The 72,089-nt window shown below is 48.7% G+C and overlaps 1 protein-coding gene across 1 annotated transcript; it reads right to left on the bottom strand.

The window, feature by feature from the left end:
* Positions 1-20,746: 20,746 nt before the first annotated feature.
* Positions 20,747-65,194, bottom strand: LOC141164192 (hepatitis A virus cellular receptor 1 homolog). Its single transcript, XM_073649329.1, has 5 exons — positions 65,000-65,194; positions 51,980-52,309; positions 45,050-45,130; positions 44,766-44,841; positions 20,747-20,814 (listed from the first exon to the last, which is right to left on the bottom strand). Exons 1-4 carry the CDS (start codon positions 65,046-65,048, stop codon positions 44,813-44,815), a joined length of 489 nt encoding a protein of 162 aa, XP_073505430.1. The 5' UTR covers positions 65,049-65,194; the 3' UTR covers positions 20,747-20,814; positions 44,766-44,812.
* Positions 65,195-72,089: the final 6,895 nt, after the last annotated feature.

Genomic DNA, 72,089 nt, shown 5'->3' with positions numbered 1-72,089 from the left:
GAGGAAGATTACAGTATCTTGTCTCCTGGAAGGGTTTCGGTCCCGAAGACAACTCTTGGCTAAGGACGGATGATGTCTCTGCTCCTAGGCTTGTTAAAGCTTTCCACAGGAGGTTTCCTTATAGACCTGGGCCTGGAGGATCCGGAGGATCCTCATAGAAGAGGAGGTACTGTTAGAACCCTCCTGTTAGTTTTTGCTATCTTGTGTTTTGTGGTCATGTGACCAGCTGCCTATATATTCCAGCTCCGCCCTTCTGGCTTTGCTGGACTTCAGTGTTTTTTGCCTGTCTCTAGCCAGGTGCTTCGGTGTCTATCTCTGTCTAGTTCGCTTGGTCCTCTGGACCTCTAGTACTTTTTGTCAGTTTGTCTTTTTGCTCTGCAACAACTTCTGTTAGGAGGTGTCCCATTTTTGTCCCAGTTCTTAGTTCTTTTAGGGACCCCTCCCTTTATTCTATAGGTCTCCGTTCAGACTAGCCGAGGACGAAGGCGGGTCTGTTCACAAGGAACAGGCAGCCCGCTACATCTTAGGGATTCAGCTTAGTCTTACTGTAGGGACAGCTTTTCCCATTCTTTTCTTAGTTTATGTTGCAGATCATAACACCGCTGTGCTGATGGGTCGCGCCGGCTAAATTTAAACACTGCTCTGCTGATTGGTCGCGGCCGCCGGCCGACTGTGACCAGTCAGCGAGATTGGCGCCAAATGTAAACAGCGCTCTGCTGATTGGTCGTGGCCGCCGGCGACCGCTACCAATCAGCGATTTCGGCGCCAAATTTAAACAACGCTCTGCTGATTGGTCGCGGCCGCCAGCCGCGACCAATCAGCGAGATTGGCGCCAAATTTAAACAACGCTCTGCTGATTGGTCACGTCTGCCGACCGACCGCGACCAATCAGCGAGATTGGCGCCAAATTTAAACACCACTAGGCTGATTGGTTGCGGTGGCCGGCCACAACCAATCAGCGAGATCAGCGCCATATTTAAACACCGCTCTGCTGATTGGTCGCGTCTGCTCGCCGACCGTGACCAATCAGCGATATTGGCGCCAAATTTAAACAACGTTCTGCTCATTGCGCCCGGTCAGCCGCATACATATTCTAGAATACCCGATGCGTTCGAGTCGGGCCACCATCTAGTCAGTCCATAAAACCTTTGAAAAATCAGTCTTAAGATATTTCTTGGCCCATTCTTGACGTCTTATCTTATGTTTCTAGCTCAAAGGTGGTCGTTCACAGGGTACTTGCAGTGAAGTAGCGAGTGGACCACAAACTCACAAACGGGAGTACAGCGACAACGAGCAGGAGTTAGGTACGAGTTCAGACTCTGCAGAAAAAGGAAAGGTATGGATATAGAGAAACAGGGGAAAACAGGCTAGAAGAGTATACAGACAAGAACAGACACAGTAGCAAGATGCAGTAGCGGGTCTAGGTAATCGGCCCCTAGAAGGCGGGAGGAACAGGCAAGGAGCGTGTTCAGACAGGCCTGGAAATACAGCCTCCAGGATAGGCAGAAGATAACAGGCTAGAGAGCGTGTACAGACTGCAGGTTAGAGTACACAGGTAGGACACAGTACAGACACGGGAACAGATACTGCAAGACAGATAACATACACAGGACCTGGCATGTCAGAGACAAAAAGCCAACTGACAGGGCAAGATGCTCAGGCATGGGTTAATTGGAGCAGCTGGTTTAAATACCAGGTGACAGACAGCAATAGGCTGAGGACGCACAAGGGGTGTGCCTGCAGCAGGTACAAAAAGCAGGAAGTGATCGGGCGCCGCCCTTAAGCAGCAGAAGGCAAACAGACAGCATGGAGGGAAGCCAGAGAGACATTCTGGACTGGAGATCAAGTGCGCGCTCTTGCACAGTGGGAGATAAACCACTATGCAAGGACGCCGCCAGGTATGTTACAGTACCCCCCCCCTTACGCCCCCTCTTCTTCAGGCCTGCCAGAATCTTCCGCAGGGAATTTTAGGGCCAATCCTTCACTTCAAGGAGATCACTTCCACTGTCCTCAGGAAAAACTGGTCTCATCTGGGTAGCTAGGATGCTACCTCCTATCCAGCCATCCTCAGCAACAGACGAAACGGGTGGAGTACCAGGAACAGCACACAAGGAAGTCTCTCTCCACATATTTTCAGGTGGCACCCCAGAGGGTACAGTAGACAACTGGAAGTCCTCCGCCGGGTTGGAGGGGGGCAGAGACTCAGGGGTAACCTCTGCTTCGGAGTACACTTGTTCAGACTCACTGGATGAAGCAGACGAGGTATCAGGTACCGAGTACAGGAGAGTCTCTGTCCATTCGCTATCAAGTAGCACCCCGAAGGGTTCGGGAGACACCTGGAGGTACTCTGCCAGGTCAGAAGAATGCAGAGATTCGGGGGTAACCTCTGCTTCAGAGAACACTAGGTTGGACTCACTGGACGAAGCGGGCGAGGTATCGGGTGCCGAGTATAGGAAAGTCTCTGTCCATTCACCACCAAGTGGTACCCCGAAGGGTTCTGGAGACAACTGGAGGTCCTCTGCCTGGTCGGAGGGGTGTAGAGACTCATGGGTAACCTCTGCTTCAGAGTACACTAGGTCAGACTCACTGGACGAAGCAGGCGAGGTATCGGGTACCGAGTATAGGAAAGTCTCTGTCCATTCACCACCAGGTGGCACCCCGAAGGGTTCTGGAGACAACTGGAGGTCCTCCGCCTGGTTGGAGGGGTGTAAAGACTCGGGAGTAACCTCTGCTTCGGAGTACACTAGGTTGGACTCACAGGACGAAGCGAGCGAGGTATCAGGTACAGAGTATAGGAGAGTCTCTGTCTTTTCGCTACCAGGTAGCACCCCGAAGGGTTCTGGAGACAACTGGAGGTCCTCCGCCTGGTCAGAAGGGTGTAGAGACTCTGGGTTAACTACCGCTTTGAGGCACCCATTGTCAGGCCCACAGGAGGGAGCGGACGAAGTATCGGGTACCGGGTGTAGGGAAGTCTCTCTCCAATTGTCATCGAGTGGTATCCTGGAGGATTCAGGAGGCAACAGGGGGTCCTCCGCCAGGTAGTAGAGGTGCACAGACTCGGAGGTAATCACAGCTTCGGAGCATCCTTGGACATGCACACTGGTTAAAGTGGGTGTAGTATCTGATGCCGGGTGCAGGAAGTTCTCCTGTGTGGAGTCTGGATGGGCAGTAGTCTCTTCGGGCAGGAGAACTGGTGCACTACCCATGCACATTACCAGTTGGGGCTTCTCCGGGATACAGGGAGATGAAGCTTCAGTAGGGACTTCAAGGTTGGGGTCAGGAGGTCTCAGGGAGGACAGACCCTGGCGTGACGGCTTGCCTCTACGTCTAGCATGTCTGGACTGCCTCTTCAGGTTGGAAGAAGTATTCCGGAGAGCGTAGTCATCTTGTGAGGATTCTGGGTGGGCAGTAGTCTCATTGGGCTGAAGGACTATTGCGCTACCCACACACATTACCCATCGGGGCTGCTTCGGGATATTGGGAAGTGAAGCTTCAGCAGGAGCCTCCGGGTTAGGGTCATCGAAGACCATTAGAAAGGCCACCAGGAAGGCCATTATGTCCAGGACGATAGGATCCTGTGCGTCCCATAGGGGGGTGATCCAATTCAAAGCATCACCCGCTAGGTAAGACATCATGAATCCCACCTTAGCCCGATCTGTGGGAAAACATAGAGGGTAGAACTTGAAGTGTAGCATGCATTGCTCCACAAATGCACGACTCTGTCTTGGATCCCCATAGTAACGTGGCGGATCCGCAGGAACGAGTGCTGATAGATCCATCTGGACGGGTGCGTAATTCGCCTGGAACTCAGCTAAAGAAAAATTTTATTTTATTTATTTATTTTTAATGCACATATTCGCTGGAAAACGTCTGAGAGCGAAGGCCGTGGGGCTCAACGGGAACCATGGCCTGAGCATGCTGTAATGCACACGCCCGGGCTGAGCGGCGTGTGCGTGTGATTCCACTAGACCGTGCCGGAGAGTGAATGCCTGGAGGGGCGTAACTAGGTATTCACCCGATCCGACCAGGGTCACACGACGGCATACGACGCCAGTGCACCAAGGAGGAACCGAGCAGAGGGACCAGGTGCTACTCCAGGACAGACCCCGGACACGGCTGTTAACCCACACAGGGGAATACAGGAACAGACTGGTTAGGCTGGCACACAGACTGGTGGGTATAGGCAGGCACGACTGGTATGCAGGCAGGCGGGTATGCAGGCAGGGGGGTACAGGCAAGCACGGCTAGAGTGCAGACAGGGAGGCACTAGCAGGTAGGAACACAGGCGGGATAGGACCCAGTACACAGTGGGACTCAGGAACAGACCCACATAGGTGGCGGACAAACACAGCAGAGTGAGGCCGCCCAGAGAGGTGAGCGAGAGCAGGGCAGGACGAGACCGCCAGGAGTGGTGAGCAAGAGTAGAGCAGGACAAGGCCGCCTGGAGCGGTGAGCAAGAGTAGAGCAGGACAAGGCCGCCTGGAGCGGTGAGCAAGAGTAGAGCAGGACGAGGCCGTCTGGAGCGGTGAGCAAGAGTAGAGCAGGACGAGGCCGCCTGGAGCGGTGAGCAAGAGTAGAGCAGGACGAGGCCGCCTGGAGCGGTGAGCAAGAGTAGAGCAGGACGAGGCCGCCTGGAGCGGTGAGCAAGAGTAGAGCAGGATGAGGCCGCCTGGAGTGCTGAGCAAGAGTAGAGCAGGATGAGGCCGCCTGGAGGGGTGAGCAAGAGTAGAGCAGGATGAGGCCGTCTGGAGCGGTGAGCAAGAGTAGGGCAGGATGAGGCCGCCTGGAGCAGTGAGCAAGGAGTCAGAGCAGAGCGAGACTGCTGGAGCAGTGAGCAAGGAGTCAGAGCAGAGCGAGACTGCCGGAGAAGTGAACAAGGAGTCAGAGCAGAGCGAGACTGCCGGAGCAGTGAGCAAGGAGTCAGAGCAGAGCGAGACCGCCGGAGCAGTGAGCAAGGAGTCAGAGCAGAGCGAGACTGCCAGAGCAGTGAGCAAGGAGTCAGAGCAGAGCGAGACTGCCGGAGCAGTGAGCAAGGAGTCAGAGCAGAGCGAGACTGCCGGAGCAGTGAGCAAGGAGTCAGAGCAGAGCGAGACTGCCGGAGCAGTGAGCAAGGAGTCAGAGCTGAGCGAGAACCGCCGGAGCGGTGAGCAAAGGCAGAACAGGGGGGACAGGGCTCTGTTCACACGGAACAGACAGGAAGGGAAAGGCAGAACCAGATACCCACAGGGTACTTGCAGTGAAGTAGCGAGTGGACCACAAACTCACAAACGGGAGTACAGCGACAACGAGCAGGAGTTAGGTACGAGTTCAGACTCTGCAGAAAAAGGAAAGGTATGGATATAGAGAAACAGGGGAAAACAGGCTAGAAGAGTATACAGACAAGAACAGACACAGTAGCAAGATGCAGGAGCGGGTCTAGGTAATCGGCCCCTAGAAGGCGGGAGGAACAGGCAAGGAGCATGTTCAGACAGGCCTGGAAATACAGCCTCCAGGATAGGCAGAAGACAACAGGCTAGAGAGCGTGTACAGACTGCAGGTTAGAGTACACAGGTAGGACACAGTACAGACAAGGGAACAGATACTGCAAGACAGATAACATACACAGGACCTGGCATGTCAGAGACAAAAAGCCAACTGACAGGGCAAGATGCTCAGGCATGGGTTAATTGGAGCAGCTGGTTTAAATACCAGGTGACAGACAGCAATAGGCTGAGGACGCACAAGGGGTGTGCCTGCAGCAGGTACAAAAAGCAGGAAGTGATCGGGCGCCGCCCTTAAGCAGCAAAAGGCAAACAGACAGCATGGAGGGAAGCCAGAGAGACATTCTGGACTGGAGATCAAGTGCGCGCTCTTGCACAGTGGGAGATGAACCACTATGCAAGGACGCCGCCAGGTATGTTACACCTTACATTTATCCCCATTAAAGCTCATTTGCCATTTATCAGCCCAAGCTTCTAGTTTACATAGATCCTCCTGTAATATAAAATTGTCCTCCTCTGTATTGATTACCCTGCAGAGTTTAGTGTCATTTGCAAATATTGAAATATTACTCTGTATGCCCCCTACAAGGTCATTAATAAATATGTTAAAAAGAAGGGGGCCCAATACTGACCCCTGTGGTACCCCACTGTTAACTGAGAGCCATTCTGAGTGTTTTCCCATTAATAACCACCCTTTGTTTCCTATCACTAAGCCAATTCTTAACCCACATGCATATATTTTCCCCTATCCCCATTGTTCTCATTTTATGTATCAACCTTTTGTGTGGAACCGTATCAAAAGCTTTTGAAAAGTCCTTATACACAACATCCACTGCATTTCCTTGGTCCAGTTCAGAACTAACCTCCTCATAAAAACTGATCAGATTAGTTTGACAGGAACTTTCCCTCGTAAACCCATGTTGATATTGGGTCATGAGGTTATTCTTCTTCAGATACTCTATCATAGCATCTCTTAAGAAAACCCTCCAGGATTTTACCCACAGTAGAGGTTAAGCTTACCGGCCTATAATTTCCAAGTTCAGTTTTTGTCCCCTTTTTGAATATTGGCACCACATTTGCTATATGCCAGTCCTGTGGTACAGACCCTGTTATTATGGAATCTTTAAAGATTAAAAATAATGGTCTATCTATGACGTTACTTAATTCCTGCAGTACTCGCGGGTGTATCCCATCCGGGCCCGGGGATTTGTCAACTTTAGTGGTTTTTAGACGCCGCCGTACTTCCTGCTGGGTTAAGCAAGTGACATTTACTGGAGAATTTTTGTTATCACTGATCATGTTTTCTGTCATGCGATTTTCTTGTGTAAATACGGTTGAAAAAAAATCATTTAGCATATTGGCTTTTTCCTCATCCTCATCCACCATTTCACCCAGACTATTTTTAAGGGGGCCAACACTATCATTTTTTAGTTTTTTACTATTTATGTAGTTAAAGAATATTTTGGGGCTATTTTTACTTTCTCTGGCAATGATTCTCTCTGCCTCAATCTTTGCTGCCTTGATTTGTTTTTTACATAATTTATTTAATTTTCTGTATTTATTTAATGCCTCATCACTACCTACTTGCTTTAGTTCTCTAAATGCTTTCTTTTTGTCACTTATTGCGCCCCTTACAGCTCTATTTAGCCATAGTGGTTTCCTCCTATTTCTAGCATGTTTATTCCCAAGGGGTATATATTGTGCACAGGTCCTATTCAGGATGTTAATAAATGTCTCCCATTTGCTTTGTGTAGCTTTATGTCTCAGGATATCGTCCCAGTTTATTGCACTAAGATCATCTCTTAACCGTTGGAAATTTGCTTTCCTGAAGTTTAGTGTCCTTGTAACCCCTCTACTACACATCTTATTAAAGGTTACATGAAAACTTATTATTATCACTATTACCCAAGTGACCCCCAACTCGTATATTTGATATGCGGTCTGGCCTATTGGTTAATATTAGGTCTAGCAGTGCCCCCCTTCTTGTTGGGTCCTGAACCAGTTGTGAAAAATGGTTGGAAGAGCCCATTTATGACACCTTTACACCAAGTACGAAGATGTCTTAAAATGACTCTAATATCAATCAGAGACAACATAAAAGTTAGAGTTTGGTGCATCTCATCAAAGTCAAGAGCGAGTAGGTTCTACCACTATGGTGGTGCCCAGTGTCCTCCTGGCAAACCTTACGATAGGAGGTGTGCACACTTGGCCAACTCTCTTTTCAAATGGGGCAATTCAAAATTGGTGGTACTCCCAGCAATAAACAAGGATAGGGTGTAAATTGCCAGGATGGGACAACCTCTTTATTGTCCACCCTATGAAAAATGGTACATGGTAGAGGGGGGGCCTTTTTCAGATTTTGCATTGGGCTTAAAAGCTTCAAGTTACCTGTGCATGGTATGAAGGTATATGAAACTATACTGCCCCCTGCTCTATGTGGAGACTGTTCTCTGTACATTTTTTAATAGATGTTGAGACTGATTCATTGTATGAGTTTTTTAAGTCACTTTTCTCTTTTTTCATATGTGCCTGACCAAATAAGGAGAACGCTGCCTGTTATGTGATCCCTGGTTGTTGGAAAGGAACGGAGGTTAATATTCCTCCCTCCAGTAGATGGCTGACTGTCTTTTTAACCACTCTGTCACCTTTTATTATGAGGTTTATGTCTAGTGGTCACCAGTAGAGAGTCCTGTGGTTTGATCCTCTCCCTATTTAAAGACGCCCTCCTCCTCCTCCTCCTATCAAAGTTTTTATTCTCTTAACCACTTCGCGCCAGAGCCTGTTTTTGCCTTCGTGACCGGGCCAATTTTTTCAATTCTGACCACTGTCACTTTATGAGGTAATTACTCTGGAACGCTTCAACGGATCCCCCTGATTCTGAGATTATTTTTTTGTGACATATTGTACTTCATGATAGTGGTAAAATTTCTTTGATATCACTTGCGTTTGATTGTGAAAAAATCGGAAATTTGGCGAAAATTTTGAAAATTTTGCAATTTTCAAACTTTGAATTTTCATGCCCTTTAATCAGAGAGATATGTCACACAAAATAGTTAATAAATAACATTGCCCACATGTCTACTTCACATCAGCACAATTTTGGAACCAAAATTTTTTTTTGTTAGGAAGCTATAAGGGTTAAAAGTTGACCAGCGATTTCTCATTTTTACAACAAAATTTACAAAAACATTTTTTTAGGGACCACATCTTATTTGAAGTGACTTTGAGGAGCCTTTATGACAGAAAATACCCAAAAATGATACCATTCTAAAAACTGCACCCCTCAAGGTGCTCAAAACCACATTCAAGAAGTTTATTAACCCTTCAGGTGCTTCACAGGAATTTTTGGAATGTGGAAGAAAACAATGAACATTTAACTTTTTTTCACAAAACTGCTACTTTAACCTCAAATTTTTAATTTTCACAAGGGCAGCCAGAAAAAATGGACCCCAAAATGTGTTGTGTAATTTCTCCTGAGCACGCTGATACCCCATATGTGGTGCAAAGCCACTGTTTGGGTGCGCGGCATGGCTTGGAAGGTAAGGAGCGCCATTTGACTTTTGGAATGGAAATTTGACTGGAATGGATAGCGGACGCCATGTTGCATTTGGAGAGCCCCAGAGGTGTCTAAACAGAGGAAACACCCAACAAGTGACCCCATTTTGGAAACTAGACCCCTCAAGGAACTTATCTAGATGTGTGGTGAGCACCTTGAACCTCCAGGGGCTTCACAGAATTTTATAATGTTGAAGTGTGAAAATAAAAAAACACATTTTTAACACAAAACTGCTACTTTAGCCTCAAATTTTTAATTTTCACAAGGGCAGCCAGAAAAAATGGACCCCAAAATGTGTTGTGTAATTTCTCCTGAGCACGCTGATACCCCATATGTGGTGCAAAGCCACTGTTTGGGCGCACGGCATGGCTCGGAAGGTAAGGAGCGCCATTTGACTTTTGGAATGGAAATTTGACTGGAATCGATAGCGGACGCCATGTTGCATTTGGAGAGCCCCTGAGGTGCCTAAACAGAGGAAACCCACAACAAGTGACCAAATTTTACAATCTACTCCTCTGTATAAATTAATCTAGTGGTGGGAAAATAAGTAGATAGGTAAATGGTCACTAAACCCATAGATGAATTCCCACAGAGGTGTCATTTCTATAATGGGGTCACTTCAGGGGGGATTATGCTGTTCTGGCACTTTTCAGAGTACCAGAGCTAAAGAATCCCCCCTGAAGTGACCCCATTTTGGAAATGACACCCCTCTGGGAATTCATCTATGGGTTTAGTGACCATTTTAACTCAATGGATGATTTCCAGAAACAAGCACGCAATGGAAGGTTTAGATTCTGGAGAACCCCCCCTAGAAATTAAGTGAGCTCTACTCGAATGTGTCATTCACTAAATGAACCAAATGTTTGAATGACAAATTGGGATACATTTTTACAGTTTAAAAACGTGGTTCTGTGTGGAAGATTTTAAAGCAGTCAGTGACGCATAAGGCTGGCAATGATGGGCATTGTGGGCAATAGTAGCGGGTATCACGCCTCATTCCTCTCTTAGTACATACACGACATCTTTTCTGGGGGTTCCTTCTTGTTTCCGTTGCTGGAATAAGTGCAATAAAATGTCGCTCAGTGAGTCTTTTCACATCCTCAGATTCTAATGGATGAGCGGGGCTAACACTTTGAAAGACAAGATTTTCAATTACCTTTTCTTGATAATCAAGAAAAGGATCTGAATTTCCTGCTTTTTTATACAACACAAAAGAATTGTATGTGGCCACCTGAAACAAATAAATAACCAACTTTTTATACCAGGTATAGGACTTTCTTGATACCTGGTATGGCTGTAGAACCTGGTCTGCAAGGTCCACACCCCCCAAGTGTTTGTTGTAGTCAATGACTGACACAGGTTTTTGCTTCGGAGTGGTGGATCCTAGTTCTACAGTGGCCCTTGTGGCATCTGTGTGGATCGAGCTGAGGACAAAAATATCCCTTTTATCCCTATATTTCAGGGCAAGCAGCTCTCCGTTGCGTACAGCCCCTGACTGCCCCTTTTGAAACTTTTGGTTGACCAATGGTTGTGGAAACCCCTGACGGTTTTTGCGGATGGTCCCACAAGCCCCGATGTTGTGTTCAACCAGACTTTTAAATAGGGGTATGCTGGTGTAATAATTGTCCACATATAGATTGTAGCCTTTTTGAAAAAATGGACTTATCAGCTCCCAAACAATTTTTCCAGATGTCCCCAGATAAGTAGGGCATCCTGGTGGGTTTAGTTGGCTATCTTTCCCCTCATATATGTGAAAAGCGGATGTGTATCCGGTTGAACTTTCGCACATTTTATAGAGCTTTATTCCAAACCTTGCCCTTTTAGATGGGATAAATTGCTTGAGGTGCAGTCTTCCTTTGAATTTTACAAGGGACTCGTCTATAGAAATATTTTGTGTTGGGGTGTAGAGGCTTAAGAATTTTTCTGACAAATTTTCAATGATGGGTCTAATTTTATATAACCTGTCATGTTCTGGGGCATTTCTGGGCAGGCATTGACTATTGTTGTTAAAATGCCAAAACCGCATGAGCATTTCATAACGGGTCCTAGGCAGAATGACTGAAAACATAGGGGTGGCTTGAACAGGGTGGTTGGACCAGTAGGATCGAATGCTCGGTTTTTTAACAAGCCCCATGGCAAATGTAAGTCCTAAAAATTTTTTTATTTCCGGGACATTAGTTGGTGTCCATAAATTTGCCCTAGCATAGTAAGATCGGGGATTCTGGCTTATGAATTGGGACGCGTATAAATTTGTTTGCACGACAATATGCTCTAGCAAGCTGTCTGTAAAAAACAAATTAAAAAATGAATTGGTCCAAAATCTTCCACCTCCACATTTATACCAGGAGTGGCGTTGAAATCAGGGCTGAATGGAGCAGCCGAATCTGAAGCCTCCCATCTGGGAAATGCTAGATCATGTGGCAACGCCCCTTGTACACTGGCGTGCGCCAATTCACTAGTAGCAGGGACAGCGCTTGTACTGGGCAGTGTTCCCTGATTTGGAGACGTTTCTCCAGTAGCGCTATTTGCCCCATTGTTGTACTGGTCCTTGGGCTTGAGGATGGACCAGAATCACTGCTCATTTCTGGGCTCTCAGTGTCGCCGCTACTAAAGCCCTCAAAATCCATATCTCCATCTGAGATTGCACTGTCATCAGTGTCAGAACACAGCAGGGCATACACCTCCTCTGCGGTATAAGTCTGATGGGCCATTTTATTTTTATATTTTTTGACTGGACTGAACGGACCGGACTGAAAGGACGGGACCGGACTGGACTGACCGGACTGATCTGACAGGACTGACTGACTGATGTGACAGGACTGACTGACTGATCTGACAGGACTGACTTACTGACAGATCTGACAGGACTGACTGACTGACAGATCTGACAGGACTGACTGGCTGACAGATCTGACAGGACTGACAGATCTGACAGGACTGACTGACTGACAGATCTGACAGGACTGACTGACTGACAGATCTGACAGGACTGACTGACTGACAGATCTGACAGGACTGACTGACTGACAGATCTGACAGGACTGACTGACAGATCTGACAGGACTGACTGACAGATCTGACAGGACTGACTGACTGACAGATCTGACAGGACTGACTGACTGACAGATCTGACAGGACTGACTGACTGACAGATCTGACAGGACTGACTGACAGATCTGACAGGACTGACAGATCTGACTGACAGATCTGACAGGACTGACAGATCTGACTGACACATCTGACAGGACTGACAGATCTGAATGGACTGATCTGACAGGACTGACTGACTGACAGATCTGACTGGACTGATCTGACAGGACTGACTGATCTGACAGACTCACTAACCCTAACTCTTACTTTCTTTTTTATTTTATTTTTTTTACTTTCACAGTGGCAAGGCTGACAGCTCTTGTCACACTGTTTCTCCTCTGCTCTCTCACTGAGATCGGAGGAGAAACTGCATTTATCAGGCAGATCGCCCGGGAAAGTTTGTTGCTAGTGTTGAGCCACCCCCGTAGTGTTCGGGTTCGGTTCGGTTCGTCGAACACCGGGATGTTCGAGGAACTGTTCGTCGAACTGTTCGTCGAACACCTTAGAACACCGTCGAACACCGTTAAAACCAATGGCAGGCAAACAAAAACACATAGAAACACATAGAAAACACCTGCAAAGGTGTCCAAAAGCTGACAAACTGCTCAGAAAACACTCTCTTTAAAAAAGCCGGCCGGCAAATTCAGCAGCGGCATACACCGGTACCCGACAATTTAGACAAGAAGGAATAGAGCATCACACATAGATTAGATAGATAGAAACATGTCAGTCACACATATATGAAGTACAGTGACAGTGTTGCTTACTAGAGATGAGCGGTGTTCGACTAGAACTGTTCGCCAATCTCAAATTCGAGCTGTTTTGGGCGGTGTTCGAGTTGTTCGACGAACCCGAACGATTTGCAAAAAATTCGGCTGTTCGAGGTTATGTTCGATAACTGTTCGTGCACCAAAAGCGTGTCCTGCATGTCTGGCGCTATTTAGAGCACCAATCATGCAGGGATTGTCTGCCACTCACTGTAATGCCACAACCATGGTGGTTGTGGCATTACAGTGATTGCCCAAATCGATGGGAACAGTGCCAACAGTGAAACATGAAAAGCCGGCAATTCAGCAGCGGCATACACCTGTACCCGACAATTTAGAACCGAAAGAATAGAGCTTCACACATAGATTAGATAGATATAAACATGTCAGCCACATATATACGAAGTACAGTGAAAGTGCTGCTTACTGTACTTGTCATTTAGCGTAAAGGATTTATCAAAAAAAATAATAGTGTTTTCAGGCACCGTCTCTTTAAAAAAGCCGGCCGGCAATTCAGCATCTGTACCCGACAATTTATAACAGACAGAATAGAGCTTCACACATAGATTAGATAGATAGAAACATGTCAGTCACATATATAAGAAGTGCAGTGACAGTGTTGATTACTGTACTTGTCATTTAGTGTAAAGGATTTATTTAAAAAAATATTAGTGTTTTCATGCACTGTCTCTTTAAAAAAGCCGGCCGGCAATTCAGCAGCGGTACCCGACAATTTATAACAGACAGAATAGAGCTTCACACATAGATTAGATAGATAGAAACATGTCAGTCACATATATATGAAGTACAGTGATAGTGTTGGTTACTGTACTTGTCATTTAGTATTAAAATAAAGGATTTATTATTAAAAAAATTGGCGTGGGGTTCCCCTTAATTTTAGGCTCTAGCGGAGGTTAAGCAGACAGCTGGGGCAGATGTTTGAAGCCTGGGAAGGGGGTAATACCCACGGAGCTTCCCAGGCTACTAATATCAGCCCCCAGCTGAATACATAGCCTTTACTAGCTATTAAAATGGGGGACCCCCCCAAAAAAATGACGTGGGGTCCCCCCTAATTTAATAGCTAGCAAAGGCTAGGCAGACAGCTGGGGGCTGATATTAATAGCCCAGGAAGGGAGCCATGAATATTGGCCCCCTCCCAGGCTAGAAACACCAGCCGTCAGCCGCCCCAGAAATGGCGCATCCATAGGATGCGCCAATTCTGGCACTTAGCCTCGCTCTTCCACGCTGCCCTGGTGCGGTGGCAGGGGGTAATAGGGTTGGGGTTGATGTCAGCTTATAATGCCAGCTGACATCAAGCCCAGGTTAGTAATGGAGAGGCGTCTATAAGACACCCCCATTACTAACCCCATAGTCAAAGTTAAAAAAAACACAAACACCCAGAATAAAGTCCTTTAATTGAAATAAAGACACAATCCTTTATTGTTCTAAATTAAACCATACTTACCGTCACGCCCATTCCAGCTGAAGCCAACGATCTCCTGCAATAAAAGAAAAATAATAAAGCAACCTCATCCTTACCTTTCCATGGTTCCCACGACAGCTTCAGCTCTGATACATCGAGATGACAGGCTGGACCGCAGCAGAACGCTGCCATCCAGCCTCTCATCCCGCAGACACTGAGAAGCGCAGGCTTGCTTGCGCTGCTCAGCGTCTCTCTGTGACGACATCCAGATGAGCCGAGTTCATGTCCAATGAACTCATCTCACCTCATGCACGTCACTGACAGCGTGGGAAAATTCTCAAGCTGAAGCGGTGAGTGCAGGAGAATTCTCCCACGCTGTCAGTGACGTGCATAAGGTGAGCTCATGTCCAATGAACTCAGCTCACCTCCTGCACGTCACTGACAGCGTGGGAGAATTCTCCTGCACTCAGCGCTTCAGCGTGAGAATTCTCCCGCTGAAGCGCTGAGTGCAGGAGAATTTTCCCACGCTGTCAGTGACGTGCATAAGGTGAGCTCATGTCCAATGAACTCAGCTCACCTCCTGCACGTCACTGACAGCGTGGGAGAATTCTCCTGCACTCAGCGCTTCAGTGTGAGAATTCTCCCACGCTGAAGCGCTGAGTGCAGGAGAATTTTCCCACGCTGTCAGTGACGTGCATGAGGTGAGCCGAGTTCATTGGACATTAACTCGGCTCATCTGGATGCCCTCACAGAGAGACACTGTGGAGCGCAAGCAAGCCTGCGCTTCTCAGTGTCTGCGGGATGACAGGCTGGATGGCAGCGTTCTGCTGCGGTCCAGCCTGTCATCTCGATGTAGCAGAGCTGAAGCTGTCATGGGAACCATGGAAAGGTAAGGATGATGTTGCTTTATTATTTTTCTTTTATTTCAGGAGATCGTTGGCTTCAGCTGGAATGGGCGTGATGGTAAGTATGGTTTAATTTAGAACAATAAAGAATTGTGTGTTTATTTCAATTAAAGGACTTTTTTCTGGGTGTTGTGTTTTTTTTAAATACTTTACTAGAAATTCATGGTGGTCATGTCTAATATTGGCGTGACCCCATGAATTTCGGGCTTAGGGCCAGCTGATAATGCCAAGCTGGCCCTAACCCCTTTATTACCCAGTGAGCCACCGCATCAGGGCCCTGGATGAGTTGGGTACAGCGCCAGAAGATGGCGCTTCTATGAACGCGCCATTTTCCGGGGTGGCTGCGGACTGCAATTTGTAGCGGGGGGGGGCCCAGAAAGCTTGGGCCTCCCTGCGCTGCAGATTCCAGCCCCCAGCTGCCTAGTTGTACCTGGCTGGACACAAAAATAGGGCGAAGCCCCACGTACTTTTTTTTTAATTATTTCATGAAATTCATGAAATAATTAAGAAAAAAAGGGCTTCCCTATATTGTTGTGTCCAGCCAGGTACAAATAGGCAGCTGGTGGATGGGGGCAGCCCGTTCCTGCCTGCTGTACCTGGCTGGACACAAATATAGTGCGAAGCCCCACGTCAATTTTTTTTTAATTATTTCATGAATTTTCTGAAATAATTAAAAAAAAATTGACGTGGGGCTTCGCACTATATTTGTGTCCAGCCAGGTACAGCAGGCAGGAACGGGCTGCCCCCAACCACCAGCTGCCTATTTGTACCTAGCCGGACACAACAATATAGGGAAGGCCTTTTTTTCTTAATTATTTCATGAATTTCATGAAATAATTAAAAAAAAAGTACGTGGGGCTTCGCCCTATTTTTGTGTCCAGCCAGGTACAACTAGGCAGCTGGGGGCTGGAATCTGCAGCGCAGGGAGGCCCAAGCTTTCTGGGCCCCCCCCGCTACAAATTGCAGTCCGCAGCCACCCCGGAAAATGGCGCGTTCATAGAAGCGCCATCTTCTGGCGCTGTACCCAACTCATCCAGGGCCCTGGTGCGGTGGCTCACTGGGTAATAAAGGGGTTAGGGCCAGCTTGGTATTATCAGCTGGCCCCAAGCCCAAAATTCATGGGGTCACGCCAGTATTAGACATGACCACCATGAATTTCTAGTAAAGTATTTAAAAAAAACACAACACCCAGAATAAAGTCCTTTAATTGAAATAAAGACACAATTCTTTATTGTTCTAAATTAAACCATACTTACCATCACACCCATTCCAGCTGAAGCCAACGATCTCCTGCAATAAAAGAAAAATAATAAACCAACCTCATCCTTACCTTTCCATGGTTCCCACGACAGCTTCAGCTCTGCTACATCGAGATGACTGGCTGGACCGCAGCAGAACGCTGCCATCCAGTCTGTCATCCCGCAGACACTGAGAAGCGCAGGCATGCTTGCGCTCCTCACTGTCTCGCTTGACGGCATCCAGATGAGCCGAGGTCATGTCCAATGAACTCGGCTCACCTCATGCACGTCACTGACAGCGTGGGAAAATTCTCACGCTGAAGTGCTGAGTGCAGGAGAATTCTCCCACGCTGTCAGTGATGTGCATGAGGTGAGCTCATGTCCAATGAACTCAGCTCACCTCCTGCACGTCACTGACAGCGTGGGAAAATTCTCCTGCAATCAGCGCTTCAGCGTGAGAATTTTCCCACGCTGTCAGTGACGTGCATGAGGTGAGCTGAGTTCATTGGACATGAACTCGGCTCATCTGGATGTCGTCACAGAGAGACGCTGAGCAGCGCAAGCAAGCCTGCGCTTCTCAGTGTCTGCGGGATGACAGGCTGGATGGCAGCGTTCTGCTGCGGTCCAGCCTGTCATCTCGATGTAGCAGAGCTGAAGCTGTCGTGGGAACCATGGAAAGGTAAGGATGAGGTTGCTTTATTATTTTTCTTTTATTGCAGGAGATCGTTGGCTTCAGCTGGAATGGGCGTGATGGTAAGTATGGTTTAATTTAGAACAATAAAGAATTGTGTCTTTATTTCAATTAAAGGACTTTATTCTGGGTGTTTGTGTTTTTTTTAACTTTGACTATGGGGTTAGTAATGGGGGTGTCTTATAGACGCCTCTCCATTACTAACCTGGGCTTGATGTCAGCTGGCATTATAAGCTGACATCAACCCCAACCCTATTACCCCCTGCCACCGCACCAGGGCAGCGTGGAAGAGCGAGGCTAAGTGCCAGAATTGGCGCATCCTATGAATGCGCCATTTCTGGGGCGGCTGACGGCTGGTGTTTCTAGCCTGGGAGGGGGCCAATATTCATGGCTCCCTTCCTGGGCTATTAATATCAGCCCCCAGCTGTCTGCCTAGCCTTTGCTAGCTATTAAATTAGGGGGGACCCCACGTCATTTTTTTTGGGGGGTCCCCCATTTTAATAGCTAGTAAAGGCTATGTATTCAGCTGGGGGCTGATATTAGTAGCCTGGGAAGCTCCGTGGGTATTACCCCCTTCCCAGGCTTCAAACATCTGCCCCAGCCGTCTGCTTAACCTCCGCTAGAGCCTAAAATTAAGGGGAACCCCACGCCAATTTTTTTAATAATAAATCCTTTATTTTAATACTAAATGACAAGTACAGTAACCAACACTATCACTGTACTTCATATATATGTGACTGACATGTTTCTATCTATCTAATCTATGTGTGATGCTCTATCTTTCTGTTCTAAATTGTCGGGTACCGCTGCTGAATTGCCGGCCGGCTTTTTTAAAGAGACGGTGCATGAAAACACTATTATTTTTTTAAATAAATCCTTTACACTAAATGACAAGTACAGTAAGCAACACTATCACTGTACTTATTATATATGTGACTGACATGTTTCTATCTATCTAATCTATGTGTGAAGCTCTATTCTTTCTGTTCTAAATTGTCGGGTACAGATGCTGAATTGCCGGCCGGCTTTTTTAAAGAGACGGTGCCTGAAAACACTATTATTTTTTTTGATAAATCCTTTACACTAAATGACAAGTACAGTAAGCAGCACTTTCACTGTACTTCGTATATATGTGGCTGACATGTTTATATCTATCTAATCTATGTGTGAAGCTCTATTCTTTCGGTTCTAAATTGTCGGGTACAGGTGTATGCCGCTGCTGAATTGCCGGCTTTTCATGTTTCACTGTTGGCACTGTTCCCATCGATTTGGGCAATCACTGTAATGCCACAACCACCATGGCTGTGGCATTACAGTGAGTGGCAGACAATCCCTGCATGATTGGTGCTCTAAATAGCGCCAGACATGCAGGACACGCTTTTGGTGCACGAACAGTTATCGGACATAACCTCGAACAGCCGAATTTTTTGCAAATCGTTCGGGTTCGTCGAACAACTCGAACACCGACCAAAACAGCTCGAATTTGAGATTGGCGAACAGTTCTAGTCGAACACCGCTCATCTCTATTTGTTGCTAAAACAAACTTCCCTGGTGATCTCTCTGATTGGCTGGTGTGACGCTGACATCATCGAGACCTGAGCCAATCAGGTCTCGATGATGTCAGAGGTCACAGCACCGGGATCCCCGCCGCTGACAGGTATGTGGGGGGTCCCGATCGCCGACCACCAGCTGTCCCTATCTTTTAAATGCCGCGATCGCTATGGATCGCGGCATCTAGAAGATAGGAACAGGTTAACATCATGGGGACCTGATCCAATCAGGTCCCCATGATGCCACATGTCAGAGCTATCGCTCTGAACCGGTACCGCAGCGCTAGCAGGACCCTGGGGGTCCTGAGCGCTGCGGGACCACCCACCGTTTTTAAACGTCGGCGCTGCACAGAGCCCAGGCAGCGCCGACGTTTATGTACAGTGGGCGGTCCTGAACCGGTTAATATATTGCAGTCATCATATTATGTAGCACTGTGAACTTACAATTGCTCATTTTGCCTTTCTACTCAGCTAATTCTTCTCTTTTTTTCTGCTCTATGTAGAAACAGGAAGTCTCTTTTCTTCTTTTCCTCATTCCCCTCTTCAACTCCTGACCCAGCTGCTCCCTCCCCCCCCCCTGCCAGGGACTTTTGCAGTGACTCATGAGTCATGCAGGGAAAATGGACCTCTTGTTTCATAGAACTTACAAGGATTCAGCTAGTCAGTTTTTAATTCATGTGATGTCATAGGCCTAATGGAAAAGAGAACAATTAACTGGATAGAAAGACAAAATGAGCAATTGTAAGTACAAGTACACAGTGCTGTATAATATGATGATTGCAATATATTACGAGGATAAAAACTTTGATAGGAGGAGGAGTGCTTTTTTTAAATAGGAACAGGATCAAACCATAGGACTCTCTGCAGGTGACCACTAGATACTGTATTGTATAGCCACAACTCTACTTTAGGCTTGTAAAAAATAAAGTAGCTTTGAGGCAACTCTTCATCGAACCGGAGATGCTCCTGGACTTCTTGTGGTCAAGAGCCAAACCCAAAAAAATGGAAAAGGCAAAGATAAAGGAAATAGCGCCTTGGATACTTCTATAGTATGTGTTTCAGGTGCATATATTAAATATTAATTATGGATATTCATTTTTATTCTTAATTAATTCTGAATTCTGTACATTACATAAGATTGCATCAGCCTCGTGCTAGACATTCAGGCTATTTTTTAGCTTGGCGTAAGTTAGTACCATAAGTAGAAGAACAGCTGGTATGACCGGCCTATATAACCCCATGTTAGAGACGGGGGGGGGGGCGCTCTTGCCATTTCACAGGACACTAGACAAAGGCTCTACGTGTGGAGGTCAGACGACAAGGCCCAGACACATGGTGTCATCCTGACACACGTGCTGGACACAGACAGAAGCAAAATACCATTCAGGATCCCAGGAAAAGATGGGTGAATCTTAACTATTAAGCTAATCATGGACAAATGGACAATCATTTTTTAACTATTTAACCTATTTTATGTAACTACTGCAATTGTTCTTTTTAACGGACAATCCAAGAATAAACCGCTACTTTTTTTTATAAGAATATCGTGATATGTTATCTGATCAATCACATCTGATAAGAAGTCCTCTATAAAAAATATATATGTAAATAAGTATTTTTTTTACAGCATACTATACCCTTCATCAGGTCACAACATGCAATCTGTATGAAATTGGAGGCTGGGTTCTGGTGTGGAGGCATGGAGTTCAGCATTATTTCGTTGCAAATATGTGGCCACTATTGGGGAGCCATTAGTGATTGGCAAAAATTAGAGCTGCCAGTTTGGTTGCAATCCTCTTAATCAGGGATGGACACCGGCAGAAGAGGGTTCTGTGCAAGAACAATATATCAATATATGGGCTCTATGTAGTCCAATAGTTCATAATAATGCACAATCCCACCTGCTCTGGGGGTGGAAATGAGCCTCCTTACCTTTTGGACCCCTGTACGGTTGCATGGGTTTCACCAGCAGTATGTCCGCCCCTGGTCTTGATATCCTCTCCTTATCTACTCACCTACTAGATAAATCACACAAGAGATTTTATCATATATATTTTTATTGTGCGGTAGTATTTCGGTTTTCTACTTCTTGCATTAATCTTCTTCATTTCATGCTGCAGAGAGATGGAGATATGTAACTAGATCATTTACTTGGATTTTTTTTTTTTTTTCAATAGAACCACATTTATCAATGCGTATAAAGAACATGATTTTTTTTAAATGACCAGTAGAGGGCTCTGTAATAATTTTGTATTATAAAAAGGATGGTCAAAATCAGAAAGAGTATTAGAAGTCTCAACAGCGCCCCTATAGGTCATAACTGACAACATACAGTGTTAGGGAATTGGAATTTATGTAATTTATTAACAAACTAAAGGGCCCTAACCCCTTAACGACCGCCGTAACTCATTTTTACAGCGGCAGTTAAGGGTACTTATGCCTCTGCGCTGCTCTTTCATGGCGCTGAGGTGCCAGCATCGCCCCCCTCCGCACGTCACCGCAACCGCAAGCTCAGTGATAGGAGAGGGAGCGACGCTCCCTCTCCCATCAGTCCTCATAGCGTCCTCTGTGTCTGACGTCACTGACGTCATCACTTAGCACCCAGCCTGCTGTGCTGAAGATGTGTGCGGGCCGGGCGCGGGGGAACGAGGGGGAGAGAGAGGTGAGTATTGTGCTTATTTATTCTTATTGGGGATGGGGGGGATTATGCTACAGACTGCCTATGGGGGGTGAGGGGATTATGCTACAGACTGCTTATGGGGGTGAGGGGATTATGCTACAGACTGCCTATGGGGGCGAGGGGAATTATGCTACAGACTGCCTATGGGGGGTGGGGGGGTTATGCTACAGACTGTCTATGGGGGGTGGGGGGGTTATGCTACAGACTGTCTATAGGGGGTGAGGGGATTATGCTACAGACTGCCTATGGGGGCGAGGGGAATTATGCTACAGACTGCCTATGGGGGCGAGGGGAATTATGCTACAGACTGCCTATAGGGGCGAGGGGAATTATGCTACAGACTGCCTATTGGGGGTGAGGGAATTATGCTACAGACTGCCTATAGGGGGTGGCGGGATTATGCTACAGACTGCCTATAGGGGGTGAGGGGATTATGCTACAGACTGCCTATAGGGGGTGGCGGGATTATGCTACAGACTGTCTATGGGGGGTGAGGGGATTATGCTACAGACTGTCTATAGGGGGTGAGGGGATTATGCTACACACTGCCTATGGGGGGTGAGGGGATTATGCTACAGACTGCCTATGGGGGGTGAGAGGATTATGATACAGACTGCCTATGGGGGTAGGGGGGATTATGGTACAGACTGTCTATGGGGGTAGGGGGGATTATGGTACAGACTGTCTATGGGGGGTGAGGGGATTATGTTACAGACTGCCTATGGGGGGTGAGGGGATTATGCTACAGACTGCCTATGGGGGGTGGCGGGATTATGCTACAGACTGCCTATTGGGGGTGAGGGGATTATGCTACAGACTGTCTATGGGGGGTGAGGGGATTATGCTACAGACTGTCTATAGGGGGTGAGAGGATTATGCTACACACTGCCTATGGGGGGTGAGGGGATTATGCTACAGACTGCCTATGGGGGGTGAGAGGATTATGGTACAGACTGCCTATGGGGGTGGGGGGGATTATGGTACAGACTGCCTATGGGGGGTGAGGGGATTATGTTACAGACTGCCTATGGGGGGTGAGGGGATTATGCTACAGACTGCCTATGGGGGGTGAGTGGATTATGCTACAGACTGCCTATGGGTGGTGTGGGGATTATGCTACAGACTGCCTATGGGGGGGTGAGGGGATTATGCTACAGACTGCCTATGGGGGGTGTTGGGGGGTTATGCTACAGACTGCCTATGGGGGGGTGAGGGGATTATGATACAGACTGCCTATGGAGGGGGGTGAGGAGATTATGCTACAGACTGCCTATGGGGGTGAGGGAATTGTGCTACAGACTGCCTATGGGGGGTGTTGGGGGGTTATGCTACAGACTGTCTATGGGGGGTGAGGGGATTATGCTACAGACTGCCTATGGGGGGTGTTGGGGGGTTATGCTACAGACTGTCTATAGGGGGTGAGGGGATTATGCTACAGACTGTCTATAGGGGGTGAGGGGATTATGCTACAGACTGCCTATGGGGGGCGAGGGGAATTATGCTACAGACTGCCTATGGGGGGCGAGGGGAATTATGCTACAGACTGCCTATGGGGGGCGAGGGGAATTATGCTACAGACTGCCTATGGGGGGCGAGGGGAATTATGCTACATACTGCCTATGGGGGCGAGGGGAATTATGCTACAGACTGCCTATGGGGGGTGAGAGGATTATGGTACAGACTGCCTATGGGGGTGGGGGGGATTATGGTACAGACTGCCTATGGGGGGTGAGGGGATTATGTTACAGACTGCCTATGGGGGGTGAGGGGATTATGCTACAGACTGCCTATGGGGGGTGAGTGGATTATGCTACAGACTGCCTATGGGTGGTGTGGGGATTATGCTACAGACTGCCTATGGGGGGGTGAGGGGATTATGCTACAGACTGCCTATGGGGGGTGTTGGGGGGTTATGCTACAGACTGCCTATGGGGGGGTGAGGGGATTATGATACAGACTGCCTATGGAGGGGGGTGAGGAGATTATGCTACAGACTGCCTATGGGGGTGAGGGAATTGTGCTACAGACTGCCTATGGGGGGTGTTGGGGGGTTATGCTACAGACTGTCTATGGGGGGTGAGGGGATTATGCTACAGACTGCCTATGGGGGGTGTTGGGGGGTTATGCTACAGACTGTCTATAGGGGGTGAGGGGATTATGCTACAGACTGTCTATAGGGGGTGAGGGGATTATGCTACAGACTGCCTATGGGGGGCGAGGGGAATTATGCTACAGACTGCCTATGGGGGGCGAGGGGAATTATGCTACAGACTGCCTATGGGGGGCGAGGGGAATTATGCTACAGACTGCCTATGGGGGGCGAGGGGAATTATGCTACATACTGCCTATGGGGGCGAGGGGAATTATGCTACAGACTGCCTATGGGGGCGAGGGGAATTATGCTACAGACTGCCTATTGGGGGGTGAGGGAATTATGCTACAGACTGCCTATAGGGGGTGGCGGGATTATGCTACAGACTGCCTGTAGGGGGTGAAGGGATTATGCTACAGACTGCCTATAGGGGGTGGCGGGATTATGCTACAGACTGTCTATGGGGGGTGGGGGGGGTTATGCTACAGACTGTCTATAGGGGGTGAGGGGATTATGCTACACACTGCCTATGGGGGGTGAGGGGATTATGCTACAGACTGCCTATGGGGGGTGAGAGGATTATGATACAGACTGCCTATGGGGGTGGGGGGGATTATGGTACAGACTGCCTATGGGGGGGTGAGGGGATTATGTTACAGACTGCCTATGGGGAGTGAGTGGATTATGCTACAGACTGCCTATGGGTTGTGTGGGGATTATGCTACAGACTGCCTATGTGGGGTGAGGGGATTATGCTACAGACTGCCTATGGGGGGTGTTGGGGGGTTATGCTACAGACTGCCTATGGGGGCGAGGGGAATTATGCTACAGACTGCCTATGGGGGCGAGGGGAATTATGCTACAGACTGCCTATTGGGGGTGAGGGAATTATGCTACAGACTGCCTATAGGGGGTGGCGGGATTATGCTACAGACTGCCTATAGGGGGTGAGGGGATTATGCTACAGACTGCCTATAGGGGGTGGCGGGATTATGCTACAGACTGTCTATGGGGGGTGAGGGGATTATGCTACAGACTGTCTATAGGGGGTGAGGGGATTATGCTACACACTGCCTATGGGGGGTGAGGGGATTATGCTACAGACTGCCTATGGGGGGTGAGATGATTATGATACAGACTGCCTATGGGGGTAGGGGGGATTATGGTACAGACTGTCTATGGGGGGTGAGGGGATTATGTTACAGACTGCCTATGGGGGGTGAGGGGATTATGCTACAGACTGCCTATGGGGGGTGGCGGGATTATGCTACAGACTGCCTATTGGGGGTGAGGGGATTATGCTACAGACTGTCTATGGGGGGTGAGGGGATTATGCTACAGACTGTCTATAGGGGGTGAGAGGATTATGCTACACACTGCCTATGGGGGGTGAGGGGATTATGCTACAGACTGCCTATGGGGGGTGAGAGGATTATGGTACAGACTGCCTATGGGGGTGGGGGGGATTATGGTACAGACTGCCTATGGGGGGTGAGGGGATTATGGTACAGACTGCCTATGGGGGGTGAGTGGATTATGCTACAGACTGCCTATGGGTGGTGTGGGGATTATGCTACAGACTGCCTATGGGGGGGTGAGGGGATTATGCTACAGACTGCCTATGGGGGGTGTTGGGGGGTTATGCTACAGACTGCCTATGGGGGGGTGAGGGGATTATGATACAGACTGCCTATGGAGGGGGGTGAGGAGATTATGCTACAGACTGCCTATGGGGGTGAGGGAATTGTGCTACAGACTGCCTATGGGGGGTTATGCTACAGACTGTCTATGGGGGGTGAGGGGATTATGCTACAGACTGCCTATGGGGGGTGTTGGGGGGTTATGCTACAGACTGTCTATAGGGGGTGAGGGGATTATGCTACAGACTGTCTATAGGGGGTGAGGGGATTATGCTACAGACTGCCTATGGGGGGCGAGGGGAATTATGCTACAGACTGCCTATGGGGGGCGAGGGGAATTATGCTACAGACTGCCTATGGGGGGCGAGGGGAATTATGCTACATACTGCCTATGGGGGCGAGGGGAATTATGCTACAGACTGCCTATGGGGGCGAGGGGAATTATGCTACAGACTGCCTATTGGGGGGTGAGGGAATTATGCTACAGACTGCCTATAGGGGGTGGCGGGATTATGCTACAGACTGCCTATAGGGGGTGAAGGGATTATGCTACAGACTGCCTATAGGGGGTGGCGGGATTATGCTACAGACTGTCTATGGGGGGTGGGGGGGGTTATGCTACAGACTGTCTATAGGGGGTGAGGGGATTATGCTACACACTGCCTATGGGGGGTGAGGGGATTATGCTACAGACTGCCTATGGGGGGTGAGAGGATTATGATACAGACTGCCTATGGGGGTGGGGGGGATTATGGTACAGACTGCCTATGGGGGGGTGAGGGGATTATGTTACAGACTGCCTATGGGGAGTGAGTGGATTATGCTACAGACTGCCTATGGGTTGTGTGGGGATTATGCTACAGACTGCCTATGTGGGGTGAGGGGATTATGCTACAGACTGCCTATGGGGGGTGTTGGGGGGTTATGCTACAGACTGCCTATGGGGGCGAGGGGAATTATGCTACAGACTGCCTATGGGGGCGAGGGGAATTATGCTACAGACTGCCTATTGGGGGTGAGGGAATTATGCTACAGACTGCCTATAGGGGGTGGCGGGATTATGCTACAGACTGCCTATAGGGGGTGAAGGGATTATGCTACAGACTGCCTATAGGGGGTGTCGGGATTATGCTACAGACTGTCTATGGGGGGTGGGGGGGTTATGCTACAGACTGTCTATAGGGGGTGAGGGGATTATGCTACACACTGCCTATGGGGGGTGAGGGGATTATGCTACAGACTGCCTATGGGGGGTGAGAGGATTATGCTACAGACTGCCTATGGGGTTGGGGGGGATTATGGTACAGACTGCCTATGGGGTTGGGGGGGATTATGGTACAGACTGCCTATGGGAGTGAGTGGATTATGCTACAGACTGTCTATGGGTGGTGTGGGGATTATGCTACAGACTGCCTATGGGGGGTGAGGGGATTATGCTACAGACTGCCTATGGGGGGTGTTGGGGGGTTATGCTACAGACTGTCTATGGGGGGTGAGGGGATTATGCTACAGACTGCCTATGGGGGGGTGAGGGGATTATGCTACAGACTGCCTATGGAGGGGGGTGAGGAGATTATGCTACAGACTGCCTATGGGGGTGAGGGAATTATGCTACAGACTGCCTATGGGGGGTGTTGGGGGGTTATGCTACAGACTGTCTATGGGGGGTGAGGGGATTATGCTACAGACTGTCTATGGGGGGTGAGGGGGATTATGCTACAGACTGGCTATGGGGGGGTGAGGGGATTATGCTACAGACTGCCTATGGGGGGCGAGGGGATTATGCTGCAGACTGCCTATGGGGGGTGAGTGGATTATGCTACAGACTGCCTATGGGGGGGTGAGGGGATTATGCTACAGACTGCCTATGGGGAGTGAGGGAATTATGCAACAGACTGCCTATGGGGGGGTGAGGGGATTATGCTACAGACTGCTTATGGGGGTGAGGGGATTATGCTACAGACTGCCTATGGGAGTTGAGGGGATTATGCTACAGACTGCCTATGGGGGGTGAGGGGATTATGCTACAGACTGCCTATGGGTGGTGAGGGGATTATGCTGCAGACTGCCTATGGGGGGTGAGGGGATTATTCTACAGACTGCCTATGGGGGGGTGAGGGGATTATGCTACAGACTGCCTATGGGGGGTGAGGGAATTATGCTACTGACTGCCTATGGGGGTGAGGGAATTATGCTACAGACTGCCTATGGGGTGAGGGGATTATGCTACAGACTGTCTATGGGGGGTGAGGGGATTATGATACAGACTGCCTATGGGGGGGGTGAGGGGATTATGCTACAGACTGCCTATGGGGGGTGAGGGGATTATGCTACAGATGGCCTATGGGGGGTGAGTGGATTATCCTACAGACTGCCATGGGGTGAGGGGATTATGCTACAGACTGCCATGGGGTGAGGGGATTATGCTACAGACTGCCTATGGGGGGTGGGGGGGATTATGCTACTGACTGCCTATGGGGGTGAGGGGATTATGCTACAGACTGCCTATGGGGGGTGAGGGGATTATGCTACAGACTGCCTATGGGGGGTGGGGGGGATTATGCTACAGACTGGCTATGGGGGGGTGAGGGGATTATGCTACAGACTGCCTATGGGGGGGCGAGGGGATTATGCTGCAGACTGCCTATGGGGGGTGAGTGGATTATGCTACAGACTGCCTATGGGGGGTGAGGGGATTATGCTACAGACTGCCTATGGGGAGTGAGGGAATTATGCAACAGACTGCCTATGGGGGGTGAGGGGATTATGCTACAGACTGCTTATGGGGGTGAGGGGATTATGCTACAGACTGCCTATGGGGGTTGAGGGGATTATGCTACAGACTGACTATGGGGGGTGAGGGGATTATGCTACAGACTGCCTATGGGTGGTGAGGGGATTATGCTGCAGACTGCCTATGGGGGGTGAGGGGATTATTCTACAGACTGCCTATGGGGGGTGAGGGGATTATGCTACAGACTGCCTATGGGGGGTGAGAGGATTATGCTACAGACTGCCTATGGGGGGTGAGGGAATTATGCTACAGACTGCCTATGGGGGTGAGGGGATTATGCTACAGACTGCCTATGGGGTGAGGGGATTATGCTACAGACTGCCTATGGGGGGGTGAGGGAATTATGCTACAGACTGCCTATGGGGGATGAGGGAATTATGCTACAGACTGCCTACGGGGGGTGAAGGGATTATGCTACAGACTGCCTATGGGGGGTGAAGGGATTATGCTACAGACTGCCTATGGGGAGTGAGGGAATTATGCAACAGACTGCCTATGGGGGGTGAGGGGATTATGCTACAGACTGCCTATGGGGGGTGAGGGGATTATGCTACAGACTGCTTATGGGGGTGAGGGGATTATGCTACAGACTGCCTATGGGGGTTGAGGGGATTATGCTACAGACTGCCTATGGGGGGTGAGGGGATTATGCTACAGACTGCCTATGGGTGGTGAGGGGATTATGCTGCAGACTGCCTATGGGGGGTGAGGGGATTATTCTACAGACTGCCTATGGGGGGTGAGGGGATTATGCTACAGACTGCATTATGGGGGGTGAGGGAATTATGCTACTGACTGCCTATGGGGGTGAGGGAATTATGCTACAGACTGCCTATGGGGTGAGGGGATTATGCTACAGACTGCCATGGGGTGAGGGGATTATGCTACAGACTGCCATGGGGTGAGGGGATTATGCTACAGACTGCCTATGGGGGGTGGGGGGATTATGCTACTGACTGCCTATGGGGGTGAGGGGATTATGCTACAGACTGCCTATGGGGGGGTGAGGGGATTATGCTACAGACTGGCTATGGGGGGGTGAGGGGATTATGCTACAGACTGCCTATGGGGGGGCGAGGGGATTATGCTGCAGACTGCCTATGGGGGGTGAGTGGATTATGCTACAGACTGCCTATGGGGGGTGAGGGGATTATGCTACAGACTGCCTATGGGGAGTGAGGGAATTATGCAACAGACTGCCTATGGGGGGTGAGGGGATTATGCTACAGACTGCTTATGGGGGTGAGGGGATTATGCTACAGACTGCCTATGGGGGTTGAGGGGATTATGCTACAGACTGACTATGGGGGGTGAGGGGATTATGCTACAGACTGCCTATGGGTGGTGAGGGGATTATGCTGCAGACTGCCTATGGGGGGTGAGGGGATCATTCTACAGACTGCCTATGGGGGGTGAGGGGATTATGCTACAGACTGCCTATGGGGGGTGAGGGAATTATGCTACAGACTGCCTATGGGGGTGAGGGGATTATGCTACAGACTGCCTATGGGGTGAGGGGATTATGCTACAGACTGCCTATGGGGGGGTGAGGGAATTATGCTACAGACTGCCTATGGGGGGTGAGGGAATTATGCTACAGACTGCCTACGGGGGGTGAAGGGATTATGCTACAGACTGCCTATGGGGGGTGAAGGGATTATGCTACAGACTGCCTATGGGGGGTGAGGGAATTATGCTACAGACTGCCTATGAGGGGTGAGGGAATTATGCTACAGACTGCCTATAGGGGGTGGCGGGATTATGCTACAGACTGCCTATAGAGGGTGAAGAGATTATGCTACAGACTGCCTATAGGGGGTGTCGGGATTATGCTACAGACTGTCTATGGGGGGTGGGGGGGTTATGCTACAGACTGTCTATAGGGGGTGAGGGGATTATGCTACACACTGCCTATGGGGGGTGAGGGGATTATGCTACAGACTGCCTATGGGGGGTGAGAGGATTATGCTACAGACTGCCTATGGGGTTGGGGGGGATTATGGTACAGACTGCCTATGGGGAGTGAGTGGATTATGCTACAGACTGCCTATGAGTGGTGTGGGGATTATGCTACAGACTGCCTATGGGGGGTGAGGGGATTATGCTACAGACTGCCTATGGGGGGTGTTGGGGGGTTATGATACAGACTGTCTATGGGGGGTGAGGGGATTATGCTACAGACTGCCTACAGGGGGTGAGGGGATTATGCTGCAGACTGCCTATGGGGGGTGAGGGGATTATGCTACAGACTGCTTATAGGGGTGAGGGGATTATGCTACAGACTGCCTATAGGGGGTTAGGGGATTATGCTACAGACTGCCTATGGGGGGTGAGAGAATTATGCTACAGACTGCCTATGGAGGGTGAGGGGATTATGCTACAGACTGCCTATGGAGGGTGAGGGTATTATGCTACAGACTGCTTATGGGGGTGAGGGGATTATGCTACAGACTGCCTGTAGGGGGTGGCGGGATTATGCTACAGACTGCGTATGGGGGGAGGGGGGATTATGCTACAGACTGCCTATGGGGGGTGGGGGGATTATGCTACAGACTGCCTATGGGAGGGGATTATGCTACAGACTGCCTATGGGTGGTGTGGGGATTATGCTACAGACTGCCTATGTGGGGTGAGGGGATTATGCTACAGACTGCCTATGGGGGGTGTTGGGGGGTTATGCTACAGACTGCCTATGGGGGCGAGGGGAATTATGCTACAGACTGCCTATGGGGGCGAGGGGAATTATGCTACAGACTGCCTATTGGGGGTGAGGGAATTATGCTACAGACTGCCTATAGGGGGTGGCGGGATTATGCTACAGACTGCCTATAGGGGGTGAAGGGATTATGCTACAGACTGCCTATAGGGGGTGTCGGGATTATGCTACAGACTGTCTATGGGGGGTGGGGTGGTTATGCTACAGACTGTCTATAGGGGGTGAGGGGATTATGCTACACACTGCCTATGGGGGGTGAGGGGATTATGCTACAGACTGCCTATGGGGGGTGAGAGGATTATGCTACAGACTGCCTATGGGGTTGGGGGGGATTATGGTACAGACTGCCTATGGGGAGTGAGTGGATTATGCTACAGACTGCCTATGGGTGGTGTGGGGATTATGCTACAGACTGCCTATGGGGGGTGAGGGGATTATGCTACAGACTGCCTATGGGGGGTGTTGGGGGGTTATGATACAGACTGTCTGTGGGGGGTGAGGGGATTATGCTACAGACTGCCTATGGGGGGGTGAGGGGATTATGCTGCAGACTGCCTATGGAGGGGGGTGAGGAGATTATGCTACAGACTGCCTATGGGGGTGAGGGAATTATGCTACAGACTGCCTATGGGGGGTGTTGGGGGGTTATGCTACAGACTGTCTATGGGGGGTGAGGGGATTATGCTACAGACTGCCTATGGGGGTGTGTGGGGATTATGCTACACACTGCCTATGGAGGGGGGTGAGGAGATTATGCTACAGACTGCCTATGGGGGTGAGGGAATTATGCTTCAGACTGCCTATGGGGGGTGAGGGGGATTATGCTACAGACTGGCTATGGGGGGGTGAGGGGATTATGCTACAGACTGCCTATGGGGGGCGAGGGGATTATGCTGCAGACTGCCTATGGGGGGGTGAGTGGATTATGCTACAGACTGCCTATGGGGGGGTGAGGGGATTATGCTACAGACTGCCTATGGGGAGTGAGGGAATTATGCAACAGACTGCCTATGGGGGGTGAGGGGATTATTCTACAGACTGCCTATGGGGGTTGAGGGGATTATGCTACAGACTGCCTATGGGGGGTGAAGGAATTATGCTACAGACTGCCTATGGGGGTGAGGGGATTATGCTACAGACTGCCTATGGGGTGAGGGGATTATGCTACAGACTGCCTATGGGGGGGTGAGGGAATTATGCTACAGACTGCCTATGGGGTGTGAGGGAATTATGCTACAGATTGCCTACGGGGGGTGAAGGGATTATGCTACTGACTGCCTATGGGGGGTGAAGGGATTATGCTACAGACTGCCTATGGGGGGTGAGGGAATTATGCTACAGACTGCCTATGGGGGGTGAGGGAATTATGCTACAGACTGCCTACAGGGGGTGAGGGGATTATGCTGCAGACTGCCTATGGGGGGTGAGTGGATTATGCTACAGACTGCCTACAGGGGGTGAGGGGATTATGCTACAGACTGCCTATGGGGGGTGAGAGAATTATGGTACAGACTGCCTATGGAGGGTGAGGGGATTATGCTACAGACTGCCTATGGAGGGTGAGGGGATTATGCTACAGACTGCTTATGGGGGTGAGGGGATTATGCTACAGACTGCTTATGGGGGTGAGGGGATTATGCTACAGACTGCCTGTAGGGGGTGGCGGGATTATGCTACAGACTGCGTATGGGGGGAGGGGGGATTATGCTACAGACTGCCTATGGGGGGTGGGGGGATTATGCTACAGACTGCCTATGGGAGGGGATTATGCTACAGACTCTGTCTATGGGGAGTGCATTATACGATATTGAGGACTATCTGGTGCATTATACTATATGGAGGCTATTTTTACAGTGTGGGGATTACAGTTAGGGTCATACAGTGTGGGAGATTATGTGGGGTCTTTTTATAGTGTGGGGGCCAACATACAGTGTGGGAGATAATGTGGGGTCTTTGTATAGTGTGGGGGCCATCATACAGTGTGGGAGACATCAGTTTGGAGGCTACTAAGGGGTCAGTATACTGTGTGTTGGTTACTATACAGTGAGGGGGCATTATACCTCTGAGTCCTGGATGGAGAAGTTGTCGTGTCGGTCTGGGCCAGATGGAAAAGACGGGAAAAGTGAACAATTTAATCAGAAAGAACGTCAGCTGTAAGGTACTATATATAACTGAGCTGTGATCTGTTCTATGTTCTGCAGGACTGGCATCTATCAATGTATGTCACCATATGGCGGTAATATCAGTGCTGGTCTTTGTATAGAGATTATTTTTAGTAACAGCGCGGTCATCTGCTGAGGTTCTCCTACATCCACTATCTGGGTGCGCCACTAATTTTGTAATCGGGGTTACATGGTTAGGGGCCCACTCATAAATTTCGCCCCCCCTGAACCAAAACCCTAGCTACGTCTCTGGACCCACAATGGTCCCGATGGTTACCATGGTACCCTGAGATCATGTGATGATCCCAGGGTACGATGTCCTGTGAGATCCAGCAATCAGGTGGGTTTCACAGGCAGAAGTACTGCAGTGTATGAGACCAGCGATCAAAGTGAAAATTACACTTGTCCTACAGTGGGACTTAGTGAAAAAGTATAATAAAATATGTAAAAAAGTAAAAAAACACAAAAAACCCCGCACACAAATCAGTAAAATCCATTTCGCCGCTCAAAATGCAGCGTTTGTGCTAAAACAAAAATAACCAAAAAAAAGTACACATAATTGGTATCGCCGTGTCTGGAATGACCCGCTCTAAAAAATGGTTATGTTATTTATTTTGTTTGGCAAACGCCGTAAAAATAAAAAAAAAAAAACACCAAAAATTACACTTTTTCATCATACTAACTAACAGAACAAAAAGCCATCAAAAAGGCGTATGTAAAAAAAAATTATAGAAATAAAAACGCCAAACCATCCTGCAAAAAACAAATAACCATAATATGGTTCATTCGTAAAAAAAATTAAAAAGTTCCAGCTCTCAGAATGTGACTGTTATGATCTGCTACAGGGACTAAGGAAAGACAGGAGATCTGTCCCTACAATAAAACTAAACTAGATCCCTACGATGTAACGGGGAACCTGATCCTGCGATCAGACCCGCTAAAGTCCTCGGCTAGTCTGTATGAAGACCTATAGATGTGAGGAAGGGATCCCTACAAGAACTAGGGACTGGGAAAAGTTGGACACCTCCTAGCAGAAATAGTAGCAGTCAAAGACAAACACACAACAAAAAGCATAGAGGTCAGAAGACCTAGCAAAACTAACAGAGAACGGTAACAGAGCACCAAGCTAGCTCAAGAGTAGAAAATACAATAAAGTCCAGCAAGGCCAGGAGGGCGGAGCCGGATTAAATAGGCAAAAATGGTCATGTGACCAGCAAACTAAAAAAACCTAACAGGAGAGTTCTAACAGTACCCCCTCTTCTAAGAGGATCCTCCGGATCCCCTAGGCCCAGGCTTATCAGGAAACCTCCTGTGAAACGCTCTGACAAGTCTGGAAGCAGAAACATCATCCGCCCTCACCCATGAGTTATCCTCAGGTCCGAAACCCTTCCAAGCGACGAGATACTGCAAACTCCCTCTATACCGTCTAGAATTTAGGATGCGGGAAATTTCATATTCCCCTTCCTCCACCACCGGAGGAACAGTGGCAGAGGCGTCATCATCTGACACGTCAGCTCTTTTCAACAGAGAAACATGAAACACCGGGTTAATCTTCCAGGAGGTAGGAACCTCCAACCTAACAGCAGATTGGTTAACTATCTGAAGCACCTTACAGAGCCCTACGAACTTGGGACCCAATTTTTTAGAAGGAATCCTCAATCGCAGATTCTTAGAGGACAACCAAACCATGTCACCAACAGCAAACAAAACCTCTTGCCGTTTCCTATCAAAGTACCTCTTAGATTTTTTGTTAGCCTCCTGAAGATTACCACGCACATCCGTCCAAACTCTCTCGAAATCACCGGAAAAACTCTCCTCCTCAGGCACAGCCGATACCAATTTGGAGAATGACCCAAAAGACGGATGTCTCCCAGAACAACAAAAAAAAGGCGAACACCCAGCAGAAGAGGATGTATGGTTGTTAAGAGCAAATTCAGCAAGTGGCAGAAACTCAGACCACCCCTCTTGATTGTCTGCCACAAAACAACGCAAGAACTGCTCAACATCCTGGTTCTTCCTTTCTGTCTGGCCATTAGACTCAGGATGATATCCGGATGAAAACGACAAATGAACTCCCAACCTGTCACAAAAGGCACGCCAAAAAAGAGCCACGAACTGAGGTCCCCTATCAGAAACAATGTCAGTAGGAACGCCATGTAGTCTCACAATTTCCTTGACAAAGGCCTTAGCGAGTGTCTTAGCGTAAGGCAGTTTGATGAAGGGAACCAAGTGACACATCTTGCTAAAACGGTCCACGACCACCCAGATGACCGTGAAACCTTCAGAGGGGGGAAGGTCAGTAATAAAGTCCATAGCCAGATGTGTCCAAGGTGCACTAGGAACCTCCAGAGGGCAAAGCAAGCCCGCAGCAGGAGCATGCGAAGACTTGGATCTAGCACACACAGTACATTGACGCACCCACTTAATGACTTCCTTCTGCCATCCAGGCCACCAAAAACTGCGACCCACAAGTCTCTTGGTCTCAGAGATTCCGGGATGACCTGCCAACTGAGACTCATGACACTCAACAAACAAATCTCTCCTAAAGGTCCTAGGCACAAACAACCTCCCATGGGGAGTGTTAGATGGGGCATTCTCCTGAGCTTTAAGAATCTCATGCTCCAAAACAGAGTCCAAAGCAGCAATCACAACACCTTCTTGTAAAATGGTCTCCTCTTCCTCCTCAGCACCGACCATGGGAGAAAAGCTGCGAGACAAAGCATCCGCTTTAACATTCTTGGTACCCGGGATGTAAGAAACGGAAAAATTAAACCGTGAGAAAAAAAGTGCCCACCTAGCCTGACGGGCATTCAAGCGCTTGGCAGCATCAAGATAGATCAGATTTTTATGATCAGTGAAAACCTGAATGGGAAATTCAGCACCTTCCAAGAGATGACGCCAGTGTTCAAATGCGAGTTTAATAGCCAGCAATTCCCGATTACCAATATCGTAATTAAGTTCAGTCTCAGAAAATTTTTTTTGAAAAAAAGGCACAGGGATGTACTCCATCCTTGCTTTCCTGAGACAACACCGCACCAACCCCCACCGAAGAAGCATCAACCGCAACCAAAAACGGCTTAGTCTCATCAGGCTGCATAAGGATGGGAGCAGAGGTGAACCTCTCCTTAAGAAGCACAAAAGCCTCAATGGCCTCAGAAGTCCACTGAACCGCATTGGCACCTTTCCTGGTGAGATCTGTCAGCGGTTTGACAATAATAGAAAAATGTTTTATGAATTTTCTGTAATAATTGGCGAAACCCAAAAACCTCTGTATTGATTTCAAACCAATAGGCTTAGGCCATTCCTGCACAGCTTGAACTTTAACCGGGTCCATCTCAAAGCCCTCGCTGGAGATAATGTAACCCAAAAAACTAATTCTCTGTACAGCGAACTCACATTTCTCTAGCTTAGCAAAAAGCGAATTGTCCATTAATAACTGTAAAACCTCACGTACGCTCCACCAATGAGACTCCAGATCAGGCGAATAAATCAGAATGTCATCCAAATACACAACCACATTTTTGCCGATTAAAGGTCTAAGGATGTCATTAATAAGATTCTGAAAAAATGCTGGAGCATTGGTGAGACCAAAAGGCATAACCAGATTCTCAAAATGACCCACAGGAGTGTTAAAAGCAGTCTTCCATTCATCACCCTCCTTCATGCGCAACAAATTGTATGCCCCCCGGAGATCAATTTTAGAGAACCACTTGGCCCCCACTAACTGGTTAAATAAATCAGGAATCAATGGCAGTGAGTAGGGATTGCGTACAGTAATTTTATTAATCTCGCGAAAGTCCAGACAAGGATGTAACCCGCCATCTTTTTTTTTTACAAAAAAAAATCCAACAGCCACATGAGACTTGGAAGGCCTAATGTGACCGGCGGCCAAGCTTGTCTGTATGTATTCCTCCAAAGCCTTTCTCTCAGGAATAGTAAGATTAAATAAACGACTTTTATGAAGAGTCGCTCCAGGGACAAATTCAATGGTACAATCATAGTCTCTATGGGGAGGCAAAATTTGTGACTCCTCCACAGAAAAAACTCTCCAAAAATCCTGAATAGGTACAGGTAATTCCCCTTTATCCACAGCAGCAATGCGCCCGTTACAACACTTGTCATAACACTTAGGGCTCCAGGACTTAATTTCATTGGTAGACCAATCCAGTACAGGATTGTGCAATTTTAACCAGGGCAACCCCAATATTACTGGAGAAGGCAAATTATTTAATACTACCAAATCCAAATTCTCTTGATGAATACCATTAATAGTGAGGGGAAATTCACAGACCTTATGAGTAACACTCTTCAAGGGAGAGCAATCAACAGAAACCACAGTAATAGGGGATGACAAAGTTTTAGGTTTTAATTTAAGTTTTTCCAAGAATCCCCCATCAATCACATTCAGAGTAGAACTACAATCCACAAAAACCCGAAATTCAATTAATTCATCCTGAGCAGCAGTAGTCGCAGATAGGAATACACCCTTAGAATTTAAACAGGCTATTCGAGCATGACTGACCTTTTTTTTTTCTTTCTTCATATGAAGCACACAGTTCTTAATAAAATGACCAGAATTTCCGCAATAGAAGCACAAACCTTCAGAAAACCTGCGGTCTTTTTCCTGAGAGCGGGGTGCCATCGCCCCAATCTTCATCGGCTCTCCTTTGTCAGCACAGACCCTCTCAGGAGTCGCTGCTGACATATCAGAGGATTTGCTCTCATTAACCCTTGCACGCAGTCTCCTGTCCACCCGTATAGCTAATTGCATTGCCTCCTGCAAGTTTCCAGGTGTGGGATAAGCAATCAGTAAATCCTTAACCCTTTCACCTAGCCCTGCAAGAAACAAGCTTTTCAAAGCTGAATCGTTCCACCCCACCTGGGCAGACCACCGACGGAAGTGAGAACAATATTTTTCCACATTACTTGATCCCTGCCTCAGATGTCTCAATTCAGACTCAGCAGATGAGACACGATCAGGATCATCATACAACAAACCCAAAGCAGAAAAAAAACTATCCACTGATCTAAAGCATGGATCACTAGGTTGGAGAGAGAAGGCCCATCCCTGAGGATCTTTGCGCAAAAGTGACATTATGAACCCTATGCGCTGTGATTCATCACCAGAGGATCCGGGTCTCAAACGAAAATACAATAAACAAGCATTTTTAAAAGAAAAAAAATCTTGTTGTTCGCCAAAAAATAGATCAGGCAGACGTACCTTTGGTTCCATAAAATGTGCTCCAGAACAGCTACTCACGTGTTGTTGGAGCTTGGCCACCTCCAGAGAGAGTCCCTGCAAGCGTTCAGCCAAATCTTGAACCGAGACCATGATGGAAAACTGGAGGTCTTTCCTTAGTGAAAATTTTTTTTTTTCTTTTGGCTGGACTTACTGTTATGATCTGCTACAGGGACTAAGGAAAGACAGGAGATCTGTCCCTACAATAAAATTAAACTAGATCCCTACGATGTAACGGGGAACCTGATCCTGCGATCAGACCCGCTAAAGTCCTCGGCTAGTCTGTACGAAGACCTATAGATGTGAGGAAGGGATCCCTACAAGAACTAGGGACTGGGAAAAGTTGGACACCTCCTAGCAGAAATAGTAGCAGTCAAAGACAAACACACAACAAAAAGCATAGAGGTCAGAAGACCTAGCAAAACTAACAGAGAACGGTAACAGAGCACCAAGCTAGCTCAAGAGTAGAAAATACAATGAAGTCCAGCAAGGCCAGGAGGGCGGAGCCTGGTTAAATAGGCAAAAATGGTCATGTGACCAGCAAACTAAAAAAAACCTAACAGGAGAGTTCTAACAGTGACGATGCAAAAATCAAGTTCTTTTTTTGTAAAATACTGTTTTTAGTATGTAAAAATAGCAAAGCATAAAAAATATATAAATCTGGTATCACTGCAATCGTATCGACCCGACGAACAAATCGGTCTTATCACTTTTTCCGCAAGGCGAATGGCGCAAAAAAACCCCAAAAAGCAATAACTGAATTTCTGTTTTTTGTTCATTCTGTGTCTGAAAAATCTGAATACAAAGCGATCAAAAATTACTATGTGCCCCAAAATGGTACAAAAAAAATCTGAAACTCGTCCCGCAAAAAATAAGCCCTTATACAGCTCTGTTCACCAAAAAATAAAAAACTTACAGTTCTCAAAATATGGCGAACTACTTTTTATAAAAACAGCATTTTTACTATGCAAATTGCAAAATCTAAAAAAAACCCATATAAATCTGGTAGCGCTGTAATTGCACCGACCCGAAGAATAAATCCGCCTTATCACTTATATCGCACAGTGAACTGCACAAAAATAAAAATAATGACTATTCTTGTACTGCTGTCTATTTGTTCTTTCTGCCTCCAAAAAAATCGGAATAAGGCTAGGCTCACATTTATCCTGCGCTCTCCGCTGTGCACTTACGTAAATTCCAAAAAAATGCAATTCAGATAAGATCCCAGATGGAGCCATTCACTTATGAAGCCGATGGAGTCACTTTGGACTGGTCTCTGTTCCGGCGGCGTCCCATCATTTTAGTTTTTTTTTAACGCACAAGTATGGGCGACCACAAATCTGTGGATGCCTAAAAAGATGGAGACCAATGGAGCAGACTTCAAACGGACTCCAAAGTGTCTCCATTTGCCTCATTATGGTGGGTAGTTTCGTCAGGGGTTTCGTCTGAATCGCATTTTTGTGGGATTTACACAGAAACCCTGAAGTAAGTGCTCAGCATAGACTGCGGATCCAGTCTTATTCTGGAAGCAATCAAAAATTATGTACCACTAAAATGTTACCAATAAAACCCCTAATTTATCCCACACAAAACCAGCCCCCTCTCAGGGCCGTCATCTTTCACAGGAACTATAGGGGGTTCCACGTTCTTGGTAGAGCAAAGACTTTGGAGAAGCGACGGCTCCCACCCTCTCAAAATCTAGTGAATTCTGTGCTCCCAAATCCAAATGCCCTCTCCTTCTGAGCCCCACTGTGCCTAAACTGCAGTAAGCGGCCACATGTTTGGCATTATTGTAGCAGGGAAAGCACTTAAAAATTTACAGAGTGTGTGTCACCAGGAGAAATGTATGGGGGCTCTACAATATATGGGGGCACTACACTTTATGGGGGCACAATGTATGAGTATTAAACTGGCATATTTGCAATTCTTCAGAATAAAGCCTCTCGTGGATGTTACATAAGTCACTGCAGCAATAAATGAATTCATTGAGATGTGTAATTTCTACAATGAGGTCACTTTTCGGGTTTTTCTCCTGTTCTGACACATTTGGGGCTCCGCAAATGTCGCCCACAAACTATTTTACCAAAATCTATGCTCCAAAAGCCAAATAGTGCTCCTTCTTTTTCAGCCCTGATGTGTGGCCTAACAGTAATTTCTGACGACATATGGGGCATCATCGTGTTTGGGAGAAATAGCATAACAAATTATGGGGTCTGTTTTCTCCTATTATCCATTGTAAAAATTAAAAATTTGAGGCTAAAACTACATTTATTTGAAAAAAATGAAAATTTTTAATATGGCGGCCTAAAGTTATCAAATTCTGTGTAGTTCAAAATGCTCACTATAAAATCCTTGAGGGGTTTAGTTTCCAAAATGTGGTAACTTGTCGGGGTTTTTCACTGTTTAGGCATATCAGGGGCTCTCCAAACATGACATGATGCCTGCTGCAGACCATTCCCTCAAAGTCTACGTTAGAAACATCCCTCCTTCCTTTCCCAGCCCTGCCATGCACCCAAACAATATTTTTCCCCTATGTATGGGGTATCTTCATACTCAGGAGCAATTGCACAACAAATTTTGGGGTCCATTTTCTCCTTTTACCCTTGTGAAAATAAAAAAATTGGGGCTAAAAATACATTTTTGTGAAAATTTTTTATATTTTTTATTTTCACGGCTCTACCTTATAAACTTCTGTGAAGCACATTGGGGTTCAAGGTGCTCACCAGTTGTCTAGATACATTCCTTGAGGGGTCTAGTTTCCAAAATGGGGTCACTTGTGGGGGGTTTCCACTGTTTAGACATATCAGGGGCTCTCCAAACGAAACATGGCATCTGCTCTCGATTCCAGCCATTCAAAAAGTCAAATGATGCTTCTTCCTTTCCGAACCCTGCCGTGAGCCCAAACAGTAGTTTTACCCCACATATGGGGTTATCTGCGTACTCAGAAGAAATTGCACAATAAATGTTGGGGTCCATTTTCTCCTGTTAACCTTGTAATAATAAAATGGTGCTAAAAGTACATTTTTGTTGAAAAAGAATTAGATTTTTTATTTTATCGGCTTTATGTTATAAACTTCTGTGAAGCACCTGGCGTTCAAGGTGCTCCCCACACATCTAGAAAAGTTCCTTAAGGGGTCTAGCTTCAAAAATGGGGTCACTTGTGGGGGGTTTCCTCTGTTAAGGCACATCAGAGGCTCTCCAAACGCAACATGGTGTCCGCTCTCGATACCAGCCCATTTTCAAAAATTCAAATGGTGCTCCTTTGCTTCCGAGCTCTGCCATGCGCTTAAACAGTGTTTTTCCCCCACATATGGGGTATTGGCATGTTCAGGATAAATTTCACAACACATTTTGTGGGCCCATTTTCTCTTGTTACCCTTGTGAAAATGAAAAAATTTGGGTCTGAAGTAAACATTTTGTGAAAAAAAGTTAAACGTTCATTTTTTTCTTCGACGTTGCTTCAATTCATGTGAAGCACGTGAACTTCTTGAATGTGGTTTTGAGCACCTTGAGGGGTGTAGTTTGTAGAATGGTGTCACTTTTGGGTATTTTCTGTCATATAGACCCCTCAAAGTCACTTGAAATGTGATATGGTCCCTAAAAAATGGTTTTGTAAATTTTGTTGGAAATATGAGAAATCGCTGGTCAAATTATAACCCTTATGGCTTCCTAACAAAAAAAAATTTAGCTTCAAAAATTGTGCTGATGTAAAGTAGACATGTGGGAAATGTTATTTATTAACTATTTTGTGTGACATAACTATGTGATTTAAGGGAATAAGAATTCAAAGTTTGAAAATTGCAAAATTTACAAAATTTTTGCCAAATTTCTGTTTTTTTTTCACAAATAAACGCAAGTCATATCGAATAAATTTTGCCACTATCATGAAGTACAAAATGTCATGAAAAAACATTCTCAGAATCAGTGGGATCCGTTGAAGCGTTCCAGAGTTATTACCTCATAAAGTAACAGTGGTCAGAATTGTAAAATTTGGCTTGGTCATTAAGGACATAATTGGCGCCATCACTAAAGGGTTAAATTTCTGCTCACTCCAGGAGGTGGAGTCACTCAGTCACATGCTCATATGTAGGACCATCCACTGGACTTATGAGTCCTCAGTGAGCAGGACTTAAATCTCTGATATCACAAGTTCTACTAATTCTTTCCCTGTAAAACTATATATCAATCTGCTCAGCTCCTCCTGCTCTGTAACTTGCTGCAAGGAGATAGGACGCCATATTAAATCTGTCAGATCTACTGTAATGAATGTGTGGCGCCCTGCTGCGCATTGGTGCCACAGATCCTAGAGGGGTGCATGGACGGATTCCTAACACAAGAGACCCTCACAGCATACACACACCCCCACCTCCCACCTCAGACCACCAGAGGGAGCCTGGATAGGGATGTAAAAAGGGAAGGTGGAGCTAAGCAGTCTAGTCTGGGAGAGAGTCAGTCTGGAATCTACAGCCTGGAGTATGCAGCCAGTCTGCTGCAGCCAGTGAGAAAGTCAGTCCAGCCCAGACTCAGGGAGCTCAGGTTAGTGAGCCTAAGGCGTGCCGACGCCGTAAGAGCGGTGAAGAGTAGCGAGGCCTACTGCCAGTGTGAAGCCTAGTGAGGGCCCCGAGCGCTGCCGAAGGCAAGTGGAGTAAGTGAGTTACATAGGGGGCAGAGGAGCTTAGCCAGCTCACCCCAAGAGCATATACCGGACACCGGGTCCGTGTCTGCAGGGATCTATACAACCAGCAGAAACAACTGGAACCCCTGGCGAACTATATGTCCCGGGAACACCAAAAGCTGACTGATATAACAGGGTCAGCAGTCACGGAGGCCCATGAGACCGGGGAGTGTGATCTCCAACAGAAGGCCCTACCACCAGGTCAGCGGGTGCAAAACAGAGACCAAGTTAGGCCTAGCTCCAGGCAGGTCATAAACTTATCAGTAAAAGGCAAGAAATAGGAGGCCCCACACCCGCTCACTGGGGAGAGTCCTAAAATGCACCCTTCACCCTACAGTGCCCTGGATCGTGCCTGAAACACCACCAGTAAAGGTACTGAAGTGAACTGTTGTGAGTGTGCCTATTCTTCTTCTTCTGACCCGGCTGGGTCCCCTCTATCCTGCACCCCCTTCTCCTATGCCTCTGTGGCGCCCCTGAGGGTTCGACCGCCACAGGGATGCTGCACTTCTTTAATGGAGTGTAGTGTTCCTCCTCTGAGGTAAGAACAGTGTGATAGTCGTGACCCAACCTTTGCATCCAACACCACATTTCTCCACCAGAGGGGGCTAGTATGCACTAGGTGCTGCTCCCCTGGTTACAGGGAGACTGGGGAACCAAGAGTTAGGGGAAACCAGTTAGTGGGTGAGGGTAGAGGACTTACAAGTTAGTTACACTTTAAATTTCATATTTAATAAAAAGCCATCTTGGGTCTTGCTTCTTTGACTGCCTTCAATCGCTCTTTGACTGTCTCAATGATGTCAATTGCTGAGTGGACTGTGATCTCCCACCCTAACGCGGATCCTGTGTGGGCCCGCATCGGATGGAGACACGGCCCTCGTACCCCGACCTTGGGACGAGGTGTAGGTTGTAGACAAGGAATGTCTCGACCCGGTCAAGGACCAGGACTAAGAAGGCCCGGAGCTTAAGAGTGTGGCTCCACAGTAAATGGATCCCAGGCAGGATGCAGACGGAGCGGTGTATGCCTCCTGTCCTCGCCATGCTGATATATTCAGAGGGAGTCCGGCTGCAAGAGGGGTACCGGTCCCCTACCTTGCACTCCAAGTCCTGGTCGGGAAAGCCCGGTAGGCCCTGAGGATCCCACCGGGTATCGGACGGAGAGAAGCTGCCACCCGTGCCCTTGTTCTGAGAGGAGCTCAGAGGGAGACCCGGCCTATTTGCACAGACACGGACAGGAAAGGATTCGGTCTGTAGTTCAGGAACACTCTGGTGTAGGGTCCCGACTGAATGCTGGACTTACTCTGAGGTTGTCGGACCTCCGTCCCTGGTGACCGCAGGACTCCACGGGGAGCAGGGAGTCGCCTTCCTTCTGCCATCTTGAAAGTGAGTAAAGCCTTGGAAGTTCACCCCTATGGCCTCCGGACTGTTATTTCTACGCCACACCGCGAGACGCGGCATCCGTGCTCCTCTACTACTACCCCCTCCATCCTGTCCCTCTGCCCTGAGTCCTCGCTCCGCCTGTGGGGAGTAGTAAGAACTTTGGCCGCCGTAACATCATGCCTCAGCGGACTGAAGTGGCGCTGGTGGTTCTCACCAGGTGCCACAGGTGGCGTAGTCGTAAATCAGCCACTCAACCCAGATAAGCCCACACCATCCTTTTAATGTGACGGCCCTGAGCACGGGTCGGGTCCGGGCCACGGCTGCACCCTATCTCTCCATCATAGGACCCGACTCCGAGTTCCCCATCTCCCAGGGTAAAGAAAAGGGCTTTTCGAGTAGAGGCGTCACACTGCCCTGAGGCGCCGCTCCACCTGTGGGGAGCCGCACCAACTAAACTGCCTGACCACCGGCCTCAGAGGACTGTAGCAGCGCTGGTGATCCTCACCAGACACCACGGGTGGCGTCACGAACTTTCCCTTTCCCATACACCTTTTCCCCCAATTCCTTCCTTGCTTTTAAGAGTGACCCCAGGGTACGGCCAGGGGAGCCGGCTACCGCGACATCCCCCAAAACCAAACAGCAAGGCCCGGGCGCCGAGTCCCCATCCCTTGAGCGCGTCAAATGTGATACCTGGTTTATGATTCTTTTATTGTGGAAGATTCTTCTTGGTCTGAGTTTTAATCTTCATCATCAGGACATTCTTCAACTGAAAAAGGTTACAAAATAATGACCTCTCAATGAAAAGTATACCCATTATACATAGGGGAAGCAGAAGTCATAGATTTTTCTGGTGCTTAAAGGACCACACGACTCAGGATAAAGGTGAAAACATGCACCTATGCCCAGATCAGGGCTGGAGAGAACGGAGCAGGACATAGGGAGTCGCAGAACACCAATGATGATAAATGACTTACGCATGCTGAACATGTCCTCCTCCGTAATCATGGGATGATGATCTGTAGTTGCAGCAGTTACTGTTAAATCCTCACTGTGATCTAAGAAAACCTAAGTATTATAAATGGCACAAATACATCACTAAACTCTAAAACATTACTAACAGCAATATCACCCAGCACTCAGTAGATGTACGGTAATGTTTTATTACATATATAGCAATCTATAGAGAATATACAAGTTAGGTTTCGCCGACCTTCTTCAGGAGCAGAACCATGATTGGGGCAAAATTATGATTATTCTTGTATTATTACTTTGCAGTCTTTATGGGTTTTGTATTATCTCTTACACACGTTACATATTTCTTAAAGGGATGGACCAATATCTTACGTTATTGCCAAGCTGTCCTTTTTATTGCAGATCTAACCAATAAAGTAATTTGCAGTACTTGTTATGTTGTTTTGGTTATGATTTCACCTCTTCCTATCCTTGCTTCCATTCTATGCCACACACCCATTCTGTGGGTGTGTCGGCAGTCGCACAACTACTTCTCCCAGTTAGCAACGCGGCACCTTTTTTGTCTCCCCTGCTGCCACCTTTTTGTTTGAAGTGGTGACTTAACTGCATTGCTTCTTGTATTAGATAGGTCAGGCATCTTCAGGGTTTTGCCCACGTGGTCTCCAGACCAATCTCTGGCTATCATTGTGTGGGGCATTGGCCCTTACCGGAGGTTGAATGCACTGTGACTTTAAGGCTCCGCTCTGACTTGCTGTTGGACTAGTCGCCTCCCCCGGCTGTTCTTGTTTTGTGCTGAGAGAGGCAGAAAATACAAGAAGTAGAGACCTCATGTGGATGTGTGTCTGAGAAAACAGGGAGACGCCTGCAGGTCCCGTGATCAGCAGAAACTGTAAGGCTGTGTGCCCACGATGCGTTTTTTAAGCGTTTCCGTGTCGGCAAAAACGCTGCAGAAACGCTTAAAAAATGCATGGTAGAAGGCCTGCCATGTTCCCCAATGATAATCTGCATGTGCTGTGCACATGCTGCGGAAATTTCCACTGCGGATTATCATTGCAGAAAAAAACGCAACACTACCAATTATTTTGCGGAAGTGCTGCGTTTTCGCCGCCATTGACTTGCATTAGAACGCATGGATTCCGCATCACTGTATATGTAGATGCGCATTCCATGCGTTACAATGTGCGGATGGTACTCAGGTTTAGAGGAGAGGAGACTAGTACCTGTAAAAAAAAAAAAAAGAAGAAAATAAAAAAGAAATATGTACTTACCTTCTGGCGGCCCCCGATGCGCTCATCCTCTCATGCCGGCAGTTCGCAATGGACTGAAGGACCTGAGCTGACGTCATAGTCATGTGACGGGTCACGTGACGCTGACGTCGGCAGGTCCTTCAGTGTACCGCGATCTGCCGGCAGCCAGGACGGAGCAAAGCAAGACACCGGGGGCCATCGGAAGGTAAGTATAGATTTATTTTTTGACATTCTCTCGGGTCACACTATATAAATCCATGCTGTTTGCATGGATTTATATAGTGTGACCAAGTTGTCAAGCACTTTCCAAGTGATGCTAAAATCGCTTGACAACCAGCAACCCTTGAGAACGCTTCACTTCCGCTTGTCCCTGGCAGGAAAAACACATGTACAATCCGCATGCTTTTTTTCTGCCAGGGGAGATGCAGAAATGCTCAGGAAATATCCGGAGCATTTCTGCATCGTGGGCACATAGCCTATGGCTGTGTGCCCACTATGCTTTTCTTAAGCGTTTCCGCAGCGGCAATTCCACACTTAAAAAATGCTTGATAGAAGGTCTGCCATGTTCCCCAATGATAATCCGCATGTGCTGGGCACATGCTGCGAAAATTTCCGCTGTGGATTATAATTGTGGAAAAATCAACAGCACTACCAATTATTTTGCGGAATCACGGCGTTTTCGCCGCCATTGACTTGCATTGGAACACATGGAATCCTCATCACTAGATAAGTACATGCGGATTCCATGCGTTTCAATGTGCGGATGGTACCCGGGTCTGGAGAAGAGGAGACTCTCTTCCATACCCTGGTACCATAGTACCTGTAAAAAAAAAAAAAAAAAAAAAAAAGAAATATATACTTACCTTCTGATGGCTCCCGGTGTCTTTGTCATGGCTTGCTGGCAGCTCGCGGTAGACTAAAGGACCTGCGGTGACGTCATTTAGTCATGTGACGGGTCGGCAGGTCCTTTAGTCTACGCGAACTGCCGGCAAGCCAAGACAAGGACACCGGGGGCCATCAGAAGGTAAATATATATATTTTTTATTTTTTACCATTCTTTCGGTCACACTATATAAATCCATGCCAGCTGCATGGATTTATATAGTGTGACCAAGTTGTCAAGCACTTTCCAAGTGATGCTAAAATCGCTTGGAAAGCACTTGACAACCCGCATGCGGAAATGCATGTGAAGAACGCTTCACTTCCGCATGTCCCTGGCAGGAAAAACGCATGTACAATCTGCATGTACAATCCGCATGTACAATCAGCATGCGTTTTTTCTGCCAGGAGATGCAGAAACGCTCAGGAAAAATCCAGAGCATTTCTTCATCGTGGGCACATAGCCTAAAGAAGAGATTGGTAATCTATGGAAAGAGAAGATTACGGACTATAGCAAGATTTGTTGTTTGGGACTTTGTCAAGGACCAGAGAGATTCATCCTTTTTATGTAGAACTTTTTCCCTGGAGACTAAAGACCTGAGATAACACACAACACAACGTGTCAGCCATTTTTGTGAGAGTGGAGAAAGGTTTGCCTGCCGGCTGAAAGAAAGAGATCCTGTATACAAGGAAAAGACTCAAGTGAATTCATCCGGCTCTTTCACACCAGGAACAAGCGGCAGCCGCCATCTGTGCCTGATCTGCGCAATCGTGAGTGACCCATTGAGATAGGGTTTAGCGTAGTTTTCTGAAGCTAGGACGCTGTAGCAGCGTGGCCCGACTAGCAGAAAGCCAGAGAGAGAATTAGCTCAGAGTAGTTTGTGAAACTTGTGTAATGTTTGTTCTGAGCTTTCATTGCCATAGCTGGAGCATAGTTTGTGACTCGCTCCAGCTATCTCTCCCTATGTTCATGTTGGTAATATTATTAATGTAAATACTGTTAGTCTCATCTCCCGGCATATAGTTCCTTTGTACATAATAAAGCCGGAGTTTTGTTTCAGTCTTCTTGTCTGCTGTGCCTTACTTGAATACTGCCTTGCTGTGTTCTTTGGACACCGCTACAATTGCTTCCAAGAAAAAAGTGGATGAATACCTACATAGGGCCAGTATATAAGGGCACTTCCAGAAAATCATATGTAACCCAAGAGAAAAAGGGAAGCAAACAACGTCCAAATAATAAAATGAATAATCTTTATTAACGAATTTCTAAAAATAGTAAAATTCATAAAAAAGAGAAATGAAGTCAGATTAATTCCTATAAATGCAACATAGTCAAATATAGAATACATATAGTAGTGTGAAAAAGTGTTTGCCCCTTTCCTGATTTCTTATTCTTTTGCATGTTTGTCACACTAAAATGTTTCAGATCACAAAACAAGTTTAAATATTAGTCAAAGATAACAAAAGTAACCACAAAATGCAATTTTGAAATAAAGGCCTTAATTGTTAAGGGAAAAAGAAATCCAAATCTATTTGGGCCTGTGTGATAGTGATTGCCCCCCTCCCCTTAAAACATAAATTAACGGTGGTTTATCACATCTTTGGGAAGCTGAGTTCAATTTGCCGAGCCACACGCAGGCCTGATTACTGCCACACCTGTTCTCAATCAAGAAATCACTTAAATAGAATCTGCCTGACAAAGTGAAGTAGACCAAAAGATCCTCAAAAGCTAAATATCATGCTGCGATCCAAAGAAATTCAAGAACAAATGATAAACAAAGTAATTGAGATCTATCAGTTTGGAAAAGGTTATAAAGCCAATTCTAAAGCTTTGGGACTTCACCAAACCACAGTGAGAGCCATTATCCACAAATGGCGAAAACATGAAACAGTGGTAAACCTTCCTAGGAGTGGCCTGCCGACCAAAATTACCCCAAGAGCGCACCGATGACTCATCCAAGAGGTCACAAAAGACCTCACAACAATATCCAAAGAACTGCAGGCCTCACTTGCCTCAGTTAAGGTCAGTGTTCATGACTCCACCATAAGAAAGTGACTAGGCAAAAATGGCATGCATGGCAGAGTTTCAAGATGAATACCACTGTTGAACAATAAGAACATAAAGGTTCGTCCCAGTTTTACCAGAAAACATCTTGATGATTGCCATGACTTTTGGGAGAATACCCTATAGACTGACAAGACAAAAGTTGAACTTTTTGGATGGTATATGTCCCATTACATCGGGCGTAGAAGTAACACAGCATTTCAGGAAAGGAACATCATACCAACAGTAAAATATGGTGTTGGTAGTGTGATGGTCTGGGGCTGTTTGCGGCTTGGAAGACTGGTAGGTTTCAAAATTGATATGTTCAGCATGAACTCCATGGCTAAATAAAGAGAGAATGGATATAGAGGACACATACCCCCAGGAAGAAGCCAATGCAAAACGCGCATTGGGGTCCCTTTTCTCTGCACCTCCAGTCCATTTACAGGTATTGAAACTTCTGTATCCAATCTCTCTTCTTTCACCCATGGAGTCAATGCTGGATATATTAATTTTGATACCTAGCAACACTTTTAGATTATTATAGGCATAGGTATTCCTTTACTATACTGCACAATTGCACATTACCTCATTTAAGCTACTTTTTTGCCATTATGCTGCTAGAACTATTAACCTCATTTTTCTCAGCATGCATTTTACTTGCATTACTTTTATGCATTAATAGTGTGTGACAAAGTCACTAGCAAAGTGCTGGAGGGGAGATATGTTTCACTGAGACTATTAGCTTCAGTGATTTGAAATCTGAAAGTTTGCTCCAGCACACTAAGTGCTGAGAAGGGTTAAGTGCCCATTTTAAGGGCTAGATTTTATGTGAATAAGCTAAGAGCAGGTGGGAAGTTGTTCACCATATCTCAACCCCAGGGTGTGGTCTGAGATATAAATAGCCAACCTTTTGTGTCATTAGGTGTTCAGTGGGTCTGGAGGCGACACCTCCAGAGAAGTGTTCTGTTAAACTTTGCTGAATCCTGTTGTATCCTGTGTGGGCGGAACCCTGCAAACATACGGATTGTGCTGTACATTTTCTTTTGCTTTCCCATTTGTTTAGATGAACTTTACACTGGTTTATGCTGTACTTTAATAAACCAGTCCGAGATTTAAAGAGACAGCGTTCCTGTTTCTACCTTTGTGAGCAGCCGAGTGAACCGATCTACCACAGGTGGAGTTTCGAATGCGGGCAACGTTCCGGGAACACGTGTAGCGACTGTCGACAAACCGTATGTTCTGGGCAAATGCAGCCATAAGCCAGGAAACAACGACAGACAGCATGGAGGAGCTGATCAAACACTTGGTCCAAGTCCAACAGCGGCAGCAACATCAGCAGCAGGTGCAGCAGTAGCAGAATTATTGTCTTCACCACTTGGTGTCTTTATAGTACTGTATACTTATTTATGTAATAGTTTTGTCTTCAAAACCTTATGCACCTTATATACACTCTTTACATCCCATGACATGATTTTTTTCATCATGATTTTTTTCATTATAATGTTCTATGGACAGTATTCTTATGTTCTCCATTTGTCTGTGTTGCATGTATAGAAATTACACTGCCTTCATCTAAATTTTTTATGAATTTTACTATTTTTTAGATATTTGTTAATAAAGATTATTCATTTTATTATTTGGGCCATTTTTCTCTTCGGTTAAACAAGACCAAAGTGGGACTTATCTGTGAAAAGGGTTTAGCTCTATTCCAGCCTCCATTGCAACTTACTTTACACCTTGATAGCTTAAAGCTGTTGGATGAATTCAATGGAGCACCTGTAACTGGAAGGCTGGCTCCTATCTCAGCGTTGTACAAACACCTTGTTATGGTTTGTGTAGAGAGTTTTTGACACCTTAGGCTCAGTATGTGATGTGTAATTTCACTTGCAGTACAGAATGGATCACTATGTGCCATCTTCGAATCTAAGGAGCCCACTTGGGCAACACCATGAAGAGAACTTCATGAGTGAATGTCACACTGTTCCTACTCCTGGGATTATGGTGTGGGACGGCATAATGTACCCATCTAGTCTAGTCTGGAACTGGTGGTGTGGATGCTTCTCCAAAATGTCCCAGGAACCAGTTTTCAACATCACAATGCCAGGCCGCATGTTGCTTGAGCTACCGAAAGCAGCCTGCATGGCCTAAACGTGCCACCATGGCCTGCAGTGTCTCCAAACTTATCTCCCATTGAGCTCATCTGGGACATCATTGATTGGTAATTACAAAGGAGCTGCCAGCAGCGGATCTTGATGATTTTTGTGCCCAATTGCATTCAGTGCAGCAGAACATTTCTCTGACAACCAGTCATAATCTCAATAATATCAGCCGGGGCTGTGCGTGAGGGGATTTTTGCACATGGCGCTCATACTCAAGATGTTTTGAAAATGTGCAGATCAGTAAAATATCAATCAATCCTGTGATTTCTATAACGCCATGACTTTTTTTGTCTTGGTTTTGCAATTTCAATGTTGAGGAATGTAGTTGTTCTAAATTATTACTAGTGAGGAAAGGAGAAGTCAGCTGGTTAATGACCCAAACTTGTTCCATGACAAGTTTCATTCGTGGTTGTAGAGGACGAGATTGCGGTACTTAATCTTTGGCAACTAGACATCTTATATTCCTAACTGGAAGAGCCTCATTGCTCATTCCATAGACCTTTTTTTTTCTCTTAGAAGAAGTCCATCTGATGTTCTCCTCATGTTGTCCTCATCTATGTATACACCTAGATTCATAGCTGAAGATGTGAAATATCTCACCTTCTTGTATCTTCACTTCCACGTCTGTCATCTGATCATTGAATGGTCCAGGGATCTCCACCCGACAGCAGTACGTTCCTTCATCTTCTTTAGTGGCCCCAGTGATGGTCAGAGACACGTCCCCCTGACTAATGTTCCCCAGTAACTGATATCTGTCAGATTTCCTCCAAGTCACGTTTTGGCCATCGGTCCAGATGATTTCCTTTTCACAACCAGTGATGGAACAGCCTCGTCCCCAGCACATTGTGGTTGTCTTGCCGGTATATGTGCAGGGTAATACAGCAGTGCCATGCAATGATACAGTCACCTGTACCGCTGGAGCCACCAGACCTGCAAATTGAGAAGACAATCTAAAAATGTATACGTATAAATGAAAAGAAGGACAAAGTAGGTAACAATTTGTAATGACTGATCACTGAAAAATCCAGGAATCTCCACAAGGCATCAATACGATTCTTCATCTTCTTTAGTGACCCTGATGATGGTCCGGGACCCCAATGATCGGTAAATGATGTATAAAATGGCGTGATTGCTTTTTTACTTTTCACCATTAAACATTAACACAAATGTTGCTCTAACATATGAATGTGGCAAAATGACCCCTAAAAAAAACGAAAAATAATCTAGACCTTATATAGAGAAGCTTATGTAAGAATAAAAAAAAGTTATGGCTGCTGTGACTATGAATGAAAGAACATAAAAAAAAAATCATCTGGTCGTCCAAACAAGTGCATCACAAAAATGTCATTGTGTATATGCATGTGACTCGCCCCCTGGGCCGTAGGGCACCCGGAACTGGGCCTTCTAGTGTACGGTGCTGATGGGGGTACTAGTGGCCACCAGATCCCGTGGCTCAGGGTGGTCAGACCAAGTTGTGGCAGTCTATTTATCAGTGTTTTGAATGTCCGACTACGCCACCCGTGGATTGCGGTCAGAGATAACCGTCGCTGCAAGGCAGACCGCTGAGGCTGGTGTTGGTGTGCAGCACAGGGATAGGATAACTCCCCACGGGAAGAGTGTAGCCTCAGGGCAGAGTAGGTGGATGCTGGGGGTGGTGATGCAGTCCAGGGTTTTCACTCACAGTTGTTATCCATGTCACTTCTGTCAGCAATGACTGCCCAAGCCGTGCTGCGTCCACCAGGTGAGGGGCTCGGTCAACCCCCAGGCAATTCAGGAGCATGGCACAGGACCCCCTTCTGTCCTTTCTCTGGCCTCTCATGCCCCACCAGTGACCAAACTTCTGTCCAACTACCGCGGACCTTGTCGGGTAAGAGTTGGCCTTCACTTCCCGCTATCCTATATGGTGCCTTCCTAGCAGGTTTGGCAGGGGGGTCGCACCAATAAATGATCACGACCTCCGGTTCTTGGCTGAGGGATGATTTACCTACACCAACTTGGGAATCCGGTACCCTTCCACAGCCTGACTCTTCACCCGATATAATGCGGGTTTGCAACGGTGGCTGTCCGCTCTGCTCTCTTAGGATCCCTTCTGCCTTCTCGTTTCTGGAGCCTTTCTACTCCTCTGTCTCTCCTCTTTCCTTCCTTCCTCTTCTTCTCTTCTCTTCTCTGGCCCCAGCCTTTTCTCTAGTCCTGCCTCGTGGAGCTGAGCTCAGGCTGAGCCTCGGCTCCCTGTCTGCTCTCTGTGACTGACTCGAACTTCTCTGACTCCTTCTCCTCATTGAACCTAAGATGGCTCCCACCTTTTATCTGCTTCTCTGTGTCTGAGCTCAGGTGACCTGCACCCAATGAGCTCCTTCCTGTGCTCCAGAAACCGTCCCCTTCTGCTCCTACATCACTGGGTTCTCTCTCCCCTTCCCACTCCAGCCAGGGACATGGTCAGTTGTGCCTGCATAAAATGGGAGCACCGTCGAGCTGTCCCTCGGAAATGGGGTGAGTGTGTGTATGCAGCTAACTGAGCCCTGGTCCATACTCCATCCTTACCCGGGAGTGGAATATCACACCTCTGGTTAAGGTGCAATACCCCTGTAGCGACCGAACCCTCGGGGCGCTACACATGTGTTTTGTGTATGCGTGTATTTTATGCATGTGTGCTCAATGTAAATGTGCGTGTATATACAGGTGGGCACCAAACACAAGTCCACCACAGGTGCCCTCCATTATCAGTTTCTGGCCTCGGTCCTAACTGGGTTATATGCAATGCAACTGAGCCCTGCTCTCCAACTGGCTGCAAATGCAGTATGTCCACCTCTGATGCAGATCTCTTCCATTTTTGTCTGGTAAGGAGGTAGTATGGAAGCTGGTTTGTTGGTATGTGTATGCATATATAGTGAATACACCTTAAATAGATGAAAATACTGCCTTCATTATAAAATCAACAAATGATGATACCACACAGTGTACATAGGTTATACTGCCATACTGTGCACAATAGTAATGCCACCATACAGTACACATAAATAATGATACCACACAGTGTACATAGATTATACTGCCATATTGTGCACATTAGTAATGCCACCATACAGTACACATAAATAATGATACCACACAGTGTACATAAATTATACTGCCAAACTGTGAACATATATAATGCTTCCATACAGTACACATAAATATTGATTCCATACAGTGTACATAGATTATACTGCCAAACTGAACACATAAGTAATGGCGCCATACAGTACACAAGTGATGATACATACAGTGTACATAGATTATACTGCCAACTGTGCACATAAGTATTGCCACCATACAGTACACGTAAATTATATCATACAGTCTACATAGATTATACTCCCAAACGGTGCACATACGCAACTCTGCCATACAGTACATGTAAATAATGATTCATACAGCGTACATAGATGATACTGCCAAACTGTGAACATAGATAATGCTGCCATACAATACACATAAATAATGATACCATACAGTGTACATAGATTATACTGCCAAACTGAACACATAAGTAATGGCGCCATACAGTACACAAGTGATGATACATACAGTGTACATAGATTATACTGCCAACTGTGCACATAAGTATTGCCACCATACAGTACACGTAAATTATATCATACAGTCTACATAGATTATACTCCCAAACGGTGCACATACGCAACTCTGCCATACAGTACATGTAAATAATGATTCATACAGCGTACATAGATGATACTGCCAAACTGTGAACATAGATAATGCTGCCATACAATACACATAAATAATGATACCATACAGTGTACATAGATTATACTGCCAAACTGTACACATAAGAAATGCCACCATACAGTACACATACATAATGATACCATACAGTGTACATAGATTGCACTGCCAAACTGTACACATAAGAAATGCCACCATACAGTACACATACATAATGATACCATACGGTGTACATAGATTATGCTCCCAAACTGTGCACATAAGAAATGCCACCACACTGTTAATGTAAATGATAATACCACACAGTGTACATAGATTATGTAGCACCCCGAGGACTCGGCTGCTACAGGGGTATTGCACCTCAGACCAGAGGTGTGGTATTCCACTCCCGGGTAAGGATGGAGTGTGGAACTGGGCTCAGATAGCTGCATGCACCACACTCACCCCATTTCCGGGGGACAGATCAACGGTACTCCCACCAGATAGATGTGCAGGTACGACAGCTTCTGTCCCTGGCTGGAGTGGGGAGGGGGGAGGAACATCCTAGTGGTGTAGGAGCAGAGAGGGGAGGGACTCTGGGCAGAGGTAGGAGCCCATTGGTTGCTCGTCACCTGGGCTCGGGTGTCAGAGGGAGTATATAAGGTGGGCACCATCTTAGGACAGGGTCTGTCTGTTCAGAGAGGAGCTCAGCCAGAGAGGGCTGACAGGGATCTGTGGCTCAGTCTGGGCCCAGCTCCAGAGCCAGGCCTGGAGTGGAGGCCTGAAGCAGAGAGAGAGAGAGAAGTAAGAGGAAGAAGGAACAGAAACACCAGGAAAGGCCCAGAGACGCAGGAAAAGAGGGAACCCTAAGATCCCACGGAATAACGGGTGAAGGGTTGGCAGAACAGGGTGCCGGATCCCAAACTGGTGGAGGCCAATTATCCTTAGCCAGGAACCGGAGGTCGTGGACAAGTTTTGGCGCGACCCCTCGCCATATCTACCAGGAAGGCATACCATATAGGGTCAGGGAAACCGGGAAAGGTTTCACCACTAGAAGGCCCGAGGGAGCTGGACAAAGGTGGATCCCTGGTGGGGACGGCCAGTAGGAAGGAAGAGAGGGGAGCTCAGGACCACGCTCTGGAACTGCCTGGGAGTTGGCCGAGTCCCGCACCTGGTGGACGCAGCACGGCTCGGGTGGTCCTAGCTGTACACAAGGGACCTGATAAAGAACTGTGAGTAAAGCTGTGAAAACTGCAATTGCACGTCTCAGTGATTCCTCGTCGCACCGACACCATCAGTGCTGGGACATACACACCATCTCTCCCAACATCATTCTCATCCTCTGCCCTGAGGCCATACCCCTCCCATTGGGGGTTATACCATCCACGCTGCACATCCGTACCACCGGCCTCAGCGGACTGCCCTGCAGCGGCGGCTTCATAGCCGCATTCAACGGGTGGCGTAGTCGGACACTAATACCATCATACCAATAACTGCCACTTAGTTTGACACCCTGGGCACGGACCGGGTCACCGCCACGAGGACTACTACCCCTATCGGATCCGGCTCCGGGTATTTCCCGCGTGCGCAACGCTACACAACATGGCCCAGGGGGCGCGTCAACTTTGGCGTAGTCGGCAGGATTACGTGCCCGCAACCACCGGGTACTGCGTGCCTGAAGAAAAGTTCACATTTACCTCAAAAAGGAGTCTCCCGCCAATTCCAGAGGGTTCCCGCCATCAGACGCCGTCCGGAGTCGTTTCCCGCCGTTTGCCCGCCATCTGCAGCCTTTGCCCGCCATCAGCGAAGTTTCCCGCCATCAGGAGACGATTCCCGCCATCTTGGACAGTTTCCCGCCCTGGCAGAGCGGACGCCATTGTGGGCGTGCCAGAGAGTGGCAAGAGACCACCTCCCATCGTGGGCATGGCCCCAGAGTGGCGCCAAAGGAGGAGACCGCCCCCACCAGCCGAGACTACCACCATGGAAATGTCCATCAAAGTGGGGGGTCTGCCCCTGAAACTGACTGTCACTAAGTTGCCCCGGGACCACTCCCAAGGGGGGCGGATAGAGAACAAAATGGAGAAGATGGGTGCAGCCTGGAGGAGTCTGGACAGATCGCACCCGGGAATGGAGGAAGAGACAAGCGGTACCAACCCCGTGGTCCGGGGCCTGCTGCAGGCCGCCACCCCAGAAGGCCTGGTGGAAATCCTGGCACAGCTCACCAGAGATCGGGAGCGTGCACAGACTGCGCTGGAGGCCTTGGCCCGGAAGATGGCCCGAGTACAGCAGGAAGCACTGGCCGAATGGGGAAGGGAGATGGCCCAGCAGGCTGGAACCCGCCAGCAGAGGACGCCACCCGCAACATGGAGCATGTCTGCCCCTGAGGATGGTGCAGGAGGGACGAAGGCCGGAGACGACGCCGCAGAGGGAGCTGCAGGGATGGAAGCAGGTAATGGGGACGTCACCACCCCGAGCCCAGTAGCCGAAAGCCTGCCCCAGCTCCCCGTCGCAGAGCCCGAAGTCCCACTCACCGCGCCCGTTGCCGCACCGCCACTGCTCCCAACTAGGCCTCAAGCGGCCGGAGCCGCGGTCACGCCCCCTTCCGCGCCACGCCCCTTGACCCAGAGCGCGGCAAAAGAGGAAGTGCCACCGGCCTGGTCGCAAGGCCGAGTACCTCCGGGTGCCGCGGTCTCCACAGCACTCTCCTCCCGGAAGGTGCCATACTTGGGCCCAGATAGGATGCCTCCGGCCTGGACGCAAGGCCGAGCACCCCCGGGCGCTGCCGCCCTTACGGCGCCCTCAACCTCCACAGTGCCACCCCAGGGCGCCGATCTGTTTGCACAACATACCAGCCCGGACGGGCTGCCCTTCGTGTGGCCACCGGAGTACGTCAACCCCCGACTCCGGAAGGAACGGCCCCTGTGCGAGCCTCTGATCCCGGCTCCGGCGCCCGTCAAAATTGTCCCGCTCCCGTTGGAGGACGCCCAATTTGCATGGGATCCGACCGGTGAGGACCTCATGGGGTTCACCAAGGAGACCCGGGCGGCCGCAGCCCGGCGTGAGGAGTGCTGCTGTAGCACCCCGAGGGCTTGGCTGCTACAGGGGTATTGCACCTCAAACCAGAGGTGTGGTATTCCACTCCCGGGTAAGGATGGATTGTGGACCAGGACTCAGTAGCTGCATGCACCACACACACCCCATTTCCGAGGGACAGCTCAACGGTGCTCCCACAAGATAGAAGTGCAGGCACGACAGCATCTGTCCCTGGCTGGAGTGGGGAGGGGGTGGAATACCCAGTGGTGTAGGAGCAGATAGGGGTGGGTCTCTGGGCATAGGTAGGAGCCCATTGGTTGCTAGTCACCTGGGCTCGGGTGTCAGAAGGAGGTATATAAGGTGGGCACCATCTTAGAACAGAGTCGAGTTCAGTCCAGTTCAGTTCAGAGAGGAGGAGAAGAAGACAGGAGTTCAGCCAGAGAGGGCTGACAGGGAGCTGTGGCTCAGTCTGGGCCCAGCTCCAGAGACAGGCCTGGAGTGGAGGCCAGAAACAGCAGAAAGAGAGAGGAGAAGGAAAGGAAAGTAAGAAAGGAACTGGAACAGAGGAGAAAGGAAGCAAGGAACACAGAGAAAGGCCCAGAGACACGAGGACCGAAGGAACCCCATATGCCCAGAGGAGATACAGGGTGAAGGGTTGGCAGAACAGGGTACCGCAACCCAAATTGGTGGAGGCAACAGATTCCTCAGCCAAAGACCGGAGGTTGTTACCACATCTTGGTGCGACCCCTCACTACATCCACCAGAAAGGCATACCGTATAGGGTCAGGGAAACCGGGAGAGGTTTCGCCAACAGAAGGCCCGAGGAAGCTGGACAAAGGTGGGTCACTAGTGGGGACGGCCAGAGAAAGGTAGAGAAGGGAGCTCTGAACCACACTCTGGAATTACCTGGGAGTTGACCCAGTCCCTTGCCTGGTGGACGCAGCGCGGCTCGGGCAGTCATCGCCTGCAGCATTGACATGAACAACAACTGTGAGTAAAGCATTGAAAACTGCAACCGCACGTCTCTGTGGTTCCACGCCGCACCAGCACCATTAGCACTGGGACGCTCACACCATCACTCCCATCATCTCTCACATTAGCTGCCCTGAGGCAATACTTCTCCCGTGGGGAGTTATCCCATACTCAGTTGCGAAAACAACATCAGCCTCAGCGGTCTGCAGCGCGGCGGCGGTCCCCACTGACCGCAATCCACGGGTGGCGTAGTCGGACATTTGCTATACATTAAGACTGCCACTGGTTTGACCACCCTGGGCACGGACCGGGTCACCGCCACACGGAGACTACAACCCCCAGCATTCTACAACAGGCCCAGTTCCGGGTTCCCCTGCACAACACAGGCCCAGGGGGCGCGTCAACTTTGGCGTAGTCGGCAGGATCGAGACCAACCCGCCACAAACGGGTATCGCGTGCCTGAAGAAAATTGTACACGTACCTGGAAAAGAAGTCTCCCGCCATTTCCCGAAGTTTCCCGCCATCCGGAGCAGATTCCCGCCATCAGAAGCTATCTTGGACCGTTTCCCGCCATCGGACGCCATCTTGGGTCGTTTCCCACCGTCTTCCCGCCATCCGCAGTCGTTTTCCCGCCATCGGGCGCCATCTTCGGGACGCCGCGCGGGAAGAAGAGGGGCGTGGACGCCGAAAGCGCGCGAGATCTGAAGCTCCGCCCCACGCACCGACGCTGCGTAAGGTCCAGAAAGGGAGAGGGAGCGACGCTGACGTCACAGGAGCGCGACGCAAGGTCCTCAACCCCGACGATCGACTGCGGAGCCGCGGCCTACGGAGGAAGATCAACGCAAGGTAGGCCACGGTCCACCAGGGGGGAGGAGGACACCAGGAACGGAGAGCAAGATGGTGGACCGGCAGCAGACCAAGCTGCCCAGCATCGGCAGTGCCCAAGCCGTCGCGGGCCCCGACCAGCGCCAGGAGAAGACGCGTGATGCAGGAGTGGTCGCAGGAGCAGGTAAGAGGAGTCTCCCTGTCCCGGACGCTGCCAGCGTCAGCCTGCTCCCGAGCCCCCTGGTGGAGCCGCCGATCCCGGGCGCTGCAAACACCGGCCTGCTCCAGACCCCGCAACAAGCCCTGCTGCCGAGCCCTCCAGCCCTGGTCGATGCCACCACCAGCCAGCGCAAAGGCCCAAAGTCGCACCCTCTGATCCCGGGCGTCGTCAACAGCGGCTCTCTCCAGGCCCCGCCGCAAGGCCTGCTACACAAGGGCACCAAGGGACTGTATGCCCTCCATGTCCACTGTCTAACAGAGGAGGAGCTGAGGTACCGCCCAGACATGGACTACCCTGAGGATCCGGACAGATCTGAAGACTATGAGGAAGGAGCATCAGGAGGATACCATTACCAGTAAACGGTAAAATGGAACTGTATATAGTTACCCATAAGGGTATAGAAACTGTTGCTGAGTGGAGTGTGGTCCCCGTTGGAACTAATGTGGAACTGTTAAAGGACTGTTATCTGTGTGCCCCTAATCCCTAACCAGGCTGAGGACTGTGAGCAGCCATTCCCCTATCCCCACTGGTCGAGGACTGAGAGCGGCCACCCTTGTATATAGTTGCGCTTCCTAAAGCGCCCCCTACTGGTTTTATACAAAAACCGCAACGTCTACCTCAAGGCAGATTAAATGGACTGTTGCACCTTTTCCTGGTCGCAAGTTGCACAGCGGCCAGAGCTCAAGAATGTTCTACTTGAAAAAGTTTTATATTGAAAAGTTTTATATGCTGCTAGAATAATAATGCAAATGTTTCATGTGATGTTTTATATGCTAAAAGAGTTCCGGTAGTTTTGACCATAGCTAGTGACAGAAGAATGTTAAAGAAAAGAAAAAGAGTACCAGCAACGTTAAAAAAGAAAAGTGCCTCCCATAAAGGGATGGGTTTATAGTTATTGTCTTATATACGAATGCATTCTAAAAATTTGTATGTTTAAATTGTTTTGCTCTTTTCCAGCCCGAGGACGTGCTGTGATTTACCAGGGGGGAATGTAGCACCCCGAGGGCTTGGCTGCTACAGGGGTATTGCACCTCAAACCAGAGGTGTGGTATTCCACTCCCGGGTAAGGATGGATTGTGGACCAGGACTCAGTAGCTGCATGCACCACACACACCCCATTTCCGAGGGACAGCTCAACGGTGCTCCCACAAGATAGAAGTGCAGGCACGACAGCATCTGTCCCTGGCTGGAGTGGGGAGGGGGTGGAATACCCAGTGGTGTAGGAGCAGATAGGGGTGGGTCTCTGGGCATAGGTAGGAGCCCATTGGTTGCTAGTCACCTGGGCTCGGGTGTCAGAAGGAGGTATATAAGGTGGGCACCATCTTAGAACAGAGTCGAGTTCAGTCCAGTTCAGTTCAGAGAGGAGGAGAAGAAGACAGGAGTTCAGCCAGAGAGGGCTGACAGGGAGCTGTGGCTCAGTCTGGGCCCAGCTCCAGAGACAGGCCTGGAGTGGAGGCCAGAAACAGCAGAAAGAGAGAGGAGAAGGAAAGGAAAGTAAGAAAGGAACTGGAACAGAGGAGAAAGGAAGCAAGGAACACAGAGAAAGGCCCAGAGACACGAGGACCGAAGGAACCCCATATGCCCAGAGGAGATACAGGGTGAAGGGTTGGCAGAACAGGGTACCGCAACCCAAATTGGTGGAGGCAACAGATTCCTCAGCCAAAGACCGGAGGTTGTTACCACATCTTGGTGCGACCCCTCACTACATCCACCAGAAAGGCATACCGTATAGGGTCAGGGAAACCGGGAGAGGTTTCGCCAACAGAAGGCCCGAGGAAGCTGGACAAAGGTGGGTCACTGGTGGGGACGGCCAGAGAAAGGTAGAGAAGGGAGCTCTGAACCACACTCTGGAATTACCTGGGAGTTGACCCAGTCCCTTGCCTGGTGGACGCAGCGCGGCTCGGGCAGTCATCGCCTGCAGCATTGACATGAACAACAACTGTGAGTAAAGCATTGAAAACTGCAACCGCACGTCTCTGTGGTTCCACGCCGCACCAGCACCATTAGCACTGGGACGCTCACACCATCACTCCCATCATCTCTCACATTAGCTGCCCTGAGGCAATACTTCTCCCGTGGGGAGTTATCCCATACTCAGTTGCGAAAACAACATCAGCCTCAGCGGTCTGCAGCGCGGCGGCTGTCCCCACTGACCGCAATCCACGGGTGGCGTAGTCGGACATTTGCTATACATTAAGACTGCCACTGGTTTGACCACCCTGGGCACGGACCGGGTCACCGCCACACGGAGACTACAACCCCCAGCATTCTACAACAGGCCCGGTTCCGGGTTCCCCTGCACAACACAGGCCCAGGGGGCGCGTCACTGCCGTCGACAGCTAGAGGTCTTTGGGAGAGAACGGCGAGAGAGGCGGATCCGCGAGGAACAGCTGCAGGTCCAAAGCGCGGAGCAGAAACGCCGGGCCCGACGAAACCCCCGTGCGGCCCACGGTCCCCGCGCCAACGGGACCGTAATAAAGTTCCAGTTGGAGCATGGCTGGGGCTTTATCCGGGATCACCGAACCCCCGGCGACGTCTTTGTCACCCGCAGGGATGTCGAGAGCCACCTGCCGGAGGGACACCGCGGACGTGACCTCTACCTGGGTGATGAGGTCACCTTCACCCGGCATCAGTGTGCCAAAGGACCGTACGCCCTTCACGTACACCGGCTGACTGAGGAGGAGATACAGTATGAGGAAAGCCAAGAGGACCCGGACGGGTCTGAAGACTACCCTCAGGAAGGAGCACGAAGAGGACACCATTATTAGAGAGTGGTAAAGAAGGACTGTATATAGTTACCCGTCGGGGTACAAGAACTGTCGTAAAATTGGTGTTTGTGTGAACTGTTACCAGTGTGCCCTTAATCCCTTACCAGGCTGAGGACTGTGAGCAGCCATTCCCCTATTCACACTGGCCGAGGACTGAGAGCGGCCACCCTGTAAATAGTTGCGCTTCTTAAGGCGCCCCCTACTGGTTTTATAGAGGAACTGCGTTTCTACTTTGGAACTAGAGACTGTTGCACTTTACCTGGTCACAAGTTGCACGGTGGCCAGAGATCAAGAACGTGTTGGTCAAGAATGTTTTATATGACAAAGTTTTATATGATGCTAAAAGAGTTAATGGTATTTTATAAGTATGTGAAGAAAGTCTGATAATGTTTCCGTAATGTTTTATACCTGTAACGTTGAAAGAAGAAAAGAGTACCTCCCATAAAGGGATGAGTTGTTGGTTAACGTCTTATATGTGAGTGCACTTTAAAAATTTTGTATGTTGTAATTTGCTTTTGCTCTATTCCAGCCCGAGGACGTGCTGTGGTTTACCAGGGGGGAATGTAGCACCCCGAGGACTCGGCTGCTACAGGGGTATTGCACCTCAGACCAGAGGTGTGGTATTCCACTCCCGGGTAAGGATGGAGTGTGGAACTGGGCTCAGATAGCTGCATGCACCACACTCACCCCATTTCCGGGGGACAGATCAACGGTACTCCCACCAGATAGATGTGCAGGTACGACAGCTTCTGTCCCTGGCTGGAGTGGGGAGGGGGGAGGAACATCCTAGTGGTGTAGGAGCAGAGAGGGGAGGGACTCTGGGCAGAGGTAGGAGCCCATTGGTTGCTCGTCACCTGGGCTTGGGTGTCAGAGGGAGTATATAAGGTGGGCACCATCTTAGGACAGGGTCTGTCTGTTCAGAGAGGAGCTCAGCCAGAGAGGGCTGACAGGGAGCTGTGGCTCAGTCTGGGCCCAGCTCCAGAGCCAGGCCTGGAGTGGAGGCCTGAAGCAGAGAGAGAGAGAGAAGTAAGAGGAAGAAGGAACAGAAACACCAGGAAAGGCCCAGAGACGCAGGAAAAGAGGGAACCCTAAGATCCCACGGAATAACGGGTGAAGGGTTGGCAGAACAGGGTGCCGGATCCCAAACTGGTGGAGGCCAATTATCCTTAGCCAGGAACCGGAGGTCGTGGACAAGTTTTGGCGCGACCCCTCGCCATATCTACCAGGAAGGCATACCATATAGGGTCAGGGAAACCGGGAAAGGTTTCACCACTAGAAGGCCCGAGGGAGCTGGACAAAGGTGGATCCCTGGTGGGGACGGCCAGTAGGAAGGAAGAGAGGGGAGCTCAGGACCACGCTCTGGAACTGCCTGGGAGTTGGCCGAGTCCCGCACCTGGTGGACGCAGCACGGCTCGGGTGGTCCTAGCTGTACACAAGGGACCTGATAAAGAACTGTGAGTAAAGCTGTGAAAACTGCAATTGCACGTCTCAGTGATTCCTCGTCGCACCGACACCATCAGTGCTGGGACATACACACCATCTCTCCCAACATCATTCTCATCCTCTGCCTTGAGGCCATACCCCTCCCGTTGGGGGTTATACCATCCACGCTGCACATCCGTACCATCGGCCTCAGCGGACTGCCCTGCAGCGGCGGCTTCATAGCCGCATTCAACGGGTGGCGTAGTCGGACACTAATACCATCATACCAATAACTGCCACTTAGTTTGACACCCTGGGCACGGACCTGGTCACCGCCACGAGGACTACTACCCCTATCGGATCCGGCTCCGGGTATTCCCCGCGTGCGCAACGCTACACAACATGGCCCAGGGGGCGCGTCAATTATACTGCCAAACTGTGCACTGAAGTAATGCCGCCAAACTGTTCATATAAATGGAGATACCACATGTTACAAATAAATAATGCTGCATAAATTAAATTGACATCAGTACCTTTTAATAGTGCATAATGGCATCAACAGGTTATAAGTAACCCTCAATACAGAATGGTATAAGTCGCACATGAAATAAAAGCAACAGAAAAAACGAGATCCCAAAACTGACAATACGCGGCATAACCTCATCAGGTACTCACCTGTAATGGACAGGACAAGGCAAATGATCCAACCTGGGTACACGTCCATTCTGTGCAGTCAACGGCAAGATGCAAAAGAGATAAACTCTGGGCCAAATATGTGAAAATATAGATATTCCAGTAGAGAAGAGGAAGTAACAGACGGAGACTGTGAAATGCGATGGTATCTTGGTGGCGATATTGCTGCAACATTTATTTGTAACAGAGGAGATAAAAATATACTGCTGAGAAAATGAAGGAACCACCTGCACGTCACACACCCCAACTCATCAGAACTTCAGGGATTTCAATCTGTGCAGTTTGGAGGGAGAAGAGACTGTTTTTCAATGTCACTGGCTTTGGTGCAAATGAAAGTGACAATAAGAGTGATGGAGAGTAACAGCAAGATACCCCCCAAAAGGAAATGGTTTTAGAGGTGGTGGCCACAGACAATTCCTCTTTTCTTTCCTGACGGATTCTCCTCTAATTTAGGTTTTTGTTACTGTTCTTGTCCCTACTGGTAGGTTGAGGCAGTACCTACAGACAAGAATTTCAGGGCCACATACTGGCAACATTTTTGGACCCTCTTGAGACTCTGCCCAGGCTCCAAACCCAACTCCGCCTCCACCCCTCGAACTTCCCATAGTCCCACCACCCACTCTTGGAAAAACTCCACTTCTGCACCACGTCCTCACCAATCACACATCAACAGTTCCCATCGAACCGATAGCACATACATAGCCATCAGCTTTTGTTTTTTTCCAGGACTCTCAGTGTCTGACCAGCTGCTCCATTCATTTCAGATGATGGTTAGAGTTATGGTGCCCCTGTTCTCTGGATCAGTGGGAGTTCTACTTCTGGGACCCCCCACTGATCACAAACATGGGGCCCCCATAAATCTCATCGCCCTCTGAAATGAGTGGGGCAGCCGCTTGATTGTAAGGGCCAGCTCACACGGCAGATATTCAAGCAGAATTCTGGTGCAGACAGAATCTTTCTTGGCACGACTGCAGCTAAAACCCGCCGTTCCACAATCCTCATCGCTGTTTTCCATAGAGATGAATGGGAGACATGAAGGAAGTTGCCATCGTGGATATTCAGCAGAATGTTGGCACACGCCAAACTTCTGCTTGAACATCCGCCATGTGAACTGGCCCTAATAATGATCCCATATGTTGTGTATAGGGGATAAGTATTAGGTTACTAAAATATCCCCTTTAAGGGAGGCAACTGTAACTTATTGCAGGTAGGCAATAGTCAGTAGGGTTGAACTTACTAGTTTGCAGGCAGGCAACAGACAGAGATGGCCCCCAACTTCACACTGCACAAGCAGGGATGGGGGCACAAGGGAAGAGGGTGGGAAAATGGGAGGTTGGATGGGGGAATGGGAGGTCAGACAGGCGAGTGGTTGGATGCGCATGTGGCGCCCCTGCGTGTCCAGTTGCCACAGAGGTACTGCATCTCAGCCAGAGCTGTCGTACCCCACCCTCAGGTAAGGAGGGAGCACTACCCAGGACCCACCCACCTACATCCAACACTACACCATTCCATCAGGGAAGGGCAAGATTGCTCCAAAGGGAGAGCACAGACCCGGTCTGTCTGGGGGATGGAACTAAGTAGAGGAGGTGGGTGGAGGAAATAGTTCAGGGGAGCACTGAAGGAAGGACTGAAGGTAGAGGGGACCACATAGAGTGACATGGGTCACATGACAAAGAGTATAAAAGCAAGGGAAGAAAAAGCTAGAGCGTTCCGGTCCTAGGAGCAAGAGAGCAGTAAGAGAGGACCGTGGAGAAGTTAGAGAGTTAGTCAGTTGAAACAGTTGATGACAGGGAGTGAAGAGGGAAGACCGGAGCAGTGAGGAGGGCTCCAGTGAGAAAGAGGATCCGAGGGGCACGGAAAGTGCGGAGTCCACCCGTGCGCTCGAGTTCACGCCGACCGTGAAGAGATCAGGTCGTAGTAGGGGACCGGCCCCAGACTAGTGGAGGACTACAAGACTCAGCTAGCAAACCGGAGGTTGCGGTATCTCTAAGTGCCGTAGCCAACAACCACACACATTCGCTGAAAAGGTGGCCATATAGGACTAAGGGGACAGAAAGGACGTCGCCCAACAAGGCCCGCGGCCACTGGCTCGGGACACTGTGTGTGAGGCGCAGGGCAGGAGGGCGAGAGCCAGTGCAGAGAGACGACCTGGGAAGGTACACAAGAAGGGGGTCCCGATCAAGTGCACCCAAATTATCTGAGAGTTGGCTGGATCACTTCCCCAGAGGACACAGGACTTGGTAGGCTGTTATAACCTGGCTAGCCGCTGTAACCTGGCACACCGTAAAAACTGTGAGTAAACACTTGAAGACTGCACCCCGCTGTGTCCTTGACTTAATTGCTGCGTCACCTGCCTTGCACTTGACGCGCCCCTTGGGCTGTAGGGTACTCAGTAGCCAGGCCGGTCGATGTTGGGGGTGTCACAGTGGTGGTGACCTGGTCCGTGACCCAGGGCAGTCAATAAAAGGGGATTAGTAAAAGGAGAATAAAGTTTTTATATATATTGTTCATGACGTCACCTGTGGTATGCTTCTATATGGAGCCGCCGCTGCGGTGCAGATCCTCTGGAGCTGATGGTGAAGCAGCAGAGTTGGTTCAGCTCTCCACAGGCAGAGCTTAGCTCCAGGGCAGGATGTAGTGATACTATAGGGTAGATGTGGTTGGTGCAGTGTAATGCAGGTGATGGCGCAGATAATGACCAGTCCACAACTTAATGGCGGTTTACTCTTATCTTTACTTGCGGTTGTTAAGCAGACTGGGGCACAGGTACTAGCTGGTAGTAGAGGTCCGGGCGGCCTGGAAGCAAGTTGGGGATCCACCTCGCCAGGTAAAGTTGTAGGCCTTCCCTCTGCGCTAATCTCTTTGGCCCTGTTGCTTGTAGCTATGCTGCGGCCCTCTTCCCTGAGTAAAACGTTTTTTCCTCACCCTATGGCGGGCAGCTCGGGCCTTCTTGGAGTGTCGCTTCCACGTGGTGGTTCTGGGCCCTATGGTGCTGCAGTGTCGTCGGGCGTCTGATGGGGCCAGGAGACCTGCAGTCTCCTGCCCTCCAGTTTCTGCTGCTGGGCCTTCAGTGCCCCACAACCTCGGACTCCGGTGTCCGGTTCTTCTGCGCTTCCCTCTGGGGTGAGCTGACTCACAGCTCCACTTCCCAGGTCCTTCCTCGTCCTCTCCTGTCTTCAACTCCTCTCAACTACTCTAACTAACCCCGCCTCCAGATTCCAGTTGCTAAGGGGAGGAGCTCCCCTTTCTGGTCTGAAGCCAGGAAAGTGTTGTATGCTGGTATACCTGATTAGGGGACCCCTCCTTACTTCCAGGCATGGCATCACCCCCTGTGAGGGAGGCAATGCCACTGTGGCAACCGGACCCCTGGGGTGCCACACACTACAACACCAACATCCAAAATCTCCTATTTAACTGCCCTGGGACCTAGCTCTACCCGTGGAGAGCTGAACCATCTCTGCTGCGTCACCAACAGTCCCAGTGGATTTGAACAGCAGCGGCGGCCACATATAGCCACATACCACGGGTGGCGTCACAAATCTTTATTTCCCCAATTGACTTTCCCTATTGACCACCCTGGGCCATGGACCGGGTCACTGCCACCGTGACTACCCCAATAGAACCGAACGGCCCTGCTACCGAGTACCCCACAGCCCCAGGGGGCGCGTCACGCACCCCTCATTACTTTCGGGCCCTCAACTCCTGCATATAATGTGACGCAAGGGCCTAGAGCGCGGCGGCAGCTTAGGAACAGAGGGCAGGTCAGCAGTGTCTGATGTCAGACGCAGCCGGCCCTCTCTGTTGCAGCCATACAATAAGGGGCTTAATAAAGCGAAGTAAATTAATGAGCCCAGGCCCCAGCGTGCCACGCATTCTGCCAGGTCGTTTATACAGTGGCTCGGCTTCTGCTCACCGGACCCCATATACTAGTAATGGCAGTAATGCCCTGATGGTGGCCCTGCCTGCAGACCATTGATGGTGCACAGGTAGTCCAGCTCCTCCAGGATGGCACATACATGTGTGCTGTCGTATGCAAGGTTTGCTGTGCCTTGGAGTACAGGCTCAAGACCATGGACCAGACACTGGAATACCGGAAATTACATGAAAAGCGCTGGGCAGGTCTGTACAAGGGTATCAACCCACAAACAGGACAGGTATCTGCTCCTTTGTTTGAGGAAAAACATAAGGAAAGCTTACAGACCCTTTCAAAATTGTCTCCAGGGGACTACTGGTGTGCATTTGTCTGACCAAACTGTGAAACAGACTTCATGAGAGTGGCATGAGAGCCCGACATTCTGTAGTGGGACCTGTGCATAGCGCAGCTCAATTGGCGTTCTCGTAGTACACCAGAATTGGCAAGTCCTCCAGTGACACCTCGACCTGTAACAGAAGAGTCTGGAGACAACGTGGTGAACATTATGCCTGTTGTAACATCATCCATCATGACCGGTGTGGAGGTTGTTCAGGGATGGTATCGAGAGGCATATTTTTGCAGCGTTGTACAAATCTCCATGTGATAGCTAACGGCATCTGTTAGATACTGAGACGAATCCCTCAGGGCCATTGTCAGACCTTACTAGAGAAATGGGCTCTGAGTTCCTCCTGGTGCAGGACAATATCCCGCCTCTTCTGGCCAGAGTATGTAGGAAGTTCTTGGATGATGAATACATTGATGATGTCAAGGTAATATATATATATTATAGAAAATCAATTAGTTTCTTTTAATAGACTACCTAATCAGTGTGAAATAATATAGAGGTGATGAAATAATCTATGTGTATGTACAGTACAGACCAAAAGTTTGGACACACCTTCTCATTTAAAGATTTTTCTGTATTTTCATGACTGAAAATTGTACATTCACACTGAAGGCATCAAAACTATGAATTAACACATGTGGAATTATATACTTAACAAAAAAGTGTGAAACAACTGAAAATATGTCTTATATTCTAGGTTCTTCAAAGTAGCCACCTTTTGCTTTGATGACTGCTTTGCACACTCTTGGCATTCTCTTGATGAGCTTCAAGAGGTAGTCACCGGAAATGGTCTTCCAACAATCTTGAAGGAGTTCCCAGAGATGCTTAGCACTTGTTGGCCCTTTTGCCTTCACTCTGCGGTCCAGCTCACCCCAAACCATCTCGATTGGGTTCAGGTCTGGTGACTGTGGAGGCCAGGTCATCTGGCGTAGCACCCCATCACTCTCCTTCTTGGTCAAATAGCCCTTACACAGCCTGGAGGTGTGTTTGGGGTCATTGTCCTGTTGAAAAATAAATGATGGTCCAACTAAACGCAAACCGGATGGAATAGCATGCCGCTGCAAGATGCTGTGGTAGCCATGCTGGTTCAGTATGCCTTCAATTTTGAATAAATCCCCAACAGTATCACCAGCAAAGAACCCCCATACCATCACACCTCCTCCTCCATGCTTCACGGTGGGAACCAGGCATGTAGAGTCCATCCGTTCACCTTTTCTGCATCGCACAAAGACACGGTGGTTGGAACCAAAGATCTCAAATTTGGACTCATCAGATCAAAGTACAGATTTCCACTGGTCTAATGTCCATTCCTTGTGTTCTTTAGCCCAAACAAGTCTCTTCTGCTTGTTGCCTGTCCTTAGCAGTGGTTTCCTAGCAGCTATTTTACCATGAAGGCCTGCTGCACAAAGTCTCCTCTTAACAGTTGTTGTAGAGATGTGTCTGCTGCTAGAACTCTGTGTGGCATTGACCTGGTCTCTAATCTGAGCTGCTGTTAACCTGCGATTATGGAGTAACTGAATACTGGTAACTCAGATAAACTTATCCTCAGAAGCAGAGGTGACTCTTAGTCTTCCTTTCCTGGGGCGGTCCTCATGTGAGCCAGTTTCTTTGTAGCGCTTGATGGTTTTTGCAACTACACTTGGGGACACTTTCAAAGTTTGCCCAATTTTTCGCACTGACTGCCCTTCATTTCTTAAAGTAATGATGGCCACTCATTTTTCTTTACTTAGCTGCTTTTTTCTTGCCATAAAATACAAATTCTAACAGTCTATTCAGTAGAACTATCAGCTGTGTATCCACCAGACTTCTGCACAACACAACTGATGGTCGCAACCCCATTTATAAGGCAAGAAATCCCACTTATTAAACCTGACAGGGCACACCTGTGAAGTGAAAACCATTTCCGGTGACTACCTCTTGAAGCTCATCAAGAGAATGCCAAGAGTGTGCAAAGCAGTCATCAAAGGAAAAGGTGGCTACTTTGAAGAACCTAAAATCTATATATATAATCGTCTTATCCCGTCTGTCTGTCTGTCTGTCCAGGAAATCCTGCGTCGCTGATTGGTCCGGCCGTGGCCAATCAGCGACGCGGGATTTCAGAAAAAGATAGCGGCCGTTAGCGACTCATCTGCCGGACGGAGGTCAGCGGCGATGCAGCAGGGAGATGACCGGCCCGAGGCGCTCATCTCCCCGCTGCTGGCAGCACAAGTACCCCGACAGGCGGCGCCGCTCACCTCCATGCGGCTAACGTCGGGAGATCAGTGGTTTGGCCCGCTGATCTCCGGAGGGCAAGTGTGAACGGAGGACCAGGGAGCGGCGCCGCCGGTCGGGATGCTTCTGCTGCGAATAGCCGCTCATCTCCCGGCTTCTCGCAGCGGAAGTAGCCGCACAGGCAGCGCCACTCCCCGGTCCTCACTAATACGACGCTAATTGGCGACCAATCAGCGATATGGGCGGACAATTTAAACACCGCTCTGCTGATTGGTCGCGGCCGCCAGCCGCGACCAATCAGTGATTTTGGTGGCAAATTTAAACACCGCTCTGCTGATTGGTCGCGGCCGCCAGCCGACCGCGACCAATCAGCGATATTGGCGCCAAATTTAAACAACGCTCTGCTGATTGGTCGCGGCCGCCGGCCACAACTAATCTGCATTATTGCAGCCAAATTTAAACACCGCTTAGCTGATTGGTCGTGGTCGCCGGCTGCAACCAATCAGCATTATTGGCGCCAAATTTAAACACCGCTCTGCTGATTGGTCGCGGTCACCGGCCGCGACCAATCAGCGATATTGCCGCCAAATTTAAACACCCCT

This window comes from Phyllobates terribilis, unplaced genomic scaffold, assembly GCF_046119375.1.
Source record: "Phyllobates terribilis strain yellow unplaced genomic scaffold, ASM4611937v1 Scaffold_10__3_contigs__length_209671492, whole genome shotgun sequence".
Taxonomy (NCBI): Eukaryota; Metazoa; Chordata; class Amphibia; order Anura; family Dendrobatidae; genus Phyllobates; species Phyllobates terribilis.
Note: the sequence above shows the minus strand (reverse complement) of the source record. Positions and strands in the feature narration are given on the sequence as shown.

Excerpts from the sequence above, each read along its gene's own strand:
- LOC141164192 (XM_073649329.1), bottom strand. The coding sequence starts at position 65,048 with ATGGACGTGTACCCAGGTTGGATCATTTGCCTTGTCCTGTCCATTACA. Across the intron at positions 45,131-51,979 it reads GGAAGTGAAGATACAAGAAG|ATCACAGTGAGGATTTAACA; the intron begins GTGAGATATTTC and ends AGGTTTTCTTAG. Across the intron at positions 44,842-45,049 it reads GGAGGACATGTTCAGCATGC|TTGAAGAATGTCCTGATGAT; the intron begins GTAAGTCATTTA and ends AACCTTTTTCAG.